Raw genomic sequence first — 72,089 nt, forward strand, 5'->3', positions numbered from 1 at the left:
CCTTTCCTTTCAGCTGCCACCTTTTGTTTCATAAAGTACTACTCCACAGCAGAGTTCAGATAAAATATTTTATCTGGCTTAGGTAATTTTCCAAAGTATTTTTCTCTAGTATTAAAAAGTTCTCATTCTGATAAAGGCAAATGCAAAATTCTGCATTTTTGTGCGTCTCATACTTCTTGTATGAACTCCCTTTCACTCAGCTGATGTTTGTATGGCATTATCTAATGTAAGTCAAAGGGAAAAACTCCATTATGGGAGAATGCCAACAACTGTAGAATGAGATAGCAGCTTACTTCCAGCAATTTGCTTTGCTTCATGAAAGAAAGTTTTAATGTATACGTGTTGATCTTGGAGACATTAGAAATATCTTATTCACATTCAAGGGGCCACTCCATATTCATAGGAATTAAGCATTTAAAAAAAGCACAAAGAGTTGCAAAACACAAATGAAAATCAAATTTGTAACTGAATGAGCTGGTGATCGCCTTTCCCCCAACCATGGGCAACATGAACAAAATAAGGAAATTTTCATCCACCTTAAAAAAAACTATCTGGAAATACCACATTCTCAGAAGAGCTCTCATTTCCAGCTTTTGTCGGAATGAGATAATCTATTTACAGTGCCATTACCCCAGAAGACTCTGCAATGGCAAAGGTTTGCAAGAGATGCAGGTATTCGTGACATCCCGGAGTGTTGTGTTCTGGGATGGCTTTACCAGACAGGAAAGCCTGAGGCTATTCATAATACTTAAAAAGAAGGGATAAAAAATAGAGTGCCTTTAATTCTTCATCTTACCTGACAAGTCAACGTGCATCTCAAAACAGTTGGCATGTTTTTCTTACTCGTCACCTGTTCCTGAGCCTCAGTTCCACAACTCCATGTAGGAGATCAGGAACATTTTTTGAGACGTCCTTGCTGATTTCCAGAATCACTGAGGAGCATTATATATCATTCATATTCTCAGCACCTTTATTTGATCTTTTGGAGGATTCTCCAATGGGCGGAGGTAGGGAAAGTGCCGACAAATTCGTCATCTTTGAGTAGTGGGGCAATGGGATTTGTGTACGGCAGCACAAGTCCTGTGGGAATGTTCTGTTTAAGGGGTGATGATGGACATGAGATATACATATGACTGAGGAGGCTCTCCTAGAAGAAGACCTCCTCCAGAAACTGGAGTATGAAGGCAGCTTGGTTTGTACAGGCACAGACAGGGAGTTAGTGTCCCAATACGGTAGGTGAGTAGTACTCACCTCAGGACTCTGAATCAGGCTTTGGAGGTGCCTTTCTCCCTGGAGAGATCTCTGATGGCAATATAGGATAGCAAGATGTCTAATTTAGGCTGCCGCAATCAACTTGGTGGGGCCAGGCTCTTATTGCTCAAGCATCACAGTAATGAAATGAGACATCTAAAGCGGCAAGGGAAAATCTGGCCTAAAACCTATTGGGCAGTAACAAACTGTTCACCTTGTCTTTATAATCTGTCACTCACTGAGTTGCCTAATTTTCTGGGAAGAGAGACACTCTAGTGCCTTCCCATGAATTCACATATTTTATATTTGTAGAATTACTCAACGCCTCAAGCCTCTCTATCCCAATAGTTAGGAAGTTCTCATTGGAGGCACAATATTCACCTTCAAATGCTGCTCTTCAGACCCTGCTCCAAATCATATTCCGTGCTTAAAATGTAGGATCAGTCCTTCACCTGTTCATAGACTTATCTGGGTAATATGTCACTGTTCAGAATCTGTGTAAGCTCAGGCCACTGTTCTTACATTACACTAGACAGTACATAAAAAACATTATTGAGTAATGTAATTTGTCTGGCATACCCACACAAGACATACCATTATGCACAGCTGCTGACGTCTGAAACCAAAAATTATTGACAAATAATCACAATCCAGATAATAGTGAGAGGTGATGTTCTATTTTGCAAAGGAAAATAGAGATCAGCCTTGTTTACATAAAATCAAGCAAAGACCTAGACTAACCACTGAGCAATATAATTTTAGCTCATTGCATTCAAAAGAACCCAGACGCAGTATTTTATGTGACCATATCCGAATTTAAAACATAAATAGAGACAGATATATAGTCCAGCTTCTTCTCTTTTAACCGACTATAAATGAAGTTCTTCAACATAATGCACATGGTACCTTTCTGCTAAATGTCGTACACCCATTACAAACTTGGTTTGAAACCAAGCTGCTTTATTTACTTTCCTGAAATGGCTTTGCAGTTCATTTATGAATCTGCTTAGATATATGACTGTCTGTAAAGTCAGTGCAAGCGTGGTAGTAAAGTGGAACCAAAGTTGTCAAAGACAATTAACGTGCATAAGAACTGTTACATTAATCTGCTTTTGTTATTTAGTTTTTCTAACAAATATGCTTTAGGTTCTTTTTGTTTGCCTTGTGGTTGCTGAGCCTTGAGGATACATAAGAGTCATATTTTCATGCTTTCTTCACTGTGTCTGGGCAAAAATAATACCCTAAAGGAGAAAGGCAAGAAGAAAAAATGAATAAGAGCAGTGAGAAGAATGAAGAGGTAAGGTGAAAAGATAGATGTTAATAGATGTTTGCAACTGACCAATGGTCCCAACTGTTCTCAAAATTAGCCCCTTTCACACCAAAGACCCTGATGATAGAAGGCAACTTGGGACCGTAGTGCAGACTGGAGCATGAAGTATAAAAGTCATAACAGCTTTCTGTTCCTTGAGGAGAGAAGACACACTGAATTTTAATCAAGGCCAAATGTTGGAAGAGCTCGATGGTGGGAACACAAAGCGTTGCAGACCTCTCTTGCTCAGCACTGTTGCCAAGCCAGGGAGTTGCTTTTGACGTTCGCCTCTCTCACCGGGAGGCAGGATGCTCCACGTCGCAGGATGAGACTCTGTGAAAGGTCCTTGAGACAAGACAAAATTAGCAAACCCTGAGCTATTTGGTGTTTCCCCACTACTCTCAGTCAGAGAACTATTTATTCACTAAAGTTCCTGCATGCTCTTTTGTGTGCCCCTACTTCTTATTTCAGCATCAGCTTCCAAGGCCAAGAGGTCATTTACTCCCTCCTTTTTCTTTCCTTTCATTGGCCTCCTGATCCCCTGAAGATGGCCCCTTTGCACACCAATGCAGTTTGAAAATTGCGAGAAATTAAATTTCAATCTCTCACACAATGGCAGGTGCGTCCTTTTCTACTCTGCTGGTGGAAGAAGAATAGCAGCTGCCCAGCCAGAACAATAAAACTACTTTCCAGCTCTCTGTGACTGGCTGTCATTGAACAGCCATGCATAAATATAATCCATGGAGATCCCAGGGGTGGCATTTCTCATCTCTTATCAGCTCTGCTGCACACACCAGAATTTGATAAGACACCTAAGAAGGATGATAAAAGCTGCTATTAATCTGTCTAAGCAGAAATAATAAGAGCAATAGTAACAATATCAATAGATTTATGGAAAATCAGTGGCTATATTATTTTGATGCTGGTTTAATTGCTAAGGGTGGCTAAAATAGCAGATCTGTATTTGTAAGTTAACCTGACAGATTAATGTCCTTTTGTATGCCTGAAACAAGCTCAAAATATCTTCTAATTAAATAAAAAAAAAAAAAAAAGGAAAAGAGAAATGAAATCAAAAATAGTCCTTCACAGTAACCTTTTGAGCCATTTTAAACATCTATGCTACCGTGCACATACACATCCATATCTGGCCCTTCTCATCCCGAGTGTTTGCAAAGTGGTAGTATAAGTAATCCTGCTAAAATTATTTTGGGACTTATTAACACTGGAATAGCCTGATGATCTGCCTGGTTCCATATCCTTTCTCAGGCAATGCTCTATGGCAGATGTTCCAGAGGAAAACATTAAATTCCCTATAGTGCACTTGACAATTGTGTAATACTACTGCTCGAGGGGAAATTTAAAACTTTCCCCAGCTGGTAATCAGCTCATATATTGAAGTATGAGGACAGATAATTGTTATCCTACCCAGTGTGACTGCAAATGATATTTTTATTCCTGAGCCTTCCTCTCTGAATCCTACTGATTACTTTCTTTCAGTAATACCCTGTGACTGCGAGTTCCCAGGGCCAGCTTGGTGTTGCATTTGGGTTTGTTCCTGTGGATCTAAAGGAGTATGTTTCAGTTTCATCCAATTTTCTCTCACGTGTCTTTCTCTTTTAGTCACAGGTAGCGTGAGGAGGAGATTCTAGCTGTGCTCGACTGTCTCTATAATATGTTAATATGCCTCTATGGCATCCTGTTTTACCTCTCCGCTCCTCAAAGGCAAAAGTTTGTGTATTAAACAATTAGTTCTAGTCAAAAGCCATACTGTTCCATCTTTCCTTTCAAAAACACCAACAACCCAGATAGGTCTAACCCACCTCTTTGCAATCTAAAGGAAAGCACTCGTATGGGAACACAGTAATAATAATAACAGCTAATGACAATAGTTCACCCTTTGTAACTACACCCGACCGTAGCACGGCAGAAGTTTCTCTTGAGTACGTGATTTAGCAGTGCTGACTGACACTTCTCCATGTCAGATAACCCTTCAGAGGAGCGGTAGTAGCTGCATAAACTGCCCATGGCAGTACTGTCAGAATTGGCCCTATGGATGCAAGCACCACTGCGAAGTACAGAAAGGAATACGCCGTCAGTGAAGCACGTCCCTCCCACTGAAACCAGTTGGCAGCTAGAGGATCAGCCTCTCTTCGCTGCGGTCCTTGGGGAATTATCGTCACATCTGTGTGAGACTGTGTGACTGCGGTATCTTAAACATAGAAGAGATGTTGGAAGCACTTGCAGTGAGCCTTTCCGTGCCATAAATGTATAATTGCTGGGCTCAGATTTCCACATGTTGAAATCTGTTGACTGGAAGAGGTATCATTTGAACAGATACTTCTGTGGAAAAAATGTGCCCTTTGTGGACAAGCGCTAGTGATACTTGCCCAGTAAACAGAAAGCTTTTTAAAGCTTGGTTATCCAAATTATTTCCTTTTGTTTAGGAGAAGAAAAAACAAGCTATAGTTCTGGGGGTTTTTTCTTATACATGTTTGATGGGAAACCAGAAAGCACAAATTCTCCCTTTCAAAAGGAGAGGAAAAAAAATAAGGTCAGCTCTGTAGATCTTCTTGATGTATTGGGCAAGGAAGTACGCACGAAGCTTTAAAGGTAGGAGGCATAATGAAGCACCATAGGGAATAGAAGTCAGTGGGGTGCACGGATGCTTCCTTTCAGAATGATACCAAGGGGGTTAATGTCTGGCCTGGTGATAAAATCCTGGCATCTGTTACTGAAAACACAATGAGCATTGTTGTCATTGAGAGAATGGCTCTGTTTTTCCTGGCATGAGTTACTGTTTGGAAGCTGGTTTAAAATAGAAAAGAAAAAAAAATTCTCACTCTGAAAACTTAAAAATAAAGGACTATGCCAGAATCGCGTTCTCCACTGTATTTCTAGGAAGTGTTTTTGGTTCATTGTTCTGACAACACTATTCCCATACCTTTAAATGCAATTGCTGCTAAAATGCACAGCAAACTGTACAGACTTTGACATAAACACCAACTACTGCACTGAATGTGCCGAAGCTCAGAAATAGAGGCTAAGAGAAGTCTTCCCAAGGCTGGCTGCAGGCACAGGGCAGTTGTCCTGCTGGGCTTTCTCCTTTGCCAGTGGAGAGCCTGCCATCCCCAGTGCAAGCTTTGGCACACCCAAATTAAGAACCTCTTCACACTGTCCCTAGACAAGCTTCTTTTCTTCCCATTGGAGATTAGCCCCTAGCTAAAGTTCATCTTTGTGGAATGCCCTTCCAAAGCATGCCAAGTATTCACATGTGAAATGGGATTACACCCTGCCTTCTTCGCTAACCAGTTCCCGGTTTTTATGTGAGTTTTTCTCCAAAGATGAAAAGATTTTATTCATAACTTCTAGTCTATATACATTAACAATACATAAAATACATCCTTCTGCTATGACATAGCTTCTCAGTTTATACCCAATTAGATTCTGCACTCGCTGTTTTTGGAACCAGAGGCAGTGGAAGTAGACGGCAGGCTTTTCATTTTCCCTGCTAATTGTTCTGTCCGTGCCCCGTTGCTGCCTGCTATTTGTTGGCTATCAGCTAAATAAACAAAAGCAGGGAGAAAAGGTGAAAACAAACAGTTCTTCAACCTTGGTTTTGATGTCGCTGATTCCCCTGTTATGAAACTTCAGAACTAATGAAGAAAATAATCTCTGTAGGAGCAGAGCTGAGGAGACAGCATATGTTATTCCCAGGCTGCGTTACTTGCCTCAGAGCAATGCAAAGGATCATGCTGACTATGACCACAGCTCGTAATGAAAACATTGTTTTCTTTCTTATTTGAGACAATGCTGCCAGTCTGAGCCAACTGCAGAAAGACTAAGCTGTTCGCAAGATGCAACAAATTGAACCCTGTACATTTGGTCAATAACTAAGCACACATTAGCCAGTGCAGCCCATGCTCCTTTTACTTCCTTGGAGGTGACAAAGGAACAAGAGGCGATAAATGATGGTGATTAGGATCAGATTCAGGGCTCCAGAGTGGCTCTGCTATAGCTCCTTGGTGTCAGAGCAAGTTGGGATTGATGCAGCAAAGAACTGCTGCATGAAACCATTGTGGACAACCTCTCCAGCTGTAGCCAATATATGCTCACAGCTCTGGTAAATCTGTGCCTGATTCAGTCAATTCCATGGCTCAAACCTACTGCATTTCAGAAAGCTGAGGATCCTTCCGTGGTTTGATGAAGCCATCATCAAATGGCTTATCTAGCTTCCAGATTGCCTCATTGAGAAGCAATACAATGGGCCTGATGGGTAAGTCAAGAAAAGTTCATTACATCCCTTTGCCACTGGAAAATGCACTTTTGATTTTCCAAAGAGTTAAAACTGAAATGTCAATTAAACAAATTATAGGAGAAAACAAACAAAAAGTACATTGAGAAAACCCATTTCAAAAAAAACACCAAAACACAAAAACAAATGCTATTTATTATTTCCTACAATGATTGATTATATTGCAGGTAACAAATTTCATTAAGTTTTAATGCATTAGACAGTGCAGATAAGTAACATGATGGCAGAAAGCCTAGTTCAGATTGGTCCAGTTATTCAAAAATAGCTTTTAAAAGCCAGGAAGCTCAGAGTTATGATTAAATATATGGGAAATTTCAAATACCATCTGCTTCATCCATTTTTTAATGTACAGAATGCATAAATAACCCAGCTAACCTCAAGCCTCTACGGTTGCACCAGCATCAAAGGAATGCCACAGGAGACACACTTCAGTCCTTCAGCTGAATGGTGAGTGGATACCTAAATGTGTTTTGAGCAGTTTGGATTCATTTCCAGATTCTCATCTCTGGGCACCCTAATTTGCCTCTGGAAACCTGGAATCTATTCCCTCCTGCTCCATGCATCCCATAACCTGCTGCCAGAAACGCCAATCCTCATTTTAGTAGTAGCAGAGAGCTGTCATAAAATCTTAAATTGCAGAATTCATTAGTTTCACAGTACTGGATAGGGGATCACAGAGCCTTTGCTGGCAAGCTATGTAATATTACAAGTACAATATAGAAAGAAGTTGACATCAGAAATGTGACGGACTGAATTATGCTGTCAACTAAGGAAAGAAGCTCTACCAGCCAAGAAGCAGGATCAGTACATAGCTCTGTCTACCCACCACCCAACATGAGTCATGAGGTATCAGCCTCTTACCCTATTCCTCCTCTGAAACATCTTTTGCTCACCGGGGACAATTTGGACAAGATCATTTTGGCCAGGGTATCCCCACATGAGCACTTGTGGACATATTTCAAGCCACTCTCTGACACCTGAGCGCGGTCACCAAGTACCGCGGAGCTGTGACTTGCTGCTGGTAGCAGGTCTCCAAAGCTGCTACAACGTGGTGGAGTTCTCCAGGAAGGTGAGCCCCAACTGGAGAGGCACAGCCAAAGCATTTACTGCATCTTTTGTGTAAATGGGAAGGAACCGTCAGTCAGATTAGTGTGAGTGACCAGCAAAGCAACTTTGATAGGGTCAAGGTGTCAGAGGACTGTGGTCTGCCCAAGGGCATTGGCTAGTCAAACATCTTTTTTTTTTTTCCAAAAGTATATTCGAATAAAACAAGTCATCACAGAATTAACAGCAAAACCCAGGGAATGTTTGGAGCACCACGGTAGTTCCATTTTTCTCTGAATGAGGAAACTGATCTTACCTAACTGCAGCCTTGCTCAGCCCAGCCATCTGTGACAGGATAGTGAGCAATAAACGACTCACCATTGCATAATGAGCATTTGAGCCTTCATTGTAGCTGCAGTCTGAATCCTTGCATAGATTCAAATAGCAATACATGTTCATGTTTTAGTGACCAAGTTAGATAAAGAGATTACTTTTTTTTTTTTTTTTAACTGGGAAAACCATGAGATGAAAGAGAGACTGGAGACAGGCCATTTTCTGCTAAAGACACTCAAAAGTCCACTCTATTTGCATATATTTTAAAATAAAACATTCATATTTTTTCTTTATATAAATTTCAGTACTGGTTCCCAGAGATAAATCACACTTGCTGAAAGACTAAGTGGGTATGGAGGTCAGAAAATTCAGTCACTGCACATTCTGAAGTCAAAAAAGCCCCATAAGAATTTTACCCTCTTCCATTCCTGCCTCCCTACAGAAAAGAATTACAGCCACCAACTGCGCTGCTGGGGATCCCACAGACTGGAGTACCTTTTAGCTCCAGTTTAAGCTGCAAACCATCTTGACTAGCATTCTCCAGTTTGGGGGGAAAAAGAAGCTTCACATAAATGTGCACTGAAAGGGAGTCACAGGCATCCTTTTCTGTGAGAATCCCACCTCTCTGAGATGAGCCATCAGCAGTACACATCAGCAGCACTCTTCAAATATTTTAAAAATTACTCCCGTATCATCATTAAGAGAAGAAAAAAGGTGAGGGAGAGGAGGGCGCTGTCTTCCACACAAGTTCAAGCTTGCGATGATTTGCGATACCCTCACAGGACAAAATCGATGCACAGCATGTGTCTAAGCCCGGGGCCTTGAGACTTCACCTGCCAGCCACGCACAAAGGAGTCAGTGGATCCTTACACATGGGTTTCTCCTCATGGGGATGTTTACGCTCCACCAAAGACGCATTAAATTGCCTCATTCTCTGGCAGCATCTAGTCCATGCATTGGGTCTGCCAGGCCAAAAAAGTTCTTCTTGGCTATGGGAACGTGCATTAACAAATAGCCATCAAATGCTCTCCTGCACTGTAAGCAACCTCTCAAGCCAGGAAGATCTTAGTAAACAAAAAATACAGCTTGAAGTCACATTCGCATCCCTATAAGGGCTCCTACATACTGGGAAGCCCCTCCTTTGAACACAGCCTCCCCGATGGGATAGCGCTAAATTTTGCCTCCAGTGAGATAACCTGGAGGAAATTATTTAGAAGTGTTTGTCTGTTTGTTTGATGCTGTTCTCCTTCTTTCTCTCTCATTTTTTTTTTCATATGCTTTGTTTACTCTTGAGGAAGGATTTGTGTGACTGTGAAGATGATTGAAGCACCATTTTCTCAATCTTTCCCCCGATCACTTCTTTGTGCTGTGTGCCATCCTTTCTTCCTGTGATTCTTCCCTTTGTGACAAAAAAGCACTGCTAATTACATAGATTAGCTTCAAATCCAGGATCAAAGGTTTAGCATTTCGATTTTCTGCTCTTCAGGCATTTTATTTTCTTTCCCTCATTATGGGAAATTTGCAAAACCACTCGCTACAGAATTGAATTGATTTTTCTCTCTAAGTTGAGGAAAAAGGCTAACTGGGGAAGGGGACTATTCTTAGTTGACCTTATCTGGTGTTTTGGGAGGTTGATATATTGCAGTGTACCATTGAAAATGCAGAGTGATGGTCTCCAAGAGTGTTTACAGAACACCTACTGCTGGAAGCCACACTGCTGAGAAAGGAAAGGCTGCCACTGTGTCGCTTTTACCAGTCATGAGATTGATAAAACTGAACTTACTCTAGGCACATAGTCTGCTTATACACCATTTGCTAGGTTAAATGAAAAGATATGTTGTGTTCCTTGTCTATCAAAAAATCGTGCATGCATTCAGAATGGACAGCTGGCATTTTGAAAAGCGGTTCTGGGTTTTTCAGAAAAAAAAAAAAAATATATACACTTCAACTGGCATGAGAGACCTCAATTTCAACCATCGACAAAGGACAGCACTTGTGAGAGTGCTTTGTTCCTGAGGGCAACAAGGACTTGGAGTTCCCTGTGCACTTCTCAATCAAGTTCAGCCCCATTTTCTCGGCTGTTGTCAGATTTAAAAAAAGAAATAGAAAAAAAGGCAGGGGGAGAGATTTTCATATTTGAAACGTGGCTTTACTTATCTTTTGCCTTTGAAAATAAATTTCACCTTTGATTCGGTTTTGGCAGTCAAATTTTGCAAAATGGCTTGCATGCAATTTGAACAACTGTTTAACACTATACCTTGACATACTGAGTTAAAACGATCCCAGGTGTAACACTCCTGGAATAAACAGAGTTACACTGAGAGTCAGCCTATGAAGTGAAAACTGTGTACATGAAAGTAGATATTACTAATGCTGTGCTTAAAACTTTCAGCCAAAGTAAAAAACTTAATGACGTGGGGGTGGTGAAGATGAAGCTAGATAAAAGCATAGCTTTCCACAGCACCTTGTTGGATTTATTCTTCTTATGTACAACCACTATAGAGTTTCCCTTTCCCTTAGCAGTAGCCAATCAAAAAAGTGCAAAAATGGAAGATGACTAAAGCATCCTTAACAACAGGCAACATACCATTTGCTCAGTGTCTGCATTAGCTAATTAAAATAGAAGCTGAAAGAATCAGAAGCAGATCCATTACGTGGTTTGCTTTTATGTAAGTTGGATTTATTTGTGTTCAAGCTTACAGATAAACAGTTCATTATGCAAGAAACTGCCTGTATGTACAGTCTGTTCATGTGATATTTTGTTTCTTGAAAGCTTCTCAAGATAAAAAAAAAAAAAAAAAAAAATGCCCTTCCTGTAGCTACATTTTATCATCAAAGACAATGGGAGCGCAGAATTATGGTTTACTCGCCCACACACTGAAGAAAATTGTATGTCATTCCCGCATCTTGATTGGCTGATGATTGCAAGGGATGGATATATTTTCTTTCTCCTTTCTTTTGTTTCTTTCTTTTAGGAAACTTGAATGCCCTCTTTCCTTAGTTTTCCCACTTGTCCATCTACAACTTCTAATGGGAATTTTTACCAAAGGTGCTTAGTCACACTCCCAGACAGTGGGAATGAGGTTTTGCTATTATTTATGTTGTCACACAGATTTAAAAATATAACATATTTTTCTACTTTTACATTTTGAGGCAGTGAGAAAAAAGGGCATTGGACAAACACACAGCATTAAAGTAATAAAATATCAAGTGAATTTCCCCTATATTTCAAGCTAATTACTTTTTCAACTTTGGTCACAAACAGCTAAGAAATATTTAAAGTGATGCAAATTAGAAGAGGGTTAATATACAAACTATAGCTTCATCTGCCACTCTTCAAGCAGAGAATCACTCTTCCCCCTCAACCACCGCTTTCAAGTTCTATAGCTTAGTGTAACCATTTTAATTGTCTTTTTTCTGCAAGGCATGAAGATAAACCATGCATGAATCAATACATGAATGAATCAGCCTCTGGTCTAGCTTACTGATGTACTCATCATTTATATCCTTGCATAATTTACAGAAATTGAAACTGGAGCTGGGCTTTGCATTCAGCTGAATGTGGCTTGTTTGCAGAGTCCAATAGGCTTTCATGTTCCAGAAAAACTAATTCTGCAGGGATTGCTCAAGCAGGCTGAAAACATCGAAGGCTTTGTGCTAAAATAGAGGTAGTTAAGTCCCTAGTTGTCCCAGCACTTTAAGCCAAAGCTTGGCAAGATCACCAACCTCTTGGCTTTGCCACCTGTGGTCTCATTTAATTCAAAGGGAGTTTTGGCCGCCTAGGCAAAATGTGTTTGAGCCCCAAATTCAGTAAGCTGAAATATCAGCCACTGACTATCAGAAAAGAGTCAGATTCATCTCAGTGAACTGTAATTGCTTAAAAATTAGGCATGTATTCTCACTTGTCCATGTTCCTGCAATGCACTGAGATATGTCCCCCACCCAGCTGTTCCCCAGCCCCTGGGGCTGTCCCAGATAGGCAGGATTCAACCTCTGGGACCATCACTTCCCAACTGGCTGACTCCTGGATCTTAGCCTCGGTTGTCCTTTGCCACTAATCTTAAAGAGAGCGAGATTTGAGGCCAGAAAAAGCCAGTCACAGTAACTATTCCCAATATTTTCGGAAAACTCCCTTTATTATCAGAACGTTCCCTTCTGCTTTCTGTATCATCCCTTGTCGTATATCCCAGGGATGAGGACTAATGGGAACACAATGCCTGCCAGGTTCCCTCAGAGATCTTCTCCCCGGGGAATGGTGTTCTTGCTCCGTTCTCTCCCCGTCCTCACAAACACACCCTGCAGCTCCCACAGGCACCAGTGGAAACAGGGGGCGATTACAGACTATCTGCCCCCACAGTCTCTCTCTTATTTTGGGTTTCATTGGCCTTTGCTAAGGCAACTCTGTTTCTGTCATCTCTCTTGGTTGCATTCTCAGGGGGATATGTCTTTTATATTCTGAATTTTAAAAGATTCCAGGGAAGAATTTGTGTGTCTCAAAAGTCCAGTATCTGTTTGAAGTGCTCAGATTTAGCAGTTACAATTACTATGCAGTAGAAGCCTATATGTGGCGAAAGATTTTTTGGATTGGAAGGATATTTTCACTTCGGTTGTAACTGTCAAAGGGGATTTCACAGCTATCCATATTACATCTCACCCCTGCAGCTGACATCAGAGCAACCTCTGCTGCTTGAGTAAAAGGAGACTCAGGGAGACACATTATTCAATTTTGTACAGAGAAGGAACAAAAACTGTATTGTCAGGACCAGCCTAGAGCTCCACGTTGAGTAACATCTGTATTTAAAGAGAAACATGGGGTCGTGGTCTTAATGAGTTATTGTTATTTCCTAAAGGCGCAGATGAAGTGTTTGGTTCTGTGAAAGTCAGAAATCTCAAAACAGCCATGTCCCATTAACACGGCACATCAAACACCACAGGCCGATTTTTAGTTCAGCTGAAGGCTGAGGATTTACACCACTGACAACAGCCACGCATCTGGTCACATACAGTCAGGAAATGAATAACTCTGCTTGAACCGAGGAGAGCGAGGGTGCAATAAAAACATATCCTGCGAAGGGATCTGCGAGGGGAAATGGGAGGAGAGCTCAGCTCACATGAGAAGAACAAAGCCTTCCTCCCGTCGGACCCCACTCTTCTGCAAAACACAGCACAGGAAAGGGCCTGGACCTCAAAACGTTGCCGGGGAGATATTTCCAGGCCAGTAACTCAGCCTGCACGATGGTCTGTACCCGGGGTGCCGAGACGGCACCGAGAGGTCCTCCTGCCTCCGAGCAGAGCCCAGCGCTGGGCTGCAGGATGCTGATGAGTACGTTTGGCTCGTCAGTCACCCAACTGCCTACGGTCACTAAGAGTTCAAGACTGCTTGGTCTATGTCCGCTTGTGAAGTAAGAAACTACGCGTTTTATTTGGCTAGGCCAGGTACAGTTTGGGTATTCATTTCTGTAATCAGATGGATTTTGGCAGCAGTTAAACAAACACGCCCAGATGGGCTGGGAGAGAGCACAAGAGCGTGCGCTCTCTTGGGACTTCTGATATTCCCAAAGTGAAACAAACACAGAAAAAAAAAGCTGTAGTCCTTTTTAACACATCGTAATGCAGTGAGAAGGAGCATAAATTTTGTTTTGTTTTGCTTTGTCTTGTCTCGGTACATTGCCTGCAATGACTTCAGTCTTGCCCACCTCAGGCGGATAAAAACCCTACTGAGCTGCCTGTGTGTTTCCAGAAGGGAAGTAGGACCAGTCAGTCCTTAAGAGGATTAAATAGAAAATGTACCTACCCTTGCTTAAAAATTAAACAGCTTTGCATGGTGACACTTTGGTGACTTGGGCTGTTTCAGTGATATGGTACATCTAGTGATACCACGAGCGTGCCCCTCCTGTTTGCAGGGAGATGTTTGCATTGTACGGACATATGCTTTGTTGATATCTTTGGCCACCTGCTGTCTTGCTTTATCTGATTAATATTTTATTGATTTTTTATGTAATCGGCATATCCGCTCCCATAGGAGTTAAAATCAGAAGTATTTTTTTGGGGGGGGGTGTCTGCACCGAGTTGTGACACCTGGCCTAGATGCTGTACGTGAACATCTTTTATTCATAGATTTTGTGACCTAGGACTAGAATTCTTTTAAAGTAATTAGCCATGACAGACGAGTACTAAATCAGATGACAAACAAACGCAATAAAACATAAAATGGATTATTTCTTCTCTCACATTGCTGATAAATGGCAAGAAACTACAGTGTGTTTGGCGGAGTGCTCCGCTTCCTCTTCTCTATGTGTGTGTGAAACGAAAGGTACATTTTGTATTAATGTAGGTACAGTACATCTAAAAATAAATACATTGTGATCTCACCTTCACCCAGGAGTAATGAGACCAAAGCTGAACTTGCATCTTCAGAGGAATGTAGACAGATCGCTGAAGGCACGCCGACAGAAGAGGTGCTTGGGCCACTTGGGCTAATGGTGCTATTTGTAGAGCCAATTCAAAGTGCTCTGAAGTCAATAACCACCTAATTGGCCTTGACAGGCTTCAGATCTTTGGTTCCTGTGACAAAAGTAAGAATCTGCTCAAATTCATCTGAGAATTTCAGTTTGCACTTAAATTTCAGGAAAGCAAATGGTGTAGTCTGTACTTTCTTGAAGGCTATTGCAATTTCTTTTTGTCGACAGATGAGGTGGGATTGTTCCTCAGATGCAGGTGGCATGTATACTTGCATACTTTTTCTGAGAAATCAGATGTCAGAGCAGAATTAGGTGCTTGAAGATCCCTGAGAGTAAAAGACAAAGGGAGGTAAGACACACTGCAGCAAAAGCAGACTGTGCATATTGAAAAAAAGGGTTTTATTGTAACTGTACAAGAAGAAATCCTTCAAATATCTTTCAAGAGGCTCAGCCTTCCAACTGAATTAATGGCTCACTCTTCCAGCTTTCTTAGGACCCTGGATAACTATGTTGAATGCACACTTGCTTTTTATATTTGGATTTAGCCTCTGTTGTGTGGGTCATCCTACTTGCTGATCCTACCTGCCTTCCCAAGGGAAGCGCATCTCCGGGTTGGCTGACAGCGCAGGAGGGAAACTGCCAACCACCACCAGGACGGGACGTTTCCCAGCTTGGAGCTCTGCCTGCAAGAGATGGGAAGAGCCTGTCCGACTCATGAAAGACACCTTTCCCTTGCCCCACAACATTCCCTGTCTTCCCTGGGAGTGAGCTGGGACCACCCAGCCACCCCTTGGGCAACACTCCTGGGCCAACCTGAGCTCCCACATCCCAAACGGCAGCGGGAGCCCCGCGAGGTGCCCATGGCCACAGGTCGGGAATTCGGGAAGGAGCAACCTCCCAACCCACCTCCCCGCTGTGGGCAACGGTGCCTACAGCCCTCCCCGCTCTGCGTGCAAAGCGCGGCAGACGGCGGTTATCTGATCCAGCCCCGCTGACCTTGCACCGATGCAGATATGGAGCAGCCACATGGCCAGGGCACTGGAAAAGAGGCTTAAAATCTGCTCCCAACTGTTTCCCAGAGGGTGTTTGCTTCCTCCCAGCTGACAGGCATGACTGACTGTCCAAACACTCCTTGCCCCTTTGAGGACAAAGTCAAACAAGCAAACCTTCAGCGGCCATTTAAATTTGCGTGACTTTGCTCTCAGACACATTAAGAGCGATTATATGGCGGGTAACTGCCGCTTAGCTGGGAGCTGGTGACAAAGAGCTGGGAGTTCAAAGACTAGCCGGAGTTACCTATTCAGTTATGGTAATAACCGGGGTACAAATGTGTCCTGGTTTCAGCTGGGATAGAGTTAACTGTCTTCCTAGCAGCTGGTACAGTGCTGTGTTTTGGGTTCAGTATGAGAAGAATGTTGATAACACTGATATTTTCAGTTGTTGCTAAGTAGTGTTTAGTCTAAAGTCAAGGATATTTCAGCTTCTCATGCCCAGCCAGCGAGAAGGCTGGAGGGGCACAAGAATTTGGCACAGGACACAGCCAGGGCAGCTGACCCAAACTGGCCAACAGGGTATTCCATACCATGGGATGTCATGCCCAGTATATAAACTGGGGCGAGTGGGGGTGGGGGATCGCCGCTCGGGGACTAGCTGGGTGTCGATCAGCGAATGGTGAGCAATTGCACTGTGCCTCATTTGTACATTCCAATCCTTTCATTATTGCTGTTGTCATTTTATCAGTGTTATCATTATCATTATTAGTTTCTTCTTTTCTGTTCTATTAAACCGTTCTTATCTCAACCCACGAGTTTTTACTTCTTTTCCTGATTTTCTCCCCCATCCCACTGGGGGGGAGGGGGGAAGTGAGCGAGCGGCTGCGTGGTGCTTAGTTGCTGGCTGGGGTTAAACCATGACAAAATGATAACAGACTGTGAAACAGAATTGCCACTAGACTTAACAACAGATGGATAATTGCTCCCAAATCCCTTCAATACTGAAAAGTACACCTCAATGATTTTAGCCCTATGAAAAGAAACCAGGCTTGGGCTCTTCCAGGCAGGGAACCTCAGGTATGGATTCAGGCAGAAGAGCGGCAGAAAAGACGGACCTCCCCGAGCAACGGCTCTCCAGGGTAGCAGCATCACCCATCTCATTCCCAGCCTCCCCCAGCAGGTCCTCCGTCTGCGGGAATGCTGACCCCCGGCTGGAGAATCACAAGGAAAGGAGGGGTGGGCTAACCACGAAAAAGGGGTCACAAAACCTCAAAATGGGAAAGAAACCAAAGAACAGAGAAGATGAGCGGGATGTGGAAGGGAAAGTTATCCAGAAGAAGTAAGAATGGTGCTTGTAGAAGGGTGGACATCCTCCCCAGAGCCAGGACCGAAGGACGGGCTGCGCGGCACCGTGATGGGCGACCGACTGTACGGCGTGAGGTGTTGGCGCCTGGAGGAGACATAAAGCCAAGGCCTTGTTTACTGTGTCTGCTCGTCAAAGCTCTTATCGTTTTTAATTCGGAAGAGCAGGAGGTTACACCTAGTTTCCTGCCCAGATTTGAACCGGGTCATTTATTTTTCCCCTTCAGTGTAAACAGTGTTTTGCTTTGTGGTGGCATTCAGTGCTGCTGGGCGGCCTTAAATGCTGCTCCTCCCTGACAGAAGTCATGGTTGAGGAAAATAATTTCAGAAAACCCAACTATTTTTCCAGTAATATTCTGGTTGAAAATGCTTATCCACCCTTATAGATCTACCACCTATGTCTCAGCCTCAATTCTGCAGCAAGACTTCCTGTAATCTCTTTGGTGAAGCTTTGCTACACACAAATCAAATCAAGAGAAGCTTTTATTGACGTGAAATACAACTGAGAGAGCATTTCCCAGGCTATATGTCCTAATCAAATGGATTTTCCTTTCAAATTTCCAGCATGATTTAGATTTTTCACGTGTTACTCTGCTGCAAAAATTGTTGTCATGCAAGACCAAACTGCATTATGCTTTCAGAACTGTCACCGTGTTGAAAGGAATATGGAGTACCAACGTCAGAGATAATTCAGCTTCAGATCCTTCTCCTTTGTGGGAGGAATTGGGTTTTGGCCAGCAGGACCTATAGAGCAATCGTCCATCTCTCTGCGATAAAATGCAGGACAGCACATGTATGTATTTGGGGGAGTTTGAATAACCAGTTCCTCTTTATAGCAGCTGTTAGTAGTCTGGTGTTCCTGGACAAATACCTGTTATTCCATATTTATTAACCATCAATTTATAGGGAAGATCTTTAGCTGGTGTATGTCTGCACTGCTCTGTTGAGGTTGCTCCCTTGTATTACACAAGCTGCCGCCCGACCTTAACATACTGCACATTTCCTAACACTTCCATATTTATAAATAAGGTATTTTAGACAGAGAAGAACACTCTTTAACACTTTGCTTGGAAGGCAGAACACTGTCTTCTTTTGACATGAGTGCATGAGAGGGTCAGGGCAGATAGTGACCAATGGAAAATATGGTGTTTTATTGTCTCACATCCACGCATAACCGATCCAAGGATTTTAGACTTCAAAACTTAAAAGTACTACTCAGCACTGACAAAAGCACCAGGTGTTACCTGACAAAAAAGGGTTAGTTCGGAGCTGCAGAAACAAGACATATCAAATGCCCTTAGGTTTCCTCCCTTGAAATTAAACACCTCTCGTAGAATACTGAGGTTGACAGATTAACAAAATATCTAATTGAAGTAGGTGCTTTCGAACCAGAAGACCATCGTTCTCTGTCTGAGGTCACGGACAGCCGTATCATCCAGCACTCCCAACACAGGAATGAGCCACACAGTCACCTTATATGAGTCAGTCACGGGTGACTTTGCTTGTGACTTTAGATAATTTTCACAAACACGCCACTTAGGACCTGTGGGGCCAATTATTGGTACCCCTTAGCTGAGTACAGATTGCCGAGCAGGACTTGATGGGCCTGATCGACCAGTCTCTGCGCTGATGAAACACCACCGGCGCTGCTGGCTGTGCACGGAGGTAAATGGAGGGGCTGCCGGGGGGACTCTGTTTGGAGTCAGAAAGTCCTTCAGTGGGAATCCGAAGCAACAAGCGAGGGCTGACTGCTCTCCAAGCAAAAGAAAAGGAAGAAAAATTAATGCAGCTGCAATTGTTTTGGTTTTTAAAGACATGTCATTAAATGCAAATTTAGCGATTCTTTTTTTTTCTCCCAGAGTACTCAGCTTTTGAATAAACCACAGTGCTCCCTCTCCTCCCAGTGCTGTCAGACAACTTGTCACAGACCGTGGTCAGCCGCGTCCACTTCCAACCCCTATGCGTGCTACTTTACCTGACATTTTTGGGTGCCCTGTTAGCTCCAACAGGTTGCATGAGGGAAGGAGCGTAACAGTATTTCTGGGCTTCGCACCCGTGTTTCAGCCACGCCAGCGTGTGCTGAAATGTTCTGTCCCTTCTTTGAAAGAAACCTCATCATAAATTCAATCAGTCTGAAAAAAATGAACCATGGCATAGTGTTTTATAACCAGCTACAAAGTCCCTTTGGTTGCAAACGAAACACTGAGCTTCTTTGCAGCAGAATGTGAGCGGTATGAGCAAACGCAGTCACCTCCGCGGCTTCTGTTCCCAGTTGCTCCACGGCTTCTGTTCCCAGTTGCTCTCCGGCTTTGGCGAGGGCAGGGCTACAAATTCCTTTACGTTCCCATGTGCTGGGTGATAACGGCGCTAACGACGGCGGTGTTGACAAGGCAGGGCCATTTATCAGTCTCTTGCCTGACCTCATCTGGAGCTCAGCTAGAGATGACGCACTGGGGGTCACCGGCCACTGTCCCCTGCCCTCGGGGTCTGCCAGCTCGGGACCCCTGCAGACCCTCCGATGCTCTCCAGAGAGGCAGAGCTCCTTCCATTTGCCAGGCCCATCAGTTTGGGTTGAACCTGGGTCACTCGAGCATGACGCATAGCGCTAAAAACGCCAAAGCTTTGCCTCTGGCATCACTGCAGCCCGCTTCGATCCCACCTCGTCTTCACTTTCCCGGGTGGAAAGCCCACCCTCCTGGGGTAGCCGAAAGAAATTGAGGGTCCTGTGCGGCTGCTGCTGCTGTTTCCATGATCTTACCTCTTGCAGCACGAAAGGGCAGGCACCGAATGTGGCCCTCGGGGATGAGCGTAGTGTAAATCAGATTAAAAGGGAAAGTGCAGATGGAGCTACTGGTACCATCAAGGTGTGTGGTGTTACCTGATTCTTCTCATCATCAAACCCAATTTCTCAGCTGTTTATGGTTTTGTCAGACTCTGGGGGAGGGCAGGAGGAAGTTTTCCATGCCAGGTGTCTCCCCACGGCTGAATCTTTTATTTAATTATTTGACAGAGTTTCAGCAAAGTGGTTTAGCCATTTCCAAGAATGAAACTGGGGGCAGGGGAAAGAGAGAGAAATGTTGTCAAGGCAACAGTAATCCCATTATTTTCTAACTTCTGAGTGCCTGAGTAGGCAACCTTTATCTTCTTTTCATGCCATTTTTGTACATAATAATAATGTTGGAGACAATTATTCTCATCAGTTTTAAGAAAAGAGCTTGCCAGGGTAGTAAAGGGACAGTAAGACATGCTTTTGCAAACAAAACAAACTGGCACCTTCATATTGTTGGCTGCTGGATCTCCCACTGCTATTTTGAAAACAGTCTTTCAGGGCCTAACTACTCTGTTAGCAACATCTCTTTAAATTGCCCTCCATCCAGACAAGATCAAGAAACCTATTTCCCCGGCTTGAAGTGCAATTGACAGCCTCCACGCGTTCTGGTATTGAAATTGTTGAGCATATGTCAGTGTTCAGTAATCATTTCCCTCCAGATTTTATGGCTCATTGTCATTTTTCACACAACAAAATGTTTTAATGAGAAGGAAGTTTCTGCTTTATGTTTTGGGGAATGTCCCTGGGGAGAGGATTTTAATTTCTGCATGATGGGGGAGACTTTTAAATCATAGTGCATCAGTTACCATTTGTCAGATAAGATGCGTTCTTACTATAAACTGAGCCTACAACACATTTGTAAAATGCACTAAATGAAAGGAAAAAAAAAGAAAAGGAAAAAACCCAATAATTGGCCTTTCAGGAGTCCTACTGGATTTGCATGCTTTCCTTTCCCTCCTCTAGAGCAAATTAAGTCGGTCAAAAAAATTCAGGGATGTTTGGGGTTTTTTTTTTCCATTGGTAAAACACAGATCTTTCAATACTGGCAGTACATACAGGAATGCAGATCAGAGATTGTTTTAGGAAAAAAAAGCAGTGTGGAATGTAACAGTCACACTTGAATAGATCATTTGTGCTTCATTTCAGAAAACATTTTATTTCCAATTTTTTTTTTTTTTTTACATTTGTCTATCAGTTTTCTTTGAGTCATTTCTGGTATTTTAATACCATTGCTCCACATTTTTATATTTTCATACTGCAAAATACGGAGGCAAGAATTCCTAGCAAATAGGCCACTGGGCTACAGTAAATGAAATCTAAATTCTGTTCAGGGTTTTGCCACTGCACTTCTGGCCTGTATGACAAGCCATTTTATTTCTGTTTCTCTGTTCCCCAGCCCATGAAATGGGAATGGTATATGATCTCACTGATTAAGTACATTGATATCTATGATAAAAGGCTCTGTGGAAAAGCTGGGTTTCATTATTTGTATGTTATATACAAAACATATACTATAAAGAAAGTGTTTACCTATGCATAAGCAATCCAATGGGCATGAGATCAGACATGTTATAGGAGATGTCAATGTTACTCATTTTGTTCTTATTCAGCGTGAAAGGTCTCCAAAAGTAGGACTTCTTCCACAGAACAGAAGTCTTCCTTGGCTTCTGCTCGTGTTTTGCACCACCCGGCAGGGCCTGTGTCTTTGATTTGCCCTGGATATTACCCTGCTGTGCCACCTCCCACATCATCAGAGCCTGTCACCGTTCCGCTATAGGAAGCTGAACTAACATTTCTTTTTCAAGTATGTTCTGACAACCCATGCAGCTTTGTACCTAGCTAATACGTGCGTAGGTACTGAATCCAATCCAGCACTGTACACCAATTAAGTGAATGCACTTTGAGAACACATGTGGCATTTAAAAAAATCCCAGCACATCCTATTTCAGCAAAACATCAAGCAAAACATTAGCAGCGCTACGAAGAATTTCTCAGAATATCAGACATGATTTTACCACTGCAACAACAGCAACAAAAATAAACCCGTGGCAGGAACAGGAAAACACACTTGTTAAATAACAGCCAAATCAGCCAGTGTGAAAATCTGATGAGAAGTTATTGGCTGCAAAGGAGTATGTGTGCATACACCACATCACCGCCACAGAGATACAGGATGTTATTAGTACAGGGCGAACCTTCACTCAGTTGTCATTAAACCACAGGCTGTGCTCGCTCTTGGGTTAACTAATTCTGAGATCCATTTCATGGAATCAGCTGTTCTGCTGTATGACTTACACCAACTGTTCTCCACCTGACAGGGTGAACTCAGCCACTTCTTCTCATGTGGCAGCACTGAAGAAACAAAGCCCCACGTGCCTTCTCCTCTTCCCCAGCCCCCTCAAAAACAAACTATTGCGGTAGCACATAAGGAACTCGGACCCCACACCTGCGAATTCTTAAACGTGTGCTGAATTCTGCTCCTGAACTTCCCAGTTTGACCTAGTGCAGGGTTTCATCCTGCCTGTAATCAAATAAATGGCAGGATTCCCACTGGAAGGGAGCGAAGTTCTCGTGCCTTTGCAGGAATAAGAATATGGTTCTATGCCCACGGAAGGACACGTGATATTTCTCACTAACCATGCGTTGATCAAACCCTCCGTTCCAAATAACAACAGTAATTAAGTACATCACCTTCCCAAGAGGCAGGTACAGTGGTGCAGGCAAGGGTCAACAGAGTTCATGTGGTTCTAACATGGTCAATATAGAGTTTGCTCATTGCTGGGCTTAGAAAACAGACACGGATACTGTTTACCTGTCATTTTAATTACTAGCATAGCACTGGCATGGTGGAGAAATCCACAGCTGTGAAACAGCAGCTGGCAGCTGTATTTCCTGCAGTACTCCTATCAAAGAGGTAAAACACCTGACATTTTTCTAGCTCTTCCAGAAAGGTAAAGGTGCTTTGCAGAGAATAACAACAGTCTTGTTATGGCCACATATATTTACAGTGACATCTCTGTAATTACTGAGAATCTGAGGGTCAGAGAGAAGAAAACCTGAAGTTTTTCAAAAGTAGACAGTAGCCAAACCTAGAAATGGGCCATTGATGTCCTCACTCACAGCCTTCCTTCGAACATTAGGACACAGTTCAAACAAAAAACAACAGCAAGCGTAGCAGCACCGAGCTGAGGGCTTGAGGGGCTTGAGGAGACGGGCTTCCCACGTATGCTCTGCAGTTTTTGGTCTGAAAGGCATTTGCAACAGGCTGAAATGCCCCGGTGTTGCTCCCTTCTCACCTAAGCAATGTCTCTGACCTTTCCATATCGATTCTTGGGCAACATGGCTAGCATGAGAGCTTTAACCAGGCAAGACAAATAAAAGCCACCATACATGACTGCAGTCACGTTATCTGTCTTGGATGCTTTTGCTCAGGGATTGCCACAGCTTCATTTGCTTCATTCGTAGTGAATGAATGGCACTTTTGCAGATTTAACCTTTGCTTCATGTTACTTCTCATTTCTCTGAGTCACAAGGAGTTTATTCTCTGTTCTTGAGCTCACCTGCGAAAAGCACCATTTCCTTCCTCTGCCACAAAACATGCACACCCAGCGTAGAGACAGAAGAAACACTGTTATCCTTTCTCCTTGGCTGATTTGAAGAGATCAAATAGCTAAAAGCAACCGTGTCTCTGCCTTGTTTACATTCCTGCTGAGCAGGTACAAGCAGGGCACAGACCCAGATGTGTCTACCAGGGCACTGCTGCGCACGCACAAAAACTCCTCTAGAAACTGAAGCTCTGCCAAAGGGGAACTCAAGGGTCTTTTCACAGTATCTGAGCTGGGAATTAACATTTGCAATTGTGTGCAGCTTTTAATTTCCTTGGGGCAACATTTCTCATGCCATAAAGGCATAATTCTGTGGTTTGTTTTGCTGCTAGTTATTCAGCATACCTCTCGTAAAAAGAGTAATAGAATACTATCAGCTGACTTGCTCTTGCTGTTTTACAGATTGTATTTTGCCAGCAGTCCCTTGTCTGGTCTGAGGATGCTTTCAAAAATGGTGCAGTCGACAAGGACTGTTTTCCACATTTTTTAACCATTAACTTCTCCTTTCGTGTTAATTTTCTAAATGTCTGACTTGGCCCAAATTTTCACATGGAATTCCCAAATCTGAGTACCTCCTCTTTGGCATATCTGATAAGAGAACAAAATTTTTCTGAGAATGACTGTAAGGACTTTTGGAAAGTCGGGCCTCTTCTTAAACATTGCTCACTTTGGATTTAGCCAGAACTGTGATATCTCAAATAATCAGGCATTTTTTAAAATATGAGCAAAATTTGTACCCTTTCTAAGTAGGCTTTTCAATGCTGAATGCTTAGTGACATCTTCCCACCAGCAGGCCGGTGGGGTGGCACACGCAGTAAGTTTCAGAAGAGCACTGTTCTTGTCCCGCCTTGTTTGTGGAGATAGGACAAATCTCCCTACATACAAATTTTCACAGCCTCATTTGTGGAGTGATTTGAAATGCTGCAAAGAAAAGCGTTCCTCAAAATTGACATGTCGTTAAAAATAGTTTGTTAGCTATGAATCCTCACTCCTTCCGTCCACCAAAAATATTTACTTCAGCAAGCAAGATGTTGCTTTATATCTTGAGGACGGTATATTTGCCCCGACACAAGCCTTCCCTGGCCCTTTCCATAGATACAGCTCAGAAAAATCATCATGGTCCAAAACCTTTAAGTTTTATAGGTAGACACAACGACTTGAGTAACATGGGCCTCATCTTCTTTCCAGCAAGGCCAGTGCTTGACCTGCCCATGGTGTAGTTGAGCAGGATTTTGCCCAGCATCCACCCAGACAGCACCAGCATCCAAAGGTGGAGAAACGAGCAGGGCTTTCTGAGCCAGGGAGAGGGCTTCCACTTGAAGCCGCTGTACATACGGCTCCTCATCCCTTCCCTGGCCACGTACGCTTGATTGCTCCACTCGTGCAGGGTGCATTTTGCTGCAGATGCTAACAGGAGGATGCGCTCGGGATGGCATCGCTGAGGTCCAGCGATGTCCCTGTCGCCAGCTGCCGGGGACGGGCCATCATCTCCAAATAACGAGCAGCATGTGCAAAGAATATGGACTTTGCTACTGGGGAAGGGAGGAAAGCAAACAAAGTGAGAGGGAGACAGGGTATCTTGGGAAACTGCAAACATATTATCTAACAGGCTCCCAGGGTCGTAACACCACCAGTTTGGCCCACTAACCCAGACGTTTCTTCCAGTTGCTCCTCATGTCCGAATGCCTGCCTTCTTCCACTGCACTTTTCTACTTTTCCATTGCAATTAATAAAGCCCCAAATGCCTTTAAGTAGTTCTTGTGCACCGCTGCTTAGTGCTGATCCATTAATTCTCTTGGAAAAGTTTGCAACATTTGAATCTAATTGGTCTTGGCAAGGAGGGACAGACGCACTATTGCTAAACTGTCAGCAGCTCGCGGTGCCGTGACTGGTTCCAGCTTCTAGGGTTTAACTGGGAAGAAGTGGGGGAGGGAAACCTCCTGGAGCTGTAACAGTTTGCAGTGAAACAAGCAGTGCTCGCACCAAACCTGATCTGCTGCTCCAAGCTGCGCCCCGACTTTTGCTGTTTAACTGCTCGAAATTTTACCCAGCCATTACTGCGAACATTTTTTTCAAATAATAATTTGAGTAACCATAGTTTCTTCATCATGACTTACTCTGTTAGACGTTCACATCTAAGTTGAGCTACTGCAGCAACCTCCACTGAAGTGGAGAGCTACACGCAAGTGGGGAAGCGATGCCTGGATGAGCTGTAGTAACTTCCTAAGGTTATGCATAAAAATCTGTGGCTTGATGCACGAAATGAGCTCGGATCTTGCAAGTCGTGGTCCGGTGCTTGCACCCACACAGAAGGTGGTGGCGAGTCGTTCTGCAGAACGACAACGCTAAAGAGGAAAGGACACTTCTCGGAAATGTCAAAACTTAAGCTGAAAAAGGCAAACAAAACCTCAGCGCTGTGAAATCCTTCCGCAGATGACGCGGAACGACCACCTGCGCCCGGCCAAGATGAGATTCACCCTTGCGAGCAGGGCTACCTCCAAGCCGGAGCACCCCGGTGAGCTCTGGCTGTGAACAAAGTCTCGCGGTAACTGCGGGCAGCGACAAAACATCCTCGGCAACTTCAGCCGCGCTGGAGCCAGCCGTGTCTGCTCCCTTTGCAAAGCAAGGGAGGAAGCCAGGTGGATGTCTGTCAGAAGCCGGCACGGCCACCCCTTGCCCTCCTGGCAGCGGTGAGAGCAGCAAACTGGCTCCCCACACGTCTCCGTCCCACGTCCATCCTGCCTCTAGCTCTGCTTTCTGGCAGGAAGCAATTTTTTTTTATTATTTATTTTATTTTTTTTGAGCTGGCTCTGCAAAGCCCCACTGAAATCCCAAAGAAAGGCACGAGTCTGAGATTTATGTTAGCTTTGGCTAAGGGATAAATCTCACCTGCAGCGTCCAGATGGCCGCTTTCTGCAGTCATTGGATCTACTGCAGTTTGGGATAACATGTCCAAAGACATACCCGAAGGTAGGAGTTGGCCAAACAGCAAACAAGAGTTCAGTTCATACACCAGCAGAGACCGTATCACATTCCTAACTGCCTCTGGGTCACACAAACATCCCTGTGAAAAGCATCCTGCACCTGGAAAGCAAAGGGCTGCAGCAGCTGCCCCGCTTCAACCCAGCCATCTTTTCTCTGAGGCCGCTGTGTTGCCTTGCTCCAAGAATCACAGATTTATCTCCTCGGCGTGCCAGCTCTTGGCAGACCCACCTAGTAAATACACAACACATAGCATGACACTTTGACAGCTGCTCTGCCACGGACATACCTTAGGGTCCTGTTACTACTCTCCCTCTCAGCTGTGGCAAAAGTTGCCTCGGGAAGCCAGAAGAACAGGACCAGTAACGTTAGTGGGCACTGGGGTCTGCCTAGGGCCTCCAGGAGTGCTCCACACCCCCCCACTGCTGATAGCGTAACTACCTTTACTAATTTGTCAACGTCTAATATATTACACAAAAAGGAGAATGATCTAATGGCTCGGTTAGCAGCAACCAAAACAAGGAAAAGTAAAAAAACCCAAAAAACAAACCCCAACCGAACAGGAAGAACACTGTAGTGGTTTCTAACTTAATTTCAATTTGCAGGTCACCTGCTATTTTCCACTAGCGGTGTGAACACTATGAGAAATTTCATATATGAAGGTCCAGCCTTTATGAATATGGTCTTTACTTTTGAGACACCTTTGGCTCAGAACAGTGAACTGTTCTCTTTTGACCTTAATTTCTCAAATATTTCTTTACTGTGTAGACATAGACCATAGGCTACGACTTCTGCATCGGTGAACCATGGAGTGTGTAAGGATATTTGCAATTGGGAGTAATGGCATGCAGATTCACAGCTCTGGGTTTCTCCTGAGAAAGAGTTGAATAGTACTTGGCACCAGGCTGGAAATAGGAAGCTGCAAAATCTAGGGTCTTTGGCAAAAGTCTGAAAAAACATAGCAAATGTTAAGAATCCGGGTCGGCTGCACCGGTAGCTCACTGTGTTGCCTTCAGCTGGTCGCTCTCAGCAAACCCACAAGCATCTCACCTGAAATGAGCTTAAGCAGTCCCCACACACGTATGAACACACACACAGTATCCAGTAAGAGAACCATCAAATTTACCTAGCAAACAGCAACTGGCAGGAGATATCTAGCTGCTGCTTGAAAGATTAATGGCAAACCACCTATATCCTTCATGCCTAGCTTCACACAGCGTTGTTTATTATTTATTATTTGCGGGGCAGCTGGGAGAAAAGTCTAGGATGATCGACCTCTATTTAGTAAGTGGTACAGTGTGCAGGAGGGGAAAAAAAAGGGAAAGGCCATGTGCATCTCCTGTATGAAAAAAACCTATAAGCAAACAGTTCACACTCTGGTAGCTCTCATGCTGCCTATAGGATTCACACAACAGGATAGTGTGAATTTATTTGTCCAGAAACAATGAGTTATTGTCTCTTCGATTCTGACAAGCGTGAAGTGCAAGGATAAAGGTCTGGAAAAGTTACCATGAGATGGATTTGAGCAATGAAGATTTTAACAAGTACCCATGCGCTAGGCTACTTCACTCTTCAGGTTGCACTCTTCGTCTGATGCGAAGGATACGCAACAACCTTTCACCAAGCTGCTTTGAGATTCGGGGAGATGAGGCTGGATGGTTTTTACAAGAGATGGCAAATGAAAGTTAAGAACTTGCAGACAGAGTGTTATTAACCTACCAAAATTGGGACAGATACATGAAATGTGAAAAGAGAACACGAAGGGAAATACTCTGTAAGGACTTGTCTACTCACACAGGTTACGCTTTCATCTGGATTTTATGGAGACATACAGTATTGTGACATCTCTCTCCTTACATTTGGATGGTTTATGTATCACTCCTTATCGTTTCAAAACAATGGTGAGAAAATGGAGGGAAATCTGTTCTTAGTAAAAATTTCTCGGTGTTTCCAGGAGCGTTCGCCTTTCCTGGAGGGAAAAGTTCCAGCTACTATTTCAGTAACCCATCCTGTCATGCTGTCAGCTTGTTCAGTCTCTCCTTTAAAAAAGGGTCATACAACTAGCACTAAAATCCTCTTCAGCACAGAGAGCAGCCGTACAGCATAAAACTGTAACAAGTGCCTACTGACCCAGACCACTGGTCCGCGTTGCACAGTATTCTTTTTCAACACTGAAAAAACCCCAGATGCTATTTGGGAGGTGCATGAGAGTGAAGACACATTCTTCTCTCCTTTCCCCTTGTTGGGGGTGCTGGAGGACAATTCCTTGCCTATTGCCTTTAACATTCACAAATGTGTCTTATGCCTTTCTGAATCTGCTGATAACATCTGCAGCGAGTTCCAGCAGTTTGCTGCCCAATGGAAAAAAGAAATCCTTCCTTTTACTAACTTGAAGCTGGTCCTTTACTAATTTCACCAAGTAGCACAGGCCCACAGTTCCACACTCAGAATATCCGCCACCTTCATTTTATCACATACCTCAACCTTCTGTTTTCCAAATTAAACAGTCCCAGATTTTTTATTCTCTTCTCTTAAGGCAGCTGCTCCATCCTCTTGATGACTGTAGCTGCCCTTTTCGGTACGTTCTCCACCTTCACTAAATCATTCCTGAGATGCAGAGACCAGGATGGCACATGGTACTCAAGATGGGGACACATCAGGTTTAGAATAGCAGAAAATCATACCTCCTGTCCTGTTCTCAATATCCTTCCTGATGATGCCCAACATTTTGAGGGCTTATTTGGCCATGCTGCACACTGAGTTGATTTTGGCAACAGCAACTCTAAGATCTCTTTCCTGAGTTGTAATGGCCAATTTCAAGTTCAGCATCATGTAAGCATGATTTAGATTATTAGATTACTAATGCAAATACAGAACTCAAGCGTATTTTGATACTATACCTAAAATTAAAATGCAAACCAGCCCTTTTTATAGTCCTTGGAACATGGATATATTTCATCCTTTGACAACTTTTATAGCCTAAAATCTGATAACTGTTTTCAAGAAAAAAAATGTACAAAGTGTCTTAGAAAACTAATTTCGTAAGCATTTGCTTGGGCGTTTGAAGTACAGCAGGTTACTATCAAAAGAGTTCTGCTCACTTTTCAGGGCCAAAATTTAAAGCAGACATCCTTCTAAGCTTGGCAAGTTCATAGTCTTATTTTTATATTGATATCTATACGACGATTATAAATTCATTACAGATTTAGCATTATTAATTCATTGAGAACTGATTGCATTAGGCATTGCACTTCCGATAACTCATCAGAACTGTCACCACACACAACATGTAAAGCAGTTAAATTCAATCAAATTAAATATTGGATGTTATAGCTCAGTTTAACAGATAAATTTTAAGGATAAGGCCAAAGGTCATAGGATAAAATTTCCCTTCGTGCTGAAGGTTGCTGTCAAGCTATATATTATGGGTCCCACTTTTAAACTATGGCACTGGAGGGAATTCCACCTATTGTAAACTGGAGCTGTTTATTGCTTTTGCAGATGTTTTTTACCAGTTCACTGGACTCTTACGTGTGTATGGAAATGACCTGCCTCAAATGATTGCTTTTGCTCTGAGTGAACTTGGCTATTTTGCTAAATCTGCTCCTTGTTTTCTACCAGGATGTTTTGGAAGTGGACTAGACAGCAGCCCCGCCGATTGCTACAAAACCAGCATTTACCAGACAGAGGAACTGATGCTTATGGATTTGTGCCAAAAACAATTGACCTGGTTATCCTGACTGGGTAAATATCAGAATATTGGTTGTAAAGAGCCTGAGAGAAGTGAATTCATGTCTTGGTTCTAAAATTCTGTTCATTGATACTTTTGCCAAGGGAAATGAAAAATAAATACGCAGAATAGCCACTGTAAAAAACCGCTAGACGCTTGTTCTACATGGTGTAAACTGCTGGAATATTCTTGGTCCTTGCCTCTTTATATGACTTCAGTCTGCCGAAATCTGTAGGACCTAAAGTCACCTGTTTGAAATTGCTGCACGGGCTGGAGAGAAGATTACCTAGTTTAAAGCAGCGCTGCTGGGTTTGATAGCCCCGAAAGGAAACACCTAATCATTTTAATTTCATATTTCCTTAGTCTTGAATAATTTCCTACCTCCCTCTGCAGTTAACAACAACTTGCCTCCTACCTCCCCTAGTGAAAGCCCGAGCAAGGCCAAGATACGTAAACAAAGGATTGCGGGGAAATCCTCCTGCCTCTGCATCTTCTGCGCTGGGACCTTGGACCCTTGTCATTGCAATACTCAACGTTCTCTGTCTGGCAGAGATGTCTGGCTGCTTCTGGTCCTAGAGGATGGTCTCTTCTCGCAGGAGGACAGCAGGGAGAAAAGAAACACTCTGGGAGATGGTGTCTCCCGGTTTGGTTGATAAATCTGCCTGGGCTGGCAGGTCTGTGCCTCTACCTGGCGCTCAGACAAGGCCACCCATTACCTCCCTCCTGTGCCACCAGTACATGTTTCGTCTTATGTCACGTACAGATGAAGAGGGACTCTATCAGAATATCCTGGGATGTCCTCATCTGCAAATCCATTTGAAAACTCCTGGCGTTCAGGACAACGCGGACCGTTCCCACGGCAGAATATTGCCAGCTGAAGGAATATTCTTCACCTCAGGGACAACTTGTCTCTATCAGGAGACCCTGCTGCAGAAAAGGTTGGATCTGAGGGCGGAGAGGAGATCATTCTGATTCCCTATCCCTCTTAACACGGATGGGAGGATTTCAGCAGGGGTCTCCAGCTGTGTTATCTAACACATCAGAGTCTGGGGGCACCTTTATGGATGTGAGGAAAGGGCAGCTCTTTTTTAAGTTAGGATGTGATGCTGCTGGGAATCAAGAAGGTCATTTTCTATAACTGGAAACAAATTTCAAAAGCAGGCTGATGCTTGTTTGATGTTTTCGGACATGCCAGCTTAAAGCTAATCAGGCAAAGTAATTTTTTCTAGTCCTCTGAGTTTTGAGCTAATGTTTTTTGCTGGCTAAAGGACTTGACATTAGCCCTACCGTAAACAGCCATGAAATCTGAGCTGTCTTCTGTCTTTTTGTGATTCGTACGGAGACCTGTAGCATTTTAAGCCCAACAATCAGTATAAAAAAATGACTTGATCAAGATAAAAATGAGGTTTTATTTTTCAAAAATGAACTAGCTATCAAAGAGCTAAGTAAAGTTGAAGAGTTAAAGCAAATTAGTCCTAAAAGCAGGGCAAAGAACAAAACGTCATTGCCATTATGTCTCGTGCAAGTGGAGGAGAAAATGTGAATCCTTCCCGATTTCTGTATCACCTGACAAGGGGCAGCCAGCCTCAGAGCTGGGCTGGATTGCAGCACTCCTCGCTGCTGCTTTCGTAACAGCAGCACCCGCACCGATTCTGCTGTGAGCAAATCTGAGCACACCAGTGCTCTGACATGACGCCAAGTACAATTCCTTCCCACTTGCTACCTGGGACAAATAGTTACCCCAGTGTTAGAGGGAGAACTTTCATGAGTGGAGGGAAAAAGATTTGGTTCAATGTTCGTATACTTCAAATGAACTTTCTTCCCACATATATATAGGTATAGAAACATAAACTTCCTCCCTTTTTCCCAGGAAATTAGCATCTGTGTTCATTGCTTTCCACGTTCTCGGTTTTCAGGAAGAGCTGTAATCCAGCTGCAGTCATAGCCCTCAACTTTTAATTTCCAGAGCGATACAGACTTTCAGGCCCTCGCAGCATTCCTCCTAACACATCATCACTGTCCGTGAGAGCAGAATCAAACCTACCGTGTCAGCCTGGCATCGCTCTCTGTAACGGCAGGCTTGGCAAGAGCAGAGGAGGAAGGAAGAGAAAGCCAGGAGCTCTGCTGTGGTTGTTGCTGTATGAATAAAAACCCCTGAAATTTTCACCTCTCCGAGACTTTGATGGAAAAATTATTTGCTTCTTCTTAGCTCAGGGATGTCTTTGGCTGGAATTGAAGATTCAGAAAATAATAGAAAATCAAATCAGGTTTTAAGAAAACAGTTAAAAGTCTTAAATGCCATCTATATTTTAAACATCAGGAAGGTGCATCTGCTATTCCCCTCCCCGTCCAGCCCCACGTTAACATCTCAGAGTAATTTCTATGGATTGCATCATGCCAGGATATCTGGTTGTTACTGCTCCAGTTGATGTTTTACCGGCAGGCTGCTGACGGTCAGCTTCTGTTTCTACCCTGCACAACAATGAAAGCAGACAGTTTGTGGGAATACACCATGGCGAAGGACACCGATAGGAAAACAGCTGTTTAAACATTAAGATAAGTATCTGAATAGTTCCTGACTGGGAGCTAATTTTTAACAACCTTTGTGGATGTGGGAAGACATGAGCAAAACATTGGAGCCATCCATTTGTAATTCCAGTCTGCAGGCAGAAAGGTTGGCAGCGTAACATCTTTATTTTCTGATAGGAAAAAGTCTTTCAGTTAAAGAACAACAGGTCTAAAAAGTGCTGAGCCACTCCTCCTGAGTAAGAGCCAAGTCCTCCTCCTTCTCAGGAAATTTTGGAAGGGGCTGCAAAAGTGCTGGTGCGGGGCAGGGGCAAACATTGCTCCTCGGGGGCAGGTAAGGAGCATTTCCAGAAAAGGAATAGCAAATGCTCATTCTGCAGCCAGAAGGAGAGAAACAGGCGGATGGTTTAAGCAGACTCCCCTTTCCCAGCAACAGCATTTGCAGGAAATTTGTGAACTTCTTACACGAAGGCATGCGGCAGCGAATCTGTGTCGTTAAACAGTAACTACCTTCTTTTGGGCAAACCATCCCTCCCGTCCTTCTCTTCCCTTCTACCACCACCACCACCAGCCTCACCACATGATTTTAAAGCAAACAGGAGTCCCTCAGCAACCACAACTGTCACCGGGGAGAGAAAGAGCATTCATCCTCGCAGACCACGACCGCCTCGCTGCCAGCAACGCTGTGTACCCCCACGGGTGGGGAGACACTCAGCGCACAGGCACGGGTCCTGGGGCCGGCAGAGCCAAGTCACAGGCAGTGACGACACCTCTTTTTTTTTTCTAAGCAGTCTGATCATAAATACGAGCAGTAATAGGGAACACGTGAGATGATCTCTCAAAGAAAATAGTCTTTGGATGGATTTCAACTCAGGTGGCGAGTTGGTAACAGAAGCTGTTTTCCACTGGAATTATTATTTTTTTTATTAATATTTGAGGGAATACATGTGATACTGCTTGCCTAGGTCTTTTTTTTTACCAAAGAGAAAAGAGCATTTTTCCCATCTGGTAGTTTTGAGTTGTGACAAAAAGCCTTAGTGGGGACGGTGGGCATATGAGAGCACACAGCAGCCCTCCGGCCAGGGTCTGGTGTGCCAGACCGTCCATGGCATCACCTGAAGCAGTTTTGGGATCTGAAGCAAGCTCACTGACAGCTGCCATTGCCTCCACGGGGGTGAGGAGCGGGTAACAGGCCGGCATCACCAAGGGTGTCCTGCTGCCTGGGTGGCTGAAGAAGAAAGATAACTGAAGAAGCACCAGCTTCTCCCACAGGTGACCCATGTCCCACCCTGCCCTGCTCCCACCTGGAGAAACCCGGAGCTGCTACCTCCCCAAAACCAGCCGTTTGTGCCAGACACAGCTCTGCCTTGCTCCCTCCCTCCCTGTCAACGCTCCTTCTGACCCTCAGTAGTCCCAGCTCCAGCTCAGACGTTATCCTGCAACCTTCTTTTGTAGGAGGTGGTTTCCTGCTGCAGGAAGCAACAGTTCTCCTTCGACTTCACCAGAGTAAATCACCTCTTGTCCTTCACCTGTGTTTTCAATAAAACAGATGAGTTACAATCCGTGGGTATTTTGCTTAACGGAATGATAGATAAAAATGCTCCCTTTCCATCAGGCTGTTTTATCTCCCATGCCATGTGAATGGCAGAAAGAAGAAAGCCCAGAAACTCATCAAAAGAAGATCAGAGTTTGTCTCTTCTTGTCACCTTCTGCAGTGTTCTGCAGTGAGATGGCAGCTGCCGCGCCACTGCCACAGCGAGCAAGTCCTCTCGGTATGGGGAAATGCAATAAATAAGGGACTGAAACGAATTACTCTATCCGAAGTGTACCATCCCCCTTTTTTTGTTTGTTTTAATTTCATATAGTCTCACATCTCACAAGTTTAAGCTTGGGCTTTGCATTCAGATAATCCCTCAGGACCTTTACATGAAATTTGGCGTTAAATGATCAAATTTATACACTTTCTCCACATCTCATTCCATTAATCGCTCCACGGCCCCAGTTTTATCCAAATATCTTGCAAGCTTTTCTGTAAATACAGATTTTTTTATTTCTAGTGAACTTGCCTGGTTTGCAGTTTGAGGAGGGGTGCTGCTCATGCCACGAGCTGGGATGTCCTCACCGCTGTGCCCAGGGCAACTTTGCAGCCCCGGGAATGGCACCCAAAGGCAGGTCCCAAGAGCCTGCTGGCTGACAGCAAGAGAGGGCAATTTTTAGAAGTTCAACAGAATAGCCCAGTCTGAAGCATTAGATTGCCCCTGCAAAACTGAAAGCAAGCAGCAGCTGTAAGAACTAGAAAAAGATGTACTACCATGTTGTGTCCACATTAGCCTTATTACATGCAAAAATAAAAATCTTATTAAGACCAATCAAGTGCCCAAAAATGACCAAGTCAAACTATATCATACAGCAGAGGTCTTCTTAGCCTGAAGTTTCCCAAAATCTTTTGGAGATCCCCAAACGAGGAAAGCCCTTTTAAGGGCACTATAGTTCTCTGCTCAACCATGGCGTCCCCTGCCAGAAACGCTGACGTGAGCAGGTAGGTAATGCCCTCAGTACCCGTTGGATACAGCCATTTCATCCTGGTAGAAAGTTGTTCTCAACTGTTTCCCATCTCAGTCTCTGCCAGGAGTATCCAACCACATTTTGGATGTGTCAGTGTAAGGGAACGTGGCATCTGGGGTACGGGGAGAGGATGGGGAAAGTATTGCACGGCACTGCAATACTGTGGCTATTCAGTTGAAACACGTGCCAACTTTGGTGGTTTCATTGAACTGTTTACAAAAAAAAAAAAGGAAGATGAAGAGATAAAAATATGAATGTTATTGATGCCTGTAGCATGGGCATTGTGTAAGAAAGGGATTTTTACGAAGACACTGTAAAATACTGTGTTCTGAAGAGTACCAAGCAACGGTAATCTGTCTCTAACATCATACAAGAGTGCTCTACGGGCAACAAAGACACTGAGCAGACAAGAGCAAGGGGACTCCTCCACAACCATGCATATAAACAGCTGTTAGTAAAAGTGTGGGAGTATATTTCCTTGGGAAAACAAATTAAAAAGAGCGCCCAAACTGAAAGCATCGCTCCATACCATGAAAAAGTTTTTCATTCTCACAAGCATGGAAGCAAGGGGGCTGGGAGTGGGATTTTACAGCCGAGGACATGGAGAAGCTTCACAGCACCCTGTGATGGAGCCAGGATGAATTACCCTGGAAGCCTCTGTGAGATTACTCTAATGTTTGTTTCAGACAGAATAGTCATCTGCTCTTCTGGTGGTCCAAAGTGTGACAGCATAACATGGAAAAGTCATGGATTAATTTAGTTCCGTCTTCAAAACTGAGCTAAAATAACCCATTCAGAAAGATACCTGCATAGCACTATGGGTATTACACCAGTCCAAAAGAAAATTACTAGTCACAGAGAGAAGGAATTAAAGGTGGAGGGAATGAGAACAGGGAAGTCTTAGGGTGCCAAAATATAGAATAAGTCGAAGTGAGGGTTCATTACTGTGAGCACTCTTTAACCCTAGAATATGTGAAGTAATGTGAATTATCTTAACTCGTATTCACTGAAGTTTAGGAAACAGTATGTACGCTTGCCTCAGCTACGGCTCAGAACACGCATGTGTACATTTAGCGTAGCAATGATGAACAGTAAATTAAGATACAGTAATTGGATTGAGAGTCATTGGCTTTAGAGCGAAAAGAAATCAGTAAGACTGAAAAGCTCAGCAAAATAAGGCTGGTGGGTATGCACGGAGGAAAGGGAGCAGTTGGAGGGTTGGGAGGAATCCCCACAAGTGAGCAAACAGTGTCCTTTAAGAAGGAAAAGACAGAGAAGATGGATGCTGAGGAAACCATGGGAAGGAGGCCTTGTCAAATATTGCAGTCCTTGCAGAAGTCATCTACCCATGATAAAAGCAAGAAAGAAGCTTTGAGGAAGAAGATAAGGCAGACCAACAAGACGTGGAGACTGTAGGCACAAGATGTAGGAAGACAGAGAGGTGGAGGTGCTAGACAAAGCAAGCAAGACCCTGTTGGATTCCTGCGCTGTCTCCAGACTGCTCTCAGTGTGTTTGTCAGGAGGAGCTCATGTCTTTTAGGTTGGATGCATTTGGCAGGATGCAGGCATAAGTGTTTGGCTTCCAAAGAAAGATACATTGAATTTTGGAATAGACATCTAGCTTAGACAGTATAAGGTGTGCATTGATTTCATGGGGACACTAAGGAGATAGCTAAAGCCACTGGTCCCGTTTTCAGATGGTTAATTTTTGATTTGGAGAATCCATCTTTAGGAGATCTCGTATCAGTCCCATTGCATCACTGTACATACCTACAACACTGTAAACACACCCTTGGGGCAGCTCACATGAGGTTTTCAGCTCATTTTCATTCCATTAATCACTCCACGGCCCCAGGTTTATCTGAATGTCTTGCAAGCTTTTCTTGTATTTCAGCTCATACACTTATTTGGAGTGCCCTTCTCCCCAGCTGTCCCCAGTTTTGAAAAGCCCAAACTAAACACTGTCATGAGCCTGGCACCGACGAGGTGACGGTTTTAGCAGGTTACCTCACACAAAGGTTCACAAGACCAGGAGGAACCTTCTCCAAGCTTACCACCATTTCTTTACTCCCTAAATGCTCCGGACTCCCAAGTGCTATGTTTCCAGCACTCCTTTTGCTGCATCCCATGCCGACTGCCCTTCCCACGGAGGCAGCCGAGCCCTGGGGTCGAGCGCGGGAGGAAGGCAGCGAGGAAGAGCACCTACTGCACGAGCAGCAGTCAGCGCCCAGCGTTCGGGGCATGAAATGACATTATTCCCTAAATACGTGACCTAATCACTTCAGCATGTATCTATCTCACTGCAAGCATCTCACCCAGTTCTTACGGGTCTTAATGTTGTCAGCACTGGATGCCGGCTTACGGTTGCTGTGATAAACGTCCAAGGAAAGACTCGAGATAGGACGGTGGCATTCACCCACCAGAAGTGGGAAGGAGGCTTTCTAGCTTTTAAACTGTAGTTATTGCTTCACCCTTGTTTACCCTATTCTTTCTTGTCAGTTGAATAGGAATTTAAAAGCAGAACTGAATTTTTTTTATATATAAACATTTGTGGTAAGTACTGAGCCACAACAGTGTCGCAACCAAAACACAGTTGCTCAACGGCACCTGTTAGTGCAATTACTTGACATAAAATGTGTTCTTTACTGTTGTCTACAGGGAAAACCAGCAGCAGCCTGTTACCCTGCAGCTCCAGCTGGCAACAAAATTTGTTACCTTGATCTTGCATAATATTGCAGATGAAAATAACAGAATTCCACTGATCAAACTTGTTTTTCACTTATTACCAAGTGCAAGCTATACCCTGCAACCAGATAACCTTCAGAAACAAGACTAAACCAAGCTGTTTATTTACAGATAAATATTTTCAAGGGACCTGAATTTATGTGCATCAAGGAAAGCATACCTGAGGGCATATTTTTTCCTTTATTTTTCTCCATGGCTGAGTTAGTGCTGGAGAGAAAGCAGAGTCTTAACAACAGTCACCTATTTCTTTGTATGTTCTCGCAAACCCTTCCACAGTCCCAAGTAGGGGGAGACTCCAAAGTGGTGGCTAAAGGCAAAAGGGCAAACATATAATTAGGATCCGATCAGAAGTTCTGCCAAGTTTCTCCTAAAATAACTATCATTATACAGTGCACAGTGCAGATGTTACCCATATATTTACGGTTAAGGGCTTTTACAATTGTTAAAGACTATTTCTAAGAGGTATGTGAAAGATAACTGAAGAGAGCAAGAGCAAGCTGGGGAGGTTCCAGTTCACTGCAACGGGTTATGTGCTTCTGGTGGGAAAGGTTCGTAAACTTAAAAAAGGTGAAGCTGTTTAGCCAGCATGGAAGGTCAAAGAGACGCATCTTCTTGGCAGGTCTACAGGGAGCCTGATCCATAGGTCCCTGAGGAACTGTGTGAAATTGGGGGATTTCCTGAAAGTGGGCTTTTGGAGCCGATTTTTATACATCTATGTGCAAGAAGCAACACAGGGAAATAGTGTGGTAGGCATGGGCTGTCCAAAGCCTTCTGGAGGGCTTGGGATTGGCATGGCTCTCTGTCTTCTATGCAGAACTGTAGCACAAGTATGATAACTTGGCTCTGAAGGTGTCTACACGGTTTTAACACCATTACAGCAATGTATAGTGCCTTACAGACAGTCTATACAGTTATGTTAAAGCCAACTTTGCTGGAATAAAAAGGCAGAAAAAAGTTGGGAAGCAACCAGATGGAAGGATAAAAAATTTCATCTATTTGTGAAATGAAAGAGCATGAGAGAGGTGCTAAAGTTATCACGGGCAGTTTTCATTATCAAGATACGACTTCAGGCTGATGGACCAAATACTGAGAGTCAATACTAAGAATCAGCATGGGTTGAGGGCTCTTCTCACAGAACATGCTCAATGGCCTGCAGGATAAGGTCTTATTGAACGAATTACGATGGAGTGAGGTCTGCAGAGAAAGGGCTCGTCACAGCATTTAATGGAAATGCTGGGAGCTGCTAAAATTTAGGTTGTGCCCCACAGAGCCAAGGAAAACAGCATGAAAGCAGGGTCCTATGACAGATGTAAAGGAGACTCAAAAAGAAATGGAATTTGAGAAACCTGAAAGTGGACCCACAAATCTATGTTTAGCGTCAATTCACAGCACTGAGTACCAGACTGGGAAAGGTCTCTAAGCTTGTTGTTCATTTTTCTATTTTTATATATTCTTTTCACCTTTGAAATTGGAAGAGAAAGAATCTCAAAAAATGAGCAAAAAGCACACAAAAGGACACCTGAGGGAAAAAGGTTGTTCTTTATAACTTGCAAAGCTAACATTGTATAACAACAGAAGGAATAAATGTCAGAAGAAAAAACATTGTGTACAGTGCTAGCAAAAGGGCATTACTCATAGCCTGATATAAACAACTAACAACTCCCATCTGGCAACAAAAGTCTTTGCGAAGGGAAATACACTAAAACTCCTGCCGTTGATAACTGAGGGCTGTTATGGGAAATGCCTGCAGGATCCAACTGTGATTGCAGCAGAGGGAAGGGAAATGACATGCTCATGTCCAAAATAGCTTGAAATCCAACGGTATTTGAGGCGTTTCAAAATAGCACACATTCAGAAATGAAAAGCAAGTAAAAGTGGACAGTGGGTACAGAGCAGTTCAGGCAGCTGAGCTCTGAGATGGCTCCTTGCCCCTGACTTTTCCATGACGGAGCATCCACATCACCATCAGCCCTAACATCCCATGCGGGGAAGGGAAGAGCAGAGCCAGGCAGCGACGGTTCAAACTGAAAAATACAGGTGACACCCTTTGGGAAAAGAAAAACAGAAACTGAAAATGAGGAATTTTTGATAATTCCAGAGAAGAAATTGTCATTCATATAGCGTGTGAGCCAGAGCCCACCGAAGCCAAAAAGAGCCTTGCTGTGAGATTCAGTGGGCTTTGGCTCGTGTCCATAGGCTAAACGCTTTCTCTGGCAAGTCTACAGAGTGATTCAGCCCCAAACTGCTCAGCACAGCCAAATTCAAAAGCCCTATTCATAGTCTAAAAAAGGCAACTGGACATCATTCCATGGTCCCAGTTGCCCAATTGTCTTCAAACAGGTGGCAGAAACAACATCCGTCGCCGGCCAGAAAACCAAAGAGAAAGTCAGGAGCCTGTGCTAGAGCAAGATTTTACATCTACCACTTGTACTGTGGAACCAATTTAACATTTTCCGTTGAGATTACTCTCTTTAAAAGCACTGGTCAGGCTTTTTCTTCCCCCCCCCCCCCGATTTCACTGCAGAACTCATCTATTCATCTCTTCTTACAGGAAATCATAATAGCATGTGGAACTGATACAGTAAACAGTAGCAGGCACGGTAAGATACTTGAGGGGCTTTCCATTATTGCAGGAAGTAAGATACCTAGAAATTAACTTAGGCTTTTTGGATAAGGGTATTAGTATTTTGGATAAAGGAGATTGGAGAAGAATACACCTCACAGAACAGGAATTTCTGGTGGGAAGAAAGCAGCTATTTTTACAGATTACCCAGGAAGGATGCAAATCGATAGGCATAAAGATACATTAATGGGCCCATCTCATTTAAATAGAGCTTTTTCAAAAGATCATAGTTTCCAGCCTTTATAAGACTAATATCCTAAATAGAGGGTAGTGGTCAACGGCTCAGTGTACAGATGGAGATCAGTGGCAAGTGGTGTCCCTCAGGGGTCTGTACTGGGCAAGTACCATTTAATATCTTCATCCATTACATAGACGCGTGCACCCTCAGCAAGTTTTACAGATGATATCAAGCTGAGTGGTGCGCCTGACGTGTGAGGGATGGGATGCCATCCAGAGGGACCTGGAGAAGCTCGAGAAGTGGGTCCGTGTGAACTTCATAAGGTTCAACAGGGCCAAGTGCAAGGTCCTGCACCTGGGTTGGGGCAACCCCTGATATCAACGCAGGCTGGGGGATGAAGGGATTGAGAGCAGCCCTGCCAAGAGGTTGGAGGTGGATGAAAAGCTGGACATGAGCCGGCAATGTGCGCTCACAGCCCAGAAATCCAACCGTATCCTGGGCTGCATCAAAAAGAGCGTGACCAGCAGGTGGAGGGAGGGGATTCTGCCCCTCCGCTCTGGTGAGACCCCCCCTGCAGTACTGCCTCCAGATCTGGGGTCCTCAGCACGGGAAAGACACGGACCTGTTGGAGCAGGTCCATAAAAATGATCAGAGGGCTGGAGCACCTCTCCTATGAGGACAGGCTGAGAGAGTTGGGGCTGTTCAGCCTGAAGAGAAGGCTCCAGGGAGACCTGATTGCAGCCTTCCAGTACTTAACGGGGGCTTATAAGAAAGTGGGGACAGACTTCTTAGTAGGGCCTGTAGCCATAGGATAAGGGGTAATGGCTTTAAACTGAAAGAAGGTAGATTCAGACTAGATATAAAGAAGAAATTTTTTAAGATGAGGGTGGTGAAACCCTGGCCCAGGTTGCCCAGAGAGGTGGTGGATGCCCCATCCCTGGGGACATTCCAGGTCAGGCTGGACGGGGCTCTGGACAACCTGATCCAGTTGAAGACGTCCCTGCTCGTTGCAGGGGCGTTGGAACTAGATGACATTTAAAAGTCCCTTCCAAACCAAACTACTCCAAATCCCAAATTACACCAAAATAAGCATTCACACTGTGGGAAAGAATGCAGTGAGAATGGAAGGAAGCAGCAAGTTAGTCACCCAAACTTCTGTCAAGGTTTTCCGCTCTGAGCAAGAGAAGGTTGAATTATATGCAAGCAGCACCAGCCTATGATATACAGAAGTTGAAATGCAAATAATAGATCTCATGCTTTTCAATACCCAAGCAGAAGATGCTTCAGTGATTATTTAGTTTTATAGCTGGGCCAAGTATACGTGATGAATATGTTTCTGTCTCCCCACAACTCCCAGGGAATTCAAGGGAAGAAAATAATTCAGGCTTTACCTATCTGATGGGAGAGAGACTAAAAAGTAATAGGAAAACATTCAAATACTGACTAGTGATATTTCCATTCTGACATTTTAAAATTGAAGGGCTTGTTTGGAAGAGGTTAAATGTTTATTTTAATATTTTTTTAAAGGAAATGTTTACTTTTCCTTTTGAAATAACATTTTTTTGCTTTAAAACAATCCAGCTGACAGGGAAAAAGGTGGTGAAGATCCCACAAATTAAATCAAAGGGTTTGAATTTAGCTTAAAATTTGAATAGTTTCTTTTCTGCTTGACTCGGACTCTTCTTGCACTCCCCTCTAGCTTTTCAGATTTGGGCCAATGAACAAAAACATCTATTATTTACATGTGTCGTTTGAACAATGACATAGGGTGAATCTGCGATGTAGTGATGCTCCAAGAGGACAGCCAATATCTTGGCAAGGGAAGAAGAGCTCCTTATGAGAGCAACACTGCTGAATCCCTGTTGCTTTGCACTTGTTGTAAACAGTTCATGGAGGGTCAATGCCTGTAGCACACCTTCACTCTCTTAAGGCAATATTCCTCAACCATTTGCAGCTGCTGAAAATAGCTACAGGACAATACACCATCAGGCCCTGTGGGTCCACACCATAAGTAAATGTTGGATGGTGCTGCAGCACAAAGTTGTTCTGGAAACCACTTGATGAGAGAAAGCAAAGAATAAAACTAACTTTCCAAAGAATTAGAAGGCCAAGTTTTTATCATCAGTGGAGAAATCCTGGCCATGCTTTAAATCATCAAAAAGTTCCCAGAGACTTCAGTGGGAACAGGAATTTAAGGAACTATGCACCAGCCTCCCTACGGACAATTTATTTCCTTTTGTCCTGAACTTAATGTAGGGAGGGTTTTTGCTTGCTTTTTTTTAGTCCTGGGCAAGGACACAAGGAGGAAATCTCCCTTCTGTGGTAATAGGTGCATGTAGGAACTTGTTGAGGAAGAAACAATGAAGTGCATTCCTATTGGCATTTCTGAACTTCTGCAATTTCACTGTTCACATACTTCTAGCACTAAAACATAAAGGATCATATAAATATTCCCATTTACGCTTTTGTCATTTTTCACCACGAAAAGCATCTTGAGGAACTTGCCTTATTTTTGATGACAAAATCCAAAATTCATTGTGTGATGCACATTAATATTTCATAGAGTTTACTACAACCTCTCCCAAAAGAGGAGGAAAAAGAAGAATTAAAGACAGGCAGGGAAAGGAGCATGTCACACAGCTATGCTCCAATACTCCCCATTTGAGCTCTGCTTTAGCTTGGTAGAAATAAAAACAAGGTAGATCGGAGAATTCCTTCCTTTCCCATCCCCCTTCCCTCCTCTCTGGTTGGGAGGAGAACAGGCTAGCAGAAAAAAATCCCCCTGGTGAACTGTAACCTGGGTTTATTAGTCTTGAGGCCAAATTCTACAACTGAATCAACACACTTTGATCTCTTACTATCACTTTTCTATCTTTTCATCTCACATAAATCATTCTGCTTTCCTCTCTGAATTTCTCCCATTCCCCTGTAAACACACCCATTTGCAGTCTGCCGTGGAGTGCTGACCTTGTCTTCAAGATCCCACCAACCTGGCAAAAGGTGCATCGACCTTGCCAAGGAAGAAGGACAAGGGCAGGTTGTGCAGGTTTGCTTTCCCAGGCAATTCTAGACATACGAGAAATTTATAACTGAGAAGTTTAAACATGTTGTAGGAATATAAATATGCTGTATATAGTACATAATAATATGTCCTAACAGGAACACTTGCAAGAACTTTGGCAAACAATCAAACGGTATTAAAAAGCTTTCCTCACTCCACATTGCGATGTTTTCAGTTTCTTATTGTTAAATTAAATGAATATATGAAATAACAAGAGTTGAAAGGGAAAGGTGTACTGCGGAGCCTAACCAATCATGAGCTAGATCTGTAGATAATTAATTCTGACCAGCCATATGGCCTTTTGTGCCACATCTCTACTGTTTTCTATTCATATATAGTTAAAGCGCATTAAAACTATACCAAAGTTGCAGAGTCAGCATTCAAAAGGTTGGAAATGCCAGAATGAAAGCTGCTCGGGCAACATCAATCCAGCCTGCTTATGCGAATGCACTCAGGTATAGTCTTAATTTTATGACCACACATTTCTTCCCTGCCCTCCTCCACCCTGCCTCAGTGTGCGCAGCGGGCTCAACAAGCAGCGATTTCAAATTCTATTTCATACGTCCTTCTTGAAGGTTGATTAAACTAAAGAAGAATGGGCACATAATCTGGCAGGGAATTTCACAGACATTTGCTGCCAGTGAAGAAACTGGCATTTCATTCCAGGCTGCCGATAGGGGTACGCACAGGAGAAGACCACACGCTCTTGTCCTGACCTGTCCTGCCCAAACTGCCCCGCTCCCATCCTTCTCTTCCCTATGCCTTCTACTTTTTTTCTCCCAGTCCCAGCCTTCCCACCTCAGCCTCCTTATCCAAGGCCCAAGCATTCCCTCCTATCCCATTCACAGTTGCAATCTTCCCAACATTTTTCACACAAATACCCTTCATTCCCAATCCAGTTTTCCCTATTGATTTCTTAGATTTCCCCACAGCCTCTTTTTTGGTCTCACTCTCCCAGACCCTCATGTTTCTACTCTTTCCACCGCGAAGCATTCCCAGCTCACCCTTCATGATCCTTAGTATAACCCCCTACTACCACCAGGCTTGAACCTTAGCTCTTGATTACTCCTCATACAAAGCAAATTAACTCCTCTTCCAGACCACCTGAGCAGCCCCGAGCAGTCTCCGTACCTTCTACAAGAGCTCCCAGCACCCAGGTAGGACCCTTCAACTGGGAGAAGAAGCACCAGAGAAAGTCCTGGTTTAAGCAAGGCACCCTGGAGCTAGCATACGTCTGCAAATGACAGATTTCTTTTTCTTCTTTTTTTCCTTTTTCTTCTTTTTTCTCCTTTATCTTCTTTTTCTCCTCCTTTATCTCATTTTTCTCCTTGATCTCCTTTTTTATTTTTTCCCCTTTTGCTTCGTCTCTTTTTACCGTTTTCTGAGAATTTAGCTGCCAAAATGTAACAAGTCTCAGCAGAGCATATACAAAGCCATTTTTTTAAATGTTCAGGTTGTCCAACACCAGTCAATTTGTCCAAAGGAGAAGAAGGCAAAAAGAAAATTCCTTAAAAATAAAAAACTTTGTCAGGTTTCAGAATGTCATTTCAGACCTGTAGAGGTGCAAGTGTTCCCCAATTAATTTACTGAAGGGTTTAGGGGGTTTGCCTTTTTGTTAAGAAAAACACCTTTTCTCTTAAAAGTGGCTTTCAGAAGAGACTTAACTATTTTGCCTTTAAAGTTTTTTTTTCCAGAAATATTCCATCCAAGGCAGATAACCATTTTGGAAAATTTCATGTGGACACATTTCATCAAGAAAAATCTTTGCAGACCCACAAAACCTGAGCTATTCTACCCAAATAGTCATCCCGTTTCCACCTTGCCTCCTAATAAAATGCTTTGGTTTCTTAATCAAAGCAGATTTTTATAAGATTTCATTTTTTTCTCCCAAATGAGCGTGTTTTCTGTGTTTTGTCACAAGTGAGTAAGATTAATTTTTTTTCTTTTGAAAACTCAGTTACTGGAAAATGGAAATCTGGCTCACTGTAAAGCACTTGAGATAACTCAAATAAAATCATGCGTATCCATCGCACTCCTGATAGTCAGGAGTATCGGTGAAATCTGAGAGAGATGCAATTCAGGAACCCCTCCAAACAAGTCTACACACAATGGTTTGGAAATGCTCCCTGATTTTTTTGTTGCAGTTTAGTTTGGCTGACGTGCACTTTGGGAAAAAAAGTGCACATCTCGTTCCTGCAAAGATTGACCTACATGCTTAATTTTATCATTTGAAAATTCAGTAAGATTAAATATGTGCACAAACCTTTGAAGATGTAAGGCCTAAACAACCTTCTGATGGAAGTACAGGGGAATATGTGTGATCATAGATGACATCTTCTTTTTCTTTCTAGATACTACAAAGGCTAAGTGCAGTCTGCAGCACCTTACAGATTAATTATCAACTACACACTAAGTTTTTTCGTTTCTTTCCTCCTTTCCTCCTTCTTCTAGCTGACAGCTGGTAGTTTTACTTTGTTCTCACTTTGAGAGTGCCTACATTTTACTGGTAATAAGTCCTCTCAAAGAATTCTGCTTGCAGTTTCTTGCAGCACAGAGGGTCTTCCAATCAATCCCATTTCTTCTGGCAGCAAGCCCAGAGATTTCCAGCAACCCACTTTGAATAGATCAGAGTAATGGAAATACCCTTGAAGACTTCTCCTGGAGAGGGCAGGTCTGCTCTGGAGCACTCTGGAGCTCAAAGGCAATTACCACGCATTTCCAGGAGAAACTCTGACCTGGTGGCTCAAAAGTACACTACCACACTGCTGAGAAAAGGCAGTCAGGATGATTTTTAAAAAAAAAAAAAAAAATTATAATCCACAAAACATTCTGTTTTTCTTTTTTACTGTACTCTAGAAATTATGCTTTTCTGGCTTTTTTCCTTTGGAAATGAACCACCTAAAAGCATTGGTTTTGAAGAAGACTGTCAAATGCTTTGTGGACTCCAGCAGATAAGACGCTGTACTATAGTCACTCATAGATTTGCCGGTGTAAGTATGCTAAATTTCCACAGAGGTGGCACTGGGAGAAACCCTTTGAAGTCAGTCCTACAGCAGATGTTGAATCTCACTCCTGAGAGGCAGAAAAATCTCTCTCAAATGCCATGCACCTCTGACAGACTCTGGCTGGGAGACAAAACTCAAAATGAATGTAGAGAATGGGGCCTGATCCGCTGAAGCAAATCTGTGCATATCTTAGGAAACTAACTTTATTTAAGGTATTTGTATTAATACAAAACAAAATGCTGAAGTAGAATTAGCATCAAAAGCACACGAAGGATCAAACAACTCACTATTTTTATAATCCAATTATTAATATAACAGCTTCAGTGGTTCAAAGAAACAGTGTGCTAGTGGAACCTGCAGTGGAATGAAATGGAGCTTGGAACGAGCTCAGGCTGCAGTCCAGAAAGTGGAGGTTTCGTCAAAAGGACCTCAAGAGACCATCACCACGTCAGCCTGAAAAGAGAGTGGGATCCATCCTGTGTGTCGCTTCAGCAACCCCAGATGTCAAAAGAATCACTTAACACATTATAAAAGCTAAAGATGGATGGTTGAGAGGACTGATAAAAATGCAAATTGAAACGGCCAAGAATTCACAAAGTATGAGCAATGGAAACGAACCCAGAAAACCATTCAGCCAGGAGGTTAGAAAGCGTGAGTCAGGAGAATGATGAATGCTAATGTGCCTTTGAAACATGTGAGGCAAATACTTATACAGAACTGGACAGAAATGAGGTTAAAAGAGCCAGCGTAGAGCTGAGGGAATAACCTAAGCGTTCAGCCTAAAAAGAAGGAGCAAAGCAGATCCACCGCTGGTAGCTGAAATGTGAAGAAGTGAGAGAAATTGTAACCTGGTTTAGCATATCAGGAGTAGGATCGCTCAGGAGAGGAACACATCTCAACCACCAGACATATACTGCCTGTTATAAAACATGCCGTAATTAGAAAAACAAAATTCAATGACCAGGGTCCCACTAGGTGGTACATAACCATTCAGCACAGTATACAAAGAAATAGCAGTGGTTAACAGGAAAACCAGTTTAACTATCTTCTTTATCAGCCCTCGGCACACGTTACGTAGACACACAGACTTGGGCATGGACAAATTCAGTATTGGCTAGTATATTACACTGTTATCATTCTTTGCCAAGAACTACATTTTCAAAATAACCCCCTAATTGTGCATCAGTTAATTTGGAATCCAAAATATTAGGCACTTAAGTGTTTACCATCAGCAGCGTTCTGCACTTAACTCTCTCCTGATTGAAGCTCCAGTTCTGAACATCCCGTCCAATTCCTGAAAAACTGAAGGGCTCACAGGGAGTGTTGGCTTTAGCTGTCATTGTGGCCATTCAGCTTCTTGCTCAGCCAAGGTCTTGGAGCCTCACATTTGAGAAATTGAAACCTAGTAACCTAAAATTTGTAAAAGAACTGAAATTTGGTATGAATTAATCGGTCTTTGGGAAGCTTAGCTTATTCCATGGCATATTCCACCCCTCTCCCTCCTCCCCACCTACCACTGAGGCCAAAAGAAAAACAAAACACATTTTGGAAAATTATTAGTAGGAAGAAAGCCCCACATCAGAGATTATAGTAAGTAAATTGTAGGAGAGCTGGCTCCCCATTAAGGATAAGGCATTGACCAAGCAGTAAGCAGTAAATGTAAACAGGCAGAACGCTCAATAACTGAGAAATAGTAAAACTTTGTAAATCACCCAAATCAAGACAGAAACCACTTTATTAGCAGATCTAAAAAGGACCAAACTACATTTTGTGGTAGATAAAACTCAAAGAATCAAAAAGCCAAGAACCACAACACCTTGGAAAGCCGTATGCTTGGGAAATACTGGATGCCTGCATTTATCCCACTGAGGTCCCGGCATTGCAGGGCTGACGCCTAAATTTGGATTTGAATTTCACACTTAAACTCTTGCAAAAATAAGTTTAGGCAAATTGTTGGAAAAGTCAGGCTTGTTTCCTATGTTCTGATACTTAAGCTCATTCTATCCTTATAGCAGGTACATCTAGACACACATAAAAAATTCCTGCGTGAAGTGACAGTTGAAGAATTAAAATATATTTTTTTTCTGAACTGTGGAGGAAAGAGTTCTACTGTAATTCACTCGAGGTTCTGGGAGCGCGGTACATGGATAGTTAATATTTTGCCTGACCCATTGCAAAGAACTAATAAAAGTAAAAGCTGTGCAGCTGCCCCTTCTAATCTGAGAACAAATCACAAAGGCAGGCACAAACAAAAGGTAGGTGAGTTCTCAACTGAATGATTAGGAGGAGGACAAACAGGGAAAAAAAAGGTAAAGCAATCCACCCAACCCCTTCGACAAAATTTAATCAGAAAAGCAGTTTAGAAAGGGGCCGCAAATCTACTGAAAACAAAGTTTCAAATAACAAACACCAATAAAAGTGCAATATAAATAATAGCCTCGAGGCCAAAGTCTAGAGATTAGCAGAGCAATCAGAAAGAGTCAGAAACAAACAACCGTAAGTCTGCGAATCAGTCTGTCAAACAAACAGCTCTCAAAACCAGATTTAGAAAACAAGCTCTGTGGAAGGAATGGTCAAAGGCTGACTGATAGAGCCAATATATCCACCCGGGCTGGGATTTCTTACTGAACGTCAATCTGATGAAACAAAAAGACTTTTCCTAAAAAGCAACAACACATTGCCAGGAAAAGGGATCGTAAGGAACAGATCAGAAGTTTGCTGCCATAATCTTAGTATTCGGTAGAGCTATTCCTACTTGGCACTGAAAATTTTGGTGACGTTGACTTATGTTTACTCTTAGGAAGTACATTAGAGCTGTACTGCGGGATACAGTACGCATTAGCCTAAGTGACAATAATCAATACACCTTTGGCACACAGTCAATGAAAATACACACTGAGATTCAGCAGCCTTGCCCTGAGCATGGATCTGCTACTTTTTTGAGACAAAGTATGCAAAATGTCCCTTTTTCTAATCTTCTGCCCCCTCCTGAATCGATGAGATTCGGAGGCTACCGTAGCTCTCAGGCAATCATGGACTTCTATTCTGGGGGTACAAGCGGCACAACATGACCATTTGGTCAGACATGACCCTGCCCTTGCCTGCAAGATCGGAACACCCAGGACAGTAATATTTCAGAATAAGCCAGCCCTTAAATCTAGACAGCTGGCAAGTTGAATTTTATAATTGTGCGTGAATATTCCAGAATTTAACTATCAAAAAACAATCCTTTTCTGCCAAATAATAAAAGACAGACCTGATCTCTATTTCCCCAAAATATTTATGCCGGTAAATTCAATTTTCACCATTTACTCTTTTTATGATGAGACCTCATTTCAAATCTCGTGTGGCACCTTCTCTGCTGTTGCCGCCTTCGGCAGTGGCAAGCCCCACACCTGCAAAGTCCGTGCGTATTCTGAACTTTCTGGTGACAAACCGTGGCACTGAGGTTAGCAGAACTAACGACGTGCATGAAGATAAGTGCACGTCTAATCAAGTATTTGCAGGGTCAGACCCCATTATAATATTATTAAGACAGGATCATTTAACGGAGAGACCAGAAACTTTTCTTTGTCTTCAAGGAATAATTCCCCTACTGTTTCAAAGCTCCTGAACAAATAGGGTTTTCATATTTGTCTGTGTCCGCTGTCTATTTTGGATCTTTGTCATTTACCCTGCCCCACATTTAGGCCTGGAGCAGCTGAGAGAAAGGACTGGATGTGTTTATTTTTTTATTTCCCATGGAGCCGAGCCACGAGAGAGTCCTCCCCAAAAGGAAACTAACCCTGATTGCATGACTGACAGGATTGGAGTTAAAAAAAAAAAACCACACAAAAAACCCCAGCTCATTTTAAAGTTTACCCAAGAGCAGCGTCTCTTCAAGCAGCATGACCCTGTGGCTTCATTTAACATTTCTAGGACAGAGTCTGCAAGGTTAATGTGTTAAGACAGTAAAAACTTTCCCTGTGCCTCGGGCACATCACTTCTATTCAGCAAGGCAAATAATACCCCACCTACAGCAGCCTGCCCACAAGCCCAAAGGCTGCACAGCAACAAACCTCCGTTTCTTCCCCGTCTCCTTGAGACTGACATTGCCTGGGTGCTGAATAGCCTGGTGGGAAGAGTTCAATGCAGGGTTTGCACTTTCCCAGCCATTAGCCAGCTGCCACCGCATTTCATTATCTTAGGGGGTGCTTTTATACATCAAAGGCACTTCCAAACAGTGTGATGAAGTGGAAGTAACCGAGCTCGGTCCACGTTGCAAGTCGCAGTATTATTTATTGTCGTTACTTTTTTTTTTTTTTTTTTTTGCGCCCATCTCGTGCCATCTGGCCTGCTAACTGTAAAGGCCGGTGATGGAAAAAAGGCTGAACACACTCCTCTCGGTTTCTTGGAGTGAATTCTGCTGAACAACCAGGCCTTGGAGCTACTGCCTGTTGTTATCGGGACTCTCTATTGTTTTGCACAAGGAGCCCTCTAAAAAGCTAGGGGGGGAAAAAACCACAAAGGTAGCATACAGAATCTCATGTGAAAACAAAGTAAGCAGAGCATGAAAAGCGGCACTGAGCTGGCTTTTTCTTTGCTCGCTTTCCGACGTAGCCAAGAAATAAAGAGTTGAAAAAGGTTTTCTTTCAGTCTTCTAAAGAAGCTGCCTGTGAACAAGCCAAGGTAGCGGGTTTTGCATAAGACCGCCTCAGATAGCTGCTCAGCTGTTTTAACTTACTTCAGCTTTTGTCTTATTACGGCTTTCTTTTAATGACAAAAGCCCTTATGGTTGGTGATTTATTGTACTTCTCCAGAGTTTGAAACCTGCTTTCCATTACCGGAAATCTCTAATTGATACATTCGTAAAATCTTGAGAATTACATTAAAAGGTGAAAAAGAAAGCAAAATCTCTCTCTGTGTCACAGACTGATAACAAGTGGCTTAAACAGGAGTTGTCAGAGGATGGATGATTAAGTTGCGCTCTTATGTGGTGGCCTGGTTTTACAGACCAGGGAATAAATAACACATTTCTCTCTCTGCTGTGCCTGCCTGCCACCAAAACGCCCTGTTGCCAGAAAAATAAACTCAACAAGAAGTGCTCATACTTCCATACTGACATTTTATGGTATAGATATTTTGGCTAATGATTTATTTTACTTCCATTTAGCCATTAACTTGAGGCTTTAAAAATATAGTAGTTTGACTGCGAATGAGACGGAGCAATTGACTGTGCAATGTCAAGGTAGTGCGGCCTGAAAAATGCCCCAGACACGCAGGTCATCCCTTGCAGAATATTAGTTCTCTTTTTTACAAAATCACAACATTGTTCTGCATTTTTGATTGCTCGCTATGACAATAAATATTTGGTATGGTCAGTCCTGGTGTATAAGGCCCTGATTCTGTCAACCAAGTCACGTAGGTCAAGCTTTTGCTCGTACAGCTTCCAAAGGTGAGTGTGCATGAAAAAGAGTTTGCAGCATCAGGGTCAAATTTGGCAGCCCTTTAGTAGGCTTGATTAACTTAATTTGAGATTGGCATGAATAGGGGCTGAGACAGTACGAGACACTTCTTTTGTCCTGAAATCTCTTTCTGTTCTGTGCTCAGAGCAGCTAACCTGTAGCTGTGAAATATCTCCCTGTAAGCTAGCAATTAGATTGCTATCCGAGATTAACTTGGAAATAAGTAGTCAGAGAAGTCAAGCTACTGTCAGCCAACATCAAAACCAAAAATCCCTGACCTTGACTGTTCTTAATACAAAAGCCTTTTTCCTGCTGTTTTTGAATGAACAAACGAACGAGAGCCAGCAAATGATATAGCAGACACTTTCTTCTGAAAAGATAAAGCAAATTTATTTTATTTCTGTATACAATCTGCTGCCCAAGCACAAAGACAGGAAGCAATATTGGGAAATTCTTAAAGATATGATTTATGCTGGATAGAGTCTCTTCCTTCTCCTTTATATCACTTGGAATAAATAGCGAGCCAAGAATTTCCTGAACTTTTGCAATTTGCTTGGAAAATGTGTTCTCCCTTCCTTACTACCGCATTGCGAAGAAAGCGTTTATTTCTAGTAGTAGGTTTTAAATTTCATTTAGAATAAAACCGCATTTTATGCACTCTGCTCTGTCTCTGCTCCTGCCATCCTGACTTTCTTTGTAATGGGATTGAACAGGTGCTGCGACACAGCTTCATTTTCAAGCTGCCCACAGATAATCTTCCCCATTTTAGAGCACGGCAGGCATCCCTTCTTGGGTAACCAACCCCGTGTCATGCAAACGGAGGGAACAGTCGCAAATAAAGAAGTCCTTTGCTCAATTTTAGAAACAGGAGCAAACCAGATGTATCCAGTAAGTCTCCACCAGACAGATTTGTGAAATGTCCCAAAGGAGCTGCCCGCAGGAGATCCGAGGCTCACGGGACAGATATTTTTATGCGCGGGACCTAGGGGAATTGCTCAAAAGCAATGTGGCCGATTTCCCGTCTGCGTAAGGCAATAGGATAGCACCTCTTTTGTCATTTCGATGAGCATCTACTCCCCATTCAGGACCAACTGTGTAAAACGGGGTCCCTCGATAGGCTGGACGGGCGGTGTTTTACCCCCGTGGCCCCACAAGCTGTCGTTCGGGCTAGGGCACCTGGACCAAAATCCCCCTCAGGGACGCAGTTTGCAGTGTCTTCTGCGGGGAGGTGGGCAGCCAGCACGACCAGGAGGAGGAAAACTCAGCCGAGAAGCACGAAGCCGCGGGACGTAGGGCACCGAGCAGCCCGGGGAGCGGGGGGAAAGGCTCCACGAGGGGCTCGTCTTCTGGAAGGGCGAGCGCTCGCTCTTGCCAGTACCTTTGTCTGGGGCTGGGGGGAGAGGCTAATTTCACCCTCTGATAAACCGGATTAGGGGAAAAATCACTGAGTTAGCCTTCAGGCTCGGTTCCTCACCTGAGGAAAGCAGGACCGGCTTTCGTCGTCCCGCTGGAGCGGAGCAGCAGCTGAGGACGGGGCCCCCAGCGCTTTCCGCCCTCCCGCGGGGTCTCTCCTGGCAGCGACGCTGCCGGACCCTCGCTGCGGGCAGGCGCACACCGAGGGCCAGATTGCGGCTTGCCCGAACGCAGCTACCCCGGAGGGAGCGCGGTCCTCTCCAGCTCCCCCCTCGCCATCCCGCGTGGCTGTCAGATGGACGCTTTTCTTTGCCAGCTGGTTTGGAGCAACCCAAATCGCTACTGTGGCATGGCTCTGGCGTGGTAGGAAGGAGAAAGGAGATTGGATCTGGGATTTCCTTGCTTTCAGGAAAACAGGGGGGGAATTGGAAAGAGAAAATGCAAACACTGCTGCATTCGGAGTATCTCTCTTCCCCTCCCGGAGAATGGGGCGAGGTGGAAAGATGCTGTGGCTCTCAGGATTGCCTGTCACACCATGTAGCATCCCTGGCTGAAAGCTGGTCAACCAGGTCCTAAATCTGATGGTCAGAGGGAAAAGAGAGTTCAAATGGCGCATGCCATTCACCGAAACGATGAAAAAAAGTAGTCTCCCATGTGAAGATACGTTTCCTCTGCACTAGAATATCTTTAAATATCATGACAGCAAAGACTAGCGATAATAATAGTTCCCACTTTGTTTCAGATGTGGTAAACTCAAAGCGGCTTGCGTTAGCTTTGCATTTCATTAAAGGTCACCATGAATTATGAATCGCTCTTCTGAACTGCTCAGCTATTTCCACGCAGTGTCACTGTCTGGACAACCTTCCTAACACATTAACAGCTAACGAGCAATGACAATAAGTTATGAGGCACAATTCAAGGAAACGAAAAACAAAAATGGAAGGATGTGAATTCCATGGAACGCACAAAGAAAAATGGGTGGGATGCTCGTTTCCTCAAATTGTGTATCAACATCATCATAAGTTAGCTACAAATTATCCCCCGTGAAAGGAGGAGGGTATCATCTTACATCCCACCTTTGTGTTCTTTTTCCAGCGCTCCATTGCGGAACCAGATCTCTGCTGCTTCTCTTTGAAGAACTGTAATTTTTTCACATGTTTTTGAAACATGAAGTACAGTTGTTGAAATGATTCAGCACCGGTCTTGCAGCTCAGAAAATCAATAGATGACTTCAAAAAATCTGAAAAACAGAAATCACAATGCAGACTTAACACTAACTTATGCTCAAATAATAGTGCTTAGACTATCTTTAGCAAGACAACAAATTAAGGATGAATTACAACATCTTGAAAACAAAACAGATTTAACATACAAAATCTTGCAGCATCTTTTAGTCAGGATGTCTGCATTTCTGAATCAGATATTTTTAACACATATTATTTTTTAAAGTTCTGGTTTTAGCTTCCTGTTATTTCATTGTCTCTTTTTTATCTAAAAAAAAAAAAAAAACAAAACACTTTCCTCTTTCATTTTTTGTAACTTTACTTAAGAAATGCATTTTTTATATCCAGATGTTTAGTTTCTGCATTATCATTTATGTATTTTCTTTCAATAAGATACATGCAATAGCAAAAAAAATGCTGTTGCACTGATATACTGTATGCAGTACATGGTATACCAAATGTGTGTTTGTTTTTAATGCTTAGCAATTCTCCGTCATTAGGCAAGCGGAACTTTTTTAAAATTTTATTTTAATTAGGAAAAAAAGGAAAATCCTGAATCCATTTTAAGAAAATAGTTTCTCCTCTGGTATCAAAAGGTTTGAAACATTGGTAAAGTGCAAGTTTTCCAGGACACAATGAGAAGTAACTCCATGTAAAAATACTGAGCCAATTTGTATATCTTTTGCTTCACAAATATGGACTTGCAAGACAAAACAAATGTGCTATAAGATGGCATTTTCTAAGGAAATACTTACGTGCCTAGGAGACACAAAATTTGTGTTACTGTAGGACAGATTAATTAAATACCACCTCGCCATTACAGCAAAGAACATATTTGTTTATTTTATTACATGGAAAAGACACTTTCTCTAGACCAGGAAGAGTTGCAAATAGATATAACAAGCATGGGTTTGTGTTAAAAGACAAAACAGGAAACTTATAGTATAGCATTTTGAGACAAAGCAAAATAAATGAAATAAATAATTTTTTCCATTGTTAGAATTTCACAAAATAGATGCAAATTCAGAGTTAATCAAATCTGGAAACAAATGAAACTGAAAGAGGATGCTCTGTACCAAAGAAAATTTCGTTTGACAATGTTAAATAGATAGCGGGGATCTGCTGGGAATACATACCTTGGTTTCATCTGACTGACCTCATATCATTGCTATGGCACATAACTACACCTGACAGGTCATTGATTTGGCAGTATGTAAAGTGGATCCTTAAGGAAATAACTTGGCAGAGAGCAGCTTCCCATGTTTTTCACATTCCCACAGCAAAAATTCAAGTCCCTATCGTAGTATTCATCACATAGAGAGAGGAAAGAAAAACAACACTCTTACAAAAGGCTTTATACACAGAAAAGATGGTTAGCAACAGCCTCACATGTCAATTAACAGACTTCAGGTCTCTGATCACAAAAAAGACAGAATAATATTGATTTCAAATTTCAATATTTTTTTTTCTCTTTTCAGCCCAGCTTTCAGCCCAGAGCTCAAATAATCTTAACACTTTTCATGCTTAATCCTTGATAATTTTGCCAAAAGTATGCAGCGCACACACGTGCACAATAACAAAACCAAATTAGGATGCTATTTATTCTGCTGCCACAAAAGCAATTTTACTCTACTTTGTGCCACCAAATGTACCACAATGTTTTCATCACCAAGTTAAAGAGAGTATGGCTAATGGCTTATACAGTCCTACTGCACAAGAACCCTATTCAAACATTTGCTCAAGTCATGCATGGTTTTAGTCACATGCATAATAGCCTACAGACAAAAGGCACAAGAGACAAGGAGGGCTTTATGTATCAAACTGAAAGTAGTATTTCCCTGTGCTAATACTATGTAAACAACAGAGAGCTGCAGGATATCATATTAACATGATTTTTTGTAAGAGAGAAAGAAAGATTAATCAATTCCTTAAAAACTACAGTACCTGTGTTTGGAGAGAATATACCCATAAACAAAAATGGTAACAAGAGACAAAACATTGATTTAGATGATGCCAAGGTGAAAAAAACGAACCAAACCAAACCAAAACAGTGATTTTTACATGTTTACAATAAACTAAATTATATTACTTTAACATAGATTAATCAAAAAGCTTTTTGTCAGGATACGAAAGAGCCAATTTTTGGTGGTTTTTTTTGTCAGATGGATGGACATGCTTACAATTTCAGGAAGAGACATAAATAGGGAAAACATCACTATGTATTGAAAGAAGAGTGTTCAGTGATAGCGTACTTCAGTGCCCAATTCCTGCATAAAGCCTTATGGATTAAGACGGGGGTACTGCTCTGGAGTCAACACCACCCGTCAGGTGTCACCCCAAGAGGCAAGAGTAGGGAGAGGGAAACCATTAGGCAAAAATCATTAGGCAAAATCATCAGTTGATGTAAACTGACAGGGCACTCCCTGCCCAACCCCCCCCGGCCTTCACAGCAGCCAAAGCTGCACTTCACGATAGCAGACAAAGATGACCACAAAACTATGAATGAAATCAGAGTAATCTGACCATATTCACGGACCGGACATCCAACTCTTCTATGATTATAGAGGGCAGGTCACAGTCAACAGGGCCGTCTCAAATCGGATGCCTACTGCGTAACACCAGACTGGTTTGGGGATAAACTGTGCCATTTTTCCAAGCAAAAAAAGCAAAGGACCCAGAGGGGATGCAGTCCTATGGATCAAGTTCTTGTTTCCAGCAAGAAGATGACATAATGTACCTCTTCTACACGCTTCAATTATTCAAGAGTGCCAATAAAATTAAATGTTTAGAAAAGCCCAATCTTTGAATCTTGTTGATACAAAATGTTGCCTTAAAATATGCATAAGTCATATAGATAAAATACACCTGTAGCATTTCCATCTCTAGATTCTGAAGCACGGTGTGAATGACATCAGTATCAGTATTCTCATTTTCAAAGTGAAATCAGCATATCAGGACAAGGGAAGTGAACTTGCCCCTGTCACTCAGCAACATGAGAATGAACCAAATGCTTTGTAGAGCAAAACTTTCTGACTCCAAGTATCCCATCTACAAGAATGTGTCATCTCCCTCAACACCAGACTGGGACCCCAGCTGACAAAGACCTCTCTATGGCAAAGAAAGAGCTGCATAATTCTACAAAGCAGTGTGAAACGGAAGTTCATTCCGCACTGGAAAAAAAATGTTAATTTATAGAAATGGAAACTTCCATGGGAACGGCTTACTTCTGATAAAAGGTTCAGAAGGAAATGGTTTCTCAGGTCCAGAATAAAATTTTGATTCAAAATGAATGACAGAGGTCCCTAAAATAGCTTCGTAGTTTGAATCTCCATGTACAGTGTGAGTATCTCCCAATTAATATTTCATACTCAGGCAGTTTTCACACAGCTCTAGAAGACAGACTGGTGGCATGAGGTCAAGGGAAGAAGGGCTTCAGCTTAAGCCTTCTGCCTCCCATTGAATGCCTCATCAAAAAGCTATTAACTGTTCTGGTGTATTTATATCTGGTTTGCGTGTGGCACACAGCTTCAGTGTCAGGAGGACTGAATTTTTGAGGTGATATTTTTCAAATATTCTTCCAAGAGTTAATGGCAGATGATCTTGACTTATTCATTGCATGGGAATAAGAGGTCAACAAAATCCTCCCCCCGCCAAAAAAAAAGACAAACCCAAATAACCAACAAAACACACAAAAAAGCCATATGCCCTTGTTGGGATACGGGATGATGCACCCTTCGGAGGAAGCAGAGCTGCTGATCTGGCAGTTAGATACCAGCACTGCCCTTTGCAGAGTGTTTTGCTGGATAGCTATCTGGCTGCTGCACACACAGATACACCCTCTTCTAAGGGAACACCACTATTCCTACACAATGCATTTTTTTGCTTCTCGTATCTTTTACATATTGCTCCAAAACCTGACCCTTGTTAAGAGATTATCTCTACTTACCACTACATGTAGAGCGCTTCATTGTCAACATATTTTTTCAGACTGGCTATCTGGGTGCACTAGCATTTCTAAAATTAAACAAAAAGTTTAACATATGTGAAGCGGCAGTACCTACAGATTAACTGTACCCTCATGAATTTGAACTATTACAGAAGAATCAGCAATATTACCTTTAAGATACCCCCCGCAGCCTGCAGTGAGCCACGGCTCCGTCGGTCGGTGTGGTTGTGTTTGCGATGGGTTCAAACTCCCACCAGAGCCACCCAGAAAGCCTGGCAGTCCCCAGAGCCTGCCCTGCCCATCATGTTATTTTCCTTTTTCCTATTCCCAATTGGGAACAGTTGATCGGCGGTGCCCCTGGCCACCCGATATCAGCAACAGACAAGAAGCGAAGGAGGAAAACTTTGTCGGGACTCCAGATTTCTGGTCTTTCCTCCAGTGCCAGTTTGACTCACTTATCCAGCCTGACCCTTGGATGAGCCTCATACCACCATTTGCAGCATATAAGCCTATAGACAGTGTTTGAACAAGGCAAATGGAAGCGTGTTAAAGCTTGAAACTAAGGTTTTGACCTTGGCTTAACATTGGTGACAACATCCCCAGATACAAGATAACAGGCTGCTCCTTTATTTACCGTCCTACAAGGCGTGCAGGTATATTAACCTCAAGATTGCTCTTTTAGTACTGACAGAAACAAATCACTTACTAATAAGTGAAATTTCCCATTAGCTTTTAACACTAAGCTCTGTGGAGTGAAAATACAGTCGCTCTGAAAGCCAGGAATGAAACTATCACAAGCTTAACTGAATTGATCTTCAGGTTATAAGAGCTACGAAGTACATGAAGAAGTAGGTTTTCATTTTCTTTAGGGATTTAGAGAAAATCATGAGAACACAGGTGAAATTACAACTGAGGTTTTGTTGTTGAGATTTTTTTTTCCCTTTTGTTTGCAAAAGCAAAAAATAAACCACTTAAAAACCTCTTTCAGAGATACCAAAAGCTTTGCAAATTTGGATTAAATCGAGTGAATGAATTTGACAGGCTGAAATGAGGAAAAAAAATCAGAAACATAGAAACCTTTGCTTTCCACATTTTCTAGTCAAACCACGTAGGTTCCTGATTTTAGGATGTTTTCCTTCAGAAAGCTGCTAAAGCTTTTTACAAGCAGTAGGAATTTTAGCGGATTTTGCTTTTGGGCAATTTGAATGCTTTTTTCCACTGCGTGGTTTGACCCCTAAATATATAATTTATGTAACATCGATTCTTTAGGTTATTTATTATGACATAACACTTGTGTAACCCTGAGAAACCAGCAAATTCATGTTTACCGTGAACCTAATGCAGGAGAAGAACGTACAAAGCTGGTCGCTCTCTCCGGCGTTCACATCTCTCTCGGCGGTTCCTCACCACTACCCAAAAGCGGTGTGAAACTATAAAGCTGTCCACAGAAGGAGCTTTCTAACAAGCCTGGGCTGTCTGATGACGCAAATCTGGTGTAACATTTGTGGCGTCGCTCCCCAGGGCTGCTCCCAAGGCACATTTCTGCGGGAAGAGCCACAAAAAGGCATGGGATCGTGGCTTCTAAGAGGACAAAGCGGCTTCTCTCACCACCAAGATGGCAGCGCACAAGATTTCAGGTCCCTGAAGTCCTTCTAGTCAAGCACGCCAAATTCTTTCAGTATTGCAGTTTAAGCCCATTTTTAAATGGCTACTTCCAGCACTACAGCTGCAGGACAAAGACGTGCACCAATATGGGCAAAGATGACTATTTTGTATCAAGGAGCGTGGACAGAAAAAGATGTCCAGGGCCTTTACTTCAGCCCCCTTCCCCTCACGGTGTTGCAGGAACTATATCATATCGCCTCTTTCACAAAAACTGATGGGAATCTCTATGGATCTTTTATTTAAGGAAAATAATAAAAAGAAATATTCCTGGCAAAAGGTGATTTCGGAGCCACCAAAAAGCCTAAACAAAATGTTGACATTAAACCCAACCGCAGCTGTAAGCTTCCAAAATTAACTGTTCCCAATCATGACAATGAAATGCAGGGAGAACCATCGTATGCTTATTAATACGGCATCTGCAGGGCTGAACACAGGAATCACTTCCATGGATCTGACCGGCTCACAAAAATGCCCAGGTTACAAGAATTTGGATTTCTTCAACAGCGATTGACAAAGTGTGAAAAAGTGGCCGGTCTGGGTAGAAGACCAGCTTCTCGTTCATTCAGGCTTCTTGTCTGAATTTATATTTAAGCAAAAAGAAATCAAATATGAGCTCTGTAACTGCTGAAATAAGAAATACACCGCAGTTAAGACAGCTGGATAACCTGTGCTCCTCTCCTGCCCCTACAGCAGACCACACTACCATAAGTTTTGGTCAACATATGCAAAATGCTACTGCCTTACAATCACACCTATTGAGCTTATATATTCCTTACTTGGGGGACCCTCTTCTACAACCTAGAGCCCAACCTTGGTTTTCATTTCTAGTCACTAATGTACTTATGAAAATAAAAAACAAGATCAGTCATGCTTCTGTCTTTCAATACTGTGGTCCATTCTGAAATACTGTACTTAACGCAGAGAGGGTCAAAAGCCACGAGGAACCAGATGCAGGCAGCTAATTTGCCACTGTGAAGTGGCAAAGTATGTTCTGCACTTGTGAGAGGCATTTGGGACTCTAATACGTATTTAAATGTGCATTGAAACAACTGTCCCTTGTAGACGTTCAGTTACTTTTCCTATATAAACTCTGGGCATGTTTTTGTTTCCCTTTTATATTTACCTTATCCTCTACTCACTAAACTGTGAACTCAAAATGGTAACACAACCTAAGCAAAAAACAGGCATCAAAGCCATGAAAATGTTATTTTTGAAATGTAACAACTTCAACAATATCAAATAAGCAGGAAAAGCACCTTTGCCTTTCAGATTCCTTGAGCACCTCTCCCCTTCTCTCCAGGCTTCCTCTACCAGTTGGGGTGAACGTACAAGAGTTCATTTTCATAGTACTATCTGTATGCTATTTTATGTCTGCTCAGAGCAGAAGTTTTCTCATATTCCTTCACTGCCATAGTAATAGAGGGGTTGACTACACTCAGAAAGGTGGAGTACCACCAAGTATTTTGAAAGGCATAGTTTATAGGTATATATAGATTGTTTAATTATGCAACTTTTTTAAAGAATCAGAGCTGAAAACAACTTAGTGATCCTTGAAAAGAAAGGAAGTGTCTCTAAATGTGTATGCATCATTGATGTTAATGGAAGGAGGGTTCTTCCTCTCTAAGAAAAGGCTGATCCCTAAATACTCTTATAAAATATTTAAGACTTTTTTTTGGGGGGGGAGGGCAGGACAGCTGCAATAAGGCACAGCTTGGGAAGAGGGTACAAAAAGAATGGCACACCTTTAATGAACCTTAGACCTATATACAAAGAATGACTACCAAGACAGCACGGCATGGCCAGTTACTGCTCAGGGAATGCAGGGAAAAGTGAGAAAATGCCCAAAATACGGAAGCTTAAGCACTTGTAAACTCAGAGTTTAAGGACATAAAAAAAAAGGGCTAATGATCTAATATTTTCTTTACTGTTCTATTGTTTCAACCTCTCAAATATCACAGGCCTCCACATTTCATCCAGTTTTTCTAAGAACAAACTTACTAACTTATGTTTAACTTAAATATATCTTCCAGAAAATCACATGTTCTTGATTTGCAGCCATCAGGAAATGAGGCCCTTGGTTCCTTTGGTGGGCTGCTCGAAGGATCAAACCGTCTTTGTGAAAAATGCGTAATCTACTTCCAAAAAACGCCTGGATTCAGGCATTTCCCAAACTTCTCATTATCTCCCTCTCCATAAGGCTGTGGGATTCTTGGTCACCCAGTATTTGATGCTGGGAAGGTTTTTTCGGGCTGTTAAGCGGTTTCTCAGTCCTGTCCTTTTCATATGCTAACCAGGATGGAGAGCTAAGGTCCGACTGCCAGGAGCTCTTTCCCCTCGATGTCATTCTGGCGGCACCGCTCTGCCCTCTCCCCAGTTTCTGAAGTCCTGACACCAACACGATAAGCAGCTTCCTAGCATCCGTCGCGCCACGTCGCAAAGTAAAATCACGCCTCTCCTTCCCCCGAATGTTAAACACGTAAGGGTCTCATTTTCCGCCCTAACATTGCGCTGTTAGCTGCTACTCTTCCTCATCTGCGGAGCTGCAAATTCATTCCAGCCACTGGCCATAGTTTCCCATTGCATAGACAGAGGACCTGTATTTCTTACTCCTAATTGAACGAATGACTTCTTTGCATATGTTTCAATAAGGTCAAATATAACATAAATGGACTGCTTACAAGCAATATAGATCACTCAGTATCAGCACTTTATTGTCCTTGTTTATGCTCCTCCAAACTGTGGCATATAGGCATTTTAAGAGCAGAGATTTTATATGACTTTTCAAAACACTAATGAAAATCTTTAATAGCACTTTTACAGTGCTCGTCCCTGCAGAACTTGACTGGAAACATTTCCATTCAGTGATGAGTCTCCATTGACGTTCTTTGTGAGAACAGCCAGTTCTACTCCATTTATTGTGTTCCATGATACATTACACAGTTCTTAACAAAGCTATTATGACTGGAAAAAATATCCAAACAAATGAAAGCTCTGTATGTTGGAGCACCAAGGGACAAATCCTCTTCTCTCTAAAATCAAGTAGAGCCTGGGAATGTTCTTTGTTGGGAGCAGGAGCAGACTCAATCTAAAAAAATTAAACCACAACTCACTCCTATACTGCCAGACACACAGAGGAAATTCATTTGCAGCAATCAACAGCATCTTTTTCTCTAATCCAAGGTAACAATAATCTATTCTATGTAATCTGAATGACATTAGTCAACTGAGAAAGTTTTTAGTGGATTTAACTAAAACGATCCATTAGCATGCACAAGTATAGACAGCAAGCCAAGAATAAATAGCAACTTACTTTGAAAAACAAAACAAAGCAAAACAAAATAACCCACAATTATTTATTTCTAAGTGTATTAATTTACAAGTGGGATAAATTCACACCATGACCAAGTTAAAGGATCATCATGCAAAAAGTACGATACTGTGGGGGTTTGTGCAGTCACTGAATATCCAAACACTCAGCTGAAACGTGATGTTTGATTATAATTGTGCAATAAAATGCACAGCGCAAGATAAAAACAAACAGAACCCTCCTACCATTTAAAGGAAACACAAATGAAAAACTTATGAGAAATGCTGAAAGTCGATGGGCTTGTGTGCTGCTGCGAAGATGAGCCCGCTGCCTGGTCCTTTTCCCCATCACTGATCTTAGAACTTTTAGCTGGACAGAAACAGAAGGAGGCAGCCTTATTTACAACACATTAAACGAAAGATAAGGTGTTGTTCAGTTCACTACCTAAACCAGGGACACCTGTAAGAGTCTATCTATTGCGCTCTGCTCCTTTAGTGACCCTGGCTGCCCTTCCCTCCCACGACTAAGCATTTTCCGTGCCATGAGACAGTCCTGTTTCACAAGATGCTGAGTCAATAGGACCATCCTCCTGGTTTCATGGAGCAAAAAGAAAACAAGCACTTTAGCAGAGTTTAGTAAGAGAACATGTGGGCAGCCCCTGTCGCTTCCACAATTTATTTCACTATTTTATAACAGTGTTGTTTAGAATTGCCCTGGCTCCCCAGCTGCCCTTCTGGATTTTAGAGCCCCAAAGCTTGGCAGCAGCGTGCCCCTCTTGCACAAAAATGGATGTCTGAGAAGACAAAGATAGCAATAATCTGGAACTGTGTAAGAAAATACAGCTGTAAGCTTATTCTGGCTCTTTATGGTTCACTGTTGATAACTTCACCAGCGGGTTACAAAAAGTAAACAGGTATGTGATCTCTAGCTACTACCTAAAAGTACTGTCATGTTATGGTACTGGGAAAAACACTCAAATGGCACAAGCAGTCTTTGCAAGACTGCAGAGTACTACAGGCGGCATCTATCGCCCGGTGGTGTTTGACTGGGAAAAACAATCATGTTAAACCGGCAGAGACTCCCTTCACCAGGCACTTCCCGGGATGCAGCGAGAGTACGTCCCTTGCACTTTGGTAGCCACTATTAGAAAAAAAAAAAAACGCTTTTCTATTCCTCTGCAACATCACCTGAAAGAAGCAGAGAGACCTTGTCCTGCCCTGAGATCCCTCAAACTGTTTATTGTCAGCCTGATACTCCTGTCTAAACCATGGCACAACCATGGGGGTATCATTCCTCTGGCAGAGGTACAACCCCGACAGCCACGGCCCAAGAGCCGGAGTCCAGCTGGGTTCCCCACAAAACCCGGGGCTGCTGCCCACTTCAGTGCATTTTACCTCTAAATTCAGTGTAGCTAATACAAAAAACCACGTGTGTTTAGGTCCTGTTAGAGCATTCTTTTCTCAAGGAAGCTGCGCTTAAAAAGTCCAGTTTTATGCTTAGCGAACTTAACTTTATTAGCAATTGCATTGACGTCAATCCAAAGTGAATCCCATGATTTCAAATGAGTCATTTTACTTCAACACTAAACAGCAGAATTTGTCCTCTTTGTGTTTGGGAGCTGGCTTTTGAAAACTGAGGGAAGCATGAGATGAGGACTGAAATAAATACTTATTTCTTCTTTACATCAAGAAAATAATACAAATAAATTAGCACGTAGTACAAAATTCCCTGGGGAACAGTGTGTATGCCCACAAACACAGAGCATGGGAAGCTGCCCCAGGACGAGCCAAACCCTGCCACTTCTCAGAAATAAATTTCCACCGTTCCAACTACTCAAGCACATGTTCCCGAAATTCAGGAAGCATATTGCTAACGATTTCCTCTAAGGTACTGTAATTCCAGTGGATTTCAAAATGAACGTGTGAGCAGAGTAAGCTATTCTTCATTTGGGGCATTAGGCCCAGGTATCTATCTAATCAATATATCGCGAGTTAAAGCACATTAAACAATCACATGTAGGACCGTTCGGAAGGAGAGGGTGAGACTCACCTAACTGGATGGAGTCGGCGATATCTAAGCAAGCTCTCACTCTCTTTATATGAAGAAGAGAACCCAGTGCGTATGCCAGAGTGCATCCCTTCTAGCCTAGGACACGGCCATCACTTTGAGGATTTTTCCCATGAAGGGTCTGTTTCTCTTCATCGACCACCAGGAGAGCGTAGGGAAGAGGTCTCAGACTCGGGCATGGAGATGACTGGAGAGAGTTAATATTGGGAGAGAGAAGCCAACAGGCCATGGAGAGGCATTCTCAGCTGGATGCAGGGCACTGATAAAGAGGTGACAAGCCTCTCTGAAAGCATTTTCTCCACCTGTGGATCAGTCTTTCCAACTCCAGCTAAAAATCAACCAAATTAATTTAAATTCAAATTTGATGACACCTATGTCACAGTTAGTGCAGCAAAGGACGTTTGTCCATGGCTTGAACATTTTGTAATGAGATTTAACGTGCCCTAACACCAGATTTTCATTTGACTTTCCACCCTCCAGTGTCTTCAGTTCCCTCCTCTCATTGCCGTTTCTCCAAAGGGCAGAACTTCCAATAAAAAACCTAAGTACAAGAATTCTCCCCATGTTTCCAGGGAGAAGGACACAGGGTGCTTTCTTGCCGTTGGTTGTCCCTACCACTTTTTTGCATAAATATTACGCAATAATAATTGTTTAACCATACCAAGGCATTTGCAGAAGCTTCTCACACATTTTATGCCACTCCAATCTCTTCTTTCATAGCAATGATTTAGGTTCTTGTATATTTGCGTGGATGCACCTTTACATACGTGCAGCGTGTAACTGAACTGTTAAACATTTTTAATAACCAGACCATTCTTGAGAAAGTAAGGCAGCCCCACCACGGGAACAGCCAACCAACCACAATTACCTCTCCCCAAATAATTTCCACTGAAAAGGGTTCATTCTTTAGAAATCATTAGCCAAAAAGGCCTTTCTGCAGTTCATATTACACCCTACCACCACCACCACCGATAGAATAACTGCCTTCTCCATCCCTGCAGCTCCCCTGGCCGCTGACCTCATGGTATCTGCAGCCCAGGCTGGATCCACGCTGCCTACAGCTACATCTGGAAAGCAGACTGCAGAGAAAATAATCACTTGAGAACCTAATTCCAGCAAATCAGCACTGCCATTTATCTTGGACATAAGCAATATATAGTAACGGTGGAGGCAGTCGAACACATACCAAACTCAAGGACCGTGAAGATGAAGGATAGGATTATCCACTGAATTGTGAATGTGCAAAGTCAGTTTCCCAAAGTACCGCTGCCGTGCTACCTAACGAGCTGGTAACATGAACGCTGCAGAGCGGTGCCCCGCGTTCCTGTAGGTGTCTTAAAAGCAGCTGTACAACGCTTGTAAGGTTTCTAGCAAGGACGCTTAGTTCACAAAGCAAAATTTGCCAGGCTTATTAGCACGGGAGCCTGGGGCAATGAGATATAGAATAAATGGAAACTTTCAAATATACACAAGGAAGAGGTAAGCTAAAATTAAAAGCTTGTTGGGGTTTTTTTCCCCCTGTAAATTCCCTCGTTTGTCCTCAAGGACAGCGTATAAATGTGTACGTTACAGCCCACGTGACCAGACACTCTCTCAAGTACTATAAACAATGGGACTGTGAGTCATAATTAAGCTGGAATCGCATTCAGTTCTTTCCCACTGACTCACCCTATGGATTATTTGTCTGGTCTTTTGCTCTCTCCACTCCCTTCCCTCTCCCACAGATCGTACAAGTCCCCTTCCCAAAATTTCAGCTCGAGCGCGTTCGCTTTGCCCGTCCCAGGTACCACGAGCAGTCTCTCCCCACGTCCAGGCTGCCAGCCCCCCCCAGCAGAACCCACCGCGGCTCGGGCGTCGTGGTCTGCCGTGACCAAAATCGACCAACCCGAACGACTTCAGCTAATTTTGAGCAAGAGTCGGAAGAGCCGTTTCTTGCCGCCCCACCTACCAGGAGGGGAATTTCTGGCAAAGCAGAGGAAGGAGTGGGTTTGGATAGTTACACATCTTAACGCGCTGCAGCTAGGTCAGACCTAGCAATGCATCAGTCAAAGTTGTCGTCTTTCATTTAAAAGAAAAAGGTAAAGCTAGTTCCTAGCCTTCACAGTCGTAGAAAAAAAATGTGTTGAAGTTATGACTTCCAAATCTTCAAAGGCGGATTGTAAATAAAAGTGCTGACATTTATTGCTTTTAAGCAAATCACATACTGGAGTGTGACTCATGAACATTGGAACTGGCAAGCAGCGAGGCAATCATGTTGAGAATGAGATCATGATGCAGTAGGTGTGCAGCATTCTCTTTTCAGCCTATTCACTATCTCTATTCTACAGTAATAAAGAGGAAAGTTTCTTTTCAGTCAATAATAAAGATTTTAATGTGCCTTCCACTACCTATGGAAATAATGAAAAACACATTTCTGTTTCACTGAGAAAGCTTTTGACACATACTTGATCTCATAAAATACTGAAGGGCATGTGACGTATTCACATGAGTAAGTCAGAAGGCTTCATGGTACTTATAACGGTAAAATGAGGAATGTGCAAAGGCTGGGGTCTTAGATTTTAAAAGTGTGGATCACATCGGAACTCCAATCTGCCTTTTTGTAAGCTGCTCACACAGGGATGCTCCTGTAGATAAGGGGGTGTACCAAAAAGGGGCAAGAAAAGGAAATCAGCATATTTGTACTGCAGAATTAGTCATGGGGTTACATCGGTTTGATAATTCAGGAGACATTTTGCACACATATCAGCTTGGCTTGGACTTAACTTCAACTTTAGTAAACTCTGCGAATGGTGATTTCAAATTTGAATGATGTGCACATATTTTTTCTACTGAATAATTGCAGAAACTATCCCTTTCAATATTCAGAGACAGTGTTCTGCTGTTCATGATGCAGGACTTGTCACTTCTGCAAGCAACAAGCTTTGAAGATAGTCACAGGAACATTTGGGTAAACAATTAAGCAGATATATTTGCTCAGCTGTGCTTCTGAAAAGTACTTACATATTTGCAACATGGTTTTTCTCAGTTGTATTACAAAAGCCTCACCCATGATAAATAAATCCAGACAACAAATAAAGTATGATAAATATCATCAAAATTTTGAGTCTGGTACCTTCGCCACCCAGAAACAGATCCTTTACAAACATGGAACTAAATTTATCATTTGCTTTAATGTCATCATGATTCAGACTGATACTGCCATTTCCACTGCCTTATTTTTTCCCTACCGATCGGAAGTCTACAAACAGAAAGACCTTATGCTGACTGCAAGCTGGGGAGTTAGATGATAAGCTGTAAATGACAAAGGAAGCAAGCAGTTAGGTGTTAAAAAAGAGATTATTGTAACGCAAGCTAAATTTAGAGGTGGAACTGCAGAGGTGGGTTAGTATCGCTAGTGTAACTCTATAGGATTAGGTGTACCACACGGGCAGTTGATTTGATTTTGCAGTTATGATGTAAAGCCTTTCACACTTGTAAACAAATTTCTAATTTACACCCTATAGAACTTGTACCAGACAGAAGCAACTGTTCGTGTGTACCCCCCTAGTGAAGGGTGCTAGGCTCAATCAGAACGGACCTTTTGCTGGTTGTTCAGACAACTGCTTACCAGAAACCAGAGAAATCTCTCTCCTGCGTTACAAAGTATTAGCATGAATATAGAATTAAGATTCTAAAAGTATCTCAGCTTTCTTTCGTTTCAGCCTGGTATTAAATTGATTAAAACGTTGCAAACATTCCTTTAGACAACTACAATTTGCTTTAAAATGCTACAGAAAATCTTGAAAATCTGCTCAGCTGAATAGCAAATTGAGTCAAGCTGCAAATTCACATTCAGAAAACTGAAAAATAGGAATACATGTTCTTGTTAATACCAACGTATTAAGGCATAAAAAGTGAATAGGGAGGATAATTTTCCCCATCTATGTGAATTTACAATCTCCAGAACACCTGCAGTGACCTGTGAATTAAATCACAGCAAACAGGGACTTCAGGATGACCCACTAAAAAAGACTCTAATAATTAAATATGTGTGTGTCTATATATATATATTTATACAAGAAATTTACATATGTGCCCCTCTGTACATACAAATAAAACTTGGTTTAAACTTCAATCCATGGAAGGAATGTTGTATTTCAATATTCTTCTTAAAGTACAAGAAACTTATTAACCTGTGGCCAAGACAATTCCAAAGACACCACCAATTATTCCATGTTCCTAGGTTACAAAAAGCAGTAATAATTGAATTTTACAGAACACAAACCAGCAAGGGCACACTGTTGGAATTTCTTAATTGCAGCCAACATCAGCAGATGATACTACTGGTACTAGAAATCTGTCTTGAAGCTGATCTTGGAGTTAGAAGCTGTACCCAAGCCTTAGCTCCACGTTACAGCTCTTTAGGAACCCAACTGTGAAATCCCCAGCCCTGCCCCTGTTGTTGGGCATTTCAGACATTGCTGCTCCTTGCATATATTCAAGGCCGCTCCAAGAACACTGAAGTTCTCCTCCCTTGCGTCCTTAACAATGCTAACAGATTCATATGTTTATCATTTTATTCCGTTATATAATCAGCACATAAAACAATCTCGCTGGATTTTACAATGCCCCAGAGAAACTGCAAAGCTAGAGGCCATTTCCTGACATCCAAGAGGTAAAAGCATCAAATAAATCTACACCTCTCAAGAAAACTTTCAAAGATTGTTGCAAACCGTGATGAGACGCTGAGCGGCTGATCACAGGAATCACAAGGCAAAAAGATTTCCCTCTGCAAAAACATACTTGACATTCCCTCAGCCTGGGATTTTTTCTCATCCAGTATCCTCACAGTCCTGTTTCCCTTCCTCGTACGTTGTCATGGGTCCCTTTCAGTGGAGAAAACCTCAAAACTTGAAGATGCAGCGTTTTCCTTGTTTTCCTTGGTTGCGAGTCGCTTCTTGCCAGCTTTGCAGTGACAGGATTAACACTACAAGGGCAAAGATGGGCTGTCACGCATGCGGCGTTACTGCTCGTGTGGATTTCTTCCCAGCAGCTGGGAGGAAATGTTCTTCTTGTTTAGACAAAAATATCAAATGGTTGGGAAATAAGGAGTTAGGAAAAGCTGTATAGAAGGTTAGTGCTAGAGAAACACAAGGGCGCAGAAGACTTAGCCACTAAGAAAATTCCACTGGACATTAAGTTGCCATAATTTAGATCTGTTCATTTATGGTAAGTCAGCCATTTTACTGTTGACCTACTTTGCATCAGCAATAATTTGTCACAGTGCATTCTCCAACTGCTACTGAAAGAAAGGTTGAAACCATACATTAAGAGCATAGTGTCAAAGCAACTGATGTTAATTATACCCTGCAATTCCTATGTTGATGAAATTGTCACTGCTAACCATTAATACAGCATTTACTGTCTAAGCCCAGCTTGCTCTACCAACCCTTGAAAGCCACTGAATTAACATCCTGCTTTACAATGTTCACTTTATGCCACATTGGAATGTAAATCTGAAACATGTAAAAATAACCTCTGCTATTACACCAAGAATGTGTAAATATACATTCCTTTTTAGGAGAGCTATTTATCTCCAGTCTATACATGTTTCACTCTTTAAACTAAAAACAGCTTTAATGTTCTTCAGTCAAGTGGCACCTTTTGCCAATACAAACTATTTTCCCTAAAAATTATGGCATCAAGTAGAGGAAACTTTGGAAAATGTGGAGTGCTACCTGATTTATGGAAATTCAGAAATAAGCTTTACATAGATACACAAAAAAGAAAAGCAGCAATGTTCTTCATTTTATTCATTGCTAACCTGCACAATAACAAGAGATCGTCTTCTCCCAGCATAAGTAAGCAAGGTTAATTAGAAGGACACCTTATGTGGATTTAGTGTTCATGTTCAGCGACATCTGCTTAATTTGGTGACAGAAATGTTTACAAGCATCAGCACGAACCAACCACTCCGGGAACATTAACCAGATTCTTTATGGTTTGCACATCAGTAAACTGTTTTGTGAGGTCCTACTGCTGCAGTACAGTTCCCCCTGCTTCTAAATTATCTCTCAATCTACTCTTTTTTACTTATGGAAATGGAAGGCCGTCGAGAGCGTACAGGCTTA

At 42.7% G+C, this 72,089-nt stretch overlaps 1 long non-coding RNA gene across 1 annotated transcript; it reads right to left on the reverse strand.

Moving 5' to 3' along the window:
• Positions 1-10,991: 10,991 nt before the first annotated feature.
• On the reverse strand, positions 10,992-34,263 carry LOC126034461 (uncharacterized). Its single transcript, XR_007504634.1, has 3 exons — positions 32,256-34,263; positions 15,293-15,393; positions 10,992-15,036 (listed from the first exon to the last, which is right to left on the reverse strand). It is a non-coding gene; the product is annotated as an uncharacterized LOC126034461 (long non-coding RNA).
• Positions 34,264-72,089: the final 37,826 nt, after the last annotated feature.

Source organism: Accipiter gentilis, chromosome 34 (genome assembly GCF_929443795.1).
Source record: "Accipiter gentilis chromosome 34, bAccGen1.1, whole genome shotgun sequence".
In the NCBI taxonomy this organism is placed as follows: Eukaryota; Metazoa; Chordata; class Aves; order Accipitriformes; family Accipitridae; genus Astur; species Astur gentilis.